This window comes from Stomoxys calcitrans, chromosome 1 (assembly GCF_963082655.1).
Source record: "Stomoxys calcitrans chromosome 1, idStoCalc2.1, whole genome shotgun sequence".
NCBI classification, from domain to species: domain Eukaryota; kingdom Metazoa; phylum Arthropoda; class Insecta; order Diptera; family Muscidae; genus Stomoxys; species Stomoxys calcitrans.
In genome coordinates this window covers 100,284,013-100,356,101 of record NC_081552.1, presented here as the reverse complement: position 1 = coordinate 100,356,101, position 72,089 = coordinate 100,284,013, and the positions used below count along the sequence as shown (strand labels likewise).

Genomic DNA, 72,089 nt, shown 5'->3' with positions numbered 1-72,089 from the left:
TTGGGAAGAGTATTCCAGAGGCGTATTGCACTGATAAAAACTGTTGCTCTGATATACGATATTGGTGTCGTATTTGAATCACTTGTTTGCCTCTACTAGAATTAGAGTAACGAAGTATAGCAGACAAATAAGACGGCCTATTTGTGTATATTATTTTGTGCAGTGCCAGAAGCGAACGTATTTTAAGGTATGCATTGAAAAGGACACCATATAACTGTTTGGCAAAGTCCGACATCCGATCTCTCCTACGCAAACCAAAAACATATCTAGAAACATCATTAAAGGCAACATGAAATTTATTTTTAAGAACTGTATCACAATTTGAAAAAATTTCACTAGAATATAAAAGTTTTGGCAGGATATATGTTTTTGAGCATTCTGATTTCTATGGGAGTATACGAGCAACTTATATATAAGGTCCTTAATACACCATACGTCTCGCCGACTGCCGAGTTAATATGATTCGCCCATGATAATTTATCATCAAAAACTACGCCAAGATTACTCGCTGAGGTCACCATTTCGATTGCAGCTCCATTAATTACAATATTCATATTTAGAGGCAATAATGTGCGATTTCTGGAAATGGCTATGCATTTTTACTTCGAGGGATTTAATAGAACGCCATTCGCACTCGCCCACGTATTAATAAGGTCGTTATTCAGACGATCTATGGTATCATTTATTTTCTCAGCTGACGTGCTTATACACAGTTGAACATCATCGGCATACATATGTATACTACAACTCTGCAACTGTTAGACAAGGTCATTGAGTATAAAGAAAAAAGGAGAGGGCCTAATATCGAACCTTGTCGGACACCTCGTGAAACTGGAAGGCATCTAGAATTAAGATTTCCAACTGATACAGATTTGCTAGATTAGATTAGAAAGATAGGAATGAATCAGATTTGATGAAGATTCGGAAAATAAAAAAAAATTTAAGTTTAAGACAGAGAATTTTGGGGTCAACAGAGTCAAACGCCTTAGAATGATCTAAAAGAACCAGAAAAGTAATTTTGTTGCGATCAATATTACTTTTTATATCTTCAACAACTTTCAAAAGTGCAACTGTGCTTCGGCCGGAATCCTGATTGTAGGTTAAGAGTCAGTTATCCGCAATATGTTGCGAAATTTGGTTGTTCAAATATCTTCGAAATATATGGAAGTATGGCTATAGGTCTAAATTCTTTATTATTCGGTACCGGGACTACTCTTGCCTGTTTCCAGGATTGTGGATAGCAGCTCCTTAATATAATATTGTTAAAGAAATAACAAATGTAAGACTGAATATGGGCAAATATTATTTTTAAAAATTTAGGATCAATTAGATCAGATCCTACAGCATTAGATTTAATTGATTTGACGGCATCGATGATGTTAATTGGTTCAAAGTGTCCGAATTCAAAAAGCTGATTCGGAGTAATATTATTGTCAATATTACTTAATACATTCCCATAAAAGTAAATACTGGGCCTTGGTAGAGATATATTTAATAAACTTTCATTAATTGCATCCAAATCCACATTATAATCAACTGCTATATTATCGCCCCCTATTCCAATTGACTTAATATGCCTCCAGGTATCTTTTGTGTTTAATGCCTCCTGAAATTTCCTGCTAAAATAAGCAATTGTTTGGCTTTAATGGTGGAAGTTACTAGATTCCTTGCGCATTTGTAAGCACTCTGAAATTCAAATAACCTAAAACGATTCCAACGGAAGTATAGATAATTTCTTCTTTCAATTAGTGCTTTAACACCGTCGTCGAACCATCGGCTTCCACTACTCTGAATAGTTTTTGTCCTTATTGGGACACATTTGTCAAATGAATTATTTATATTTTGCTGAAAAATGTTTGCCTGTTCGTCAACAGGGGACATCGTCAAGAGCTGATGCCACCCAACAGATCCAATCTCCCACATAACCAAGTTGCAGTCAATGTTCTTAAAATCACTGTTAGTAAACGTCTTCTTATCACCCTCCATTGGAATACCGAATGTTAAAAAACATAAGTCATGCTTCGAAAATAAGAGTGACGACAACTGATCATAGTGTTCCACATCAGATCTTGAACTTACAAAAACTAAGTCAATAGGAGTTTCTGTTGTTGTTGAATAGTGCGTATCGATTCCATGCACGTTAACAAGCCTGTTTCTTCGAGAACATTGCAGTTAAAATCACCAGTGAATACAATATCACTGTAACGACGTATAATTTCTCCAAGGTTTTCTAGGAAGGCATCGTATTTTACCGTTTTACTAGGTCGGTATACTACACCAACTAGTAGCTTCCTTCGCATTCATGTTAATTTCGTTAAAATATATTCTACTTTCTCCTCAGAACGCGAAGCTGAAGTGCGATGGCTTTGCTAAGCTCACAAGAAGACTGAGAAAGCGATCCGGTGCACGACGAAGGAGACAGAGGAGTATGTACCGGCAGCGTAATCGGGCGAAAGTGCAGGATGCTGGAAGGGATATAACTGACGTTCCAAGCACTTCTACGGAAGCTGGAAAATGAATCAGATCTCTCGAAGAGCATAACACTTCTAAAATACTGAAGAAGAAAAAGAGCTCCCCGCTTTCAAGTACTCTGGGAGCGCACGGCTCCTGAGTCTTCATGGAGGACTGTGACATGCAAAAGGAGGCCACAGCCATCACGGAAGGGGAAGATAGACGCTGAGAATGGTAAGGAGCCGCCCTCTTACGCCAGAGTGGCAAGGAAGCACAACAGAGATGAGCTGACTTATGCAGTCATCAATATCGGCTGCGCATCCGGTAGGATTCCACCAGATCATCGGTTCCATGTGGAGGATCTGGTTAACGATCGGATTTTTGAACATGTATGGAACTCTGTAGAGGGTCCACCCGTACAAATGATGTGCTGCGAGTTTAGAGGGGACACCTTTACGATGTGTTTTGCGTCGGCGGAATGTATTGATACCGTCAAAAAGCTCGTCAGAGTTATCCACGCTCCCTGGGAGGGCGCAAAGCTCGACCTGGTAAGAAAGATGGATATCCCCCAGCTCACAAAGGCTACGGTCTTCATCAAGGGATTGGGCAGTAAATTTGCGACGGAACACATGTTGCAATTCTTGGGCAAGCAAAACGAAGGGTTGGTCGCAGAGAAGTGGGAGGTCTTCCACAGAGAGGAGAAGGAACTCTCTTTTTGGTTGACATTGATCAAGTCTCCGTGACAAGTTTGGCTAAGACTAAAGGCATGGCGCACTACGGGAGCAAAGTTGTCTTTTTTTTTGGGAAAACTAGGATAGGCAGAAATTTTCGTTCTGTGATATCAGGCCGTGCAGTGGCAGGTAACTCAACACCGCCCAATAAACAGGGGACCGACACCAAGACAATCACGGCATCTCTCAATATTGGAAAGACTAGGAGAAGCAATGATCCTAATATTAAAATATCAGGCAGTGCAGTAGCGATAGACCCAACACAACCCACTATTCGGAATACTGGTATAGGTAAAGATCCTAATACTGAAACATTAGGCAGCGCAGCGACAAGAGTCTCAATGCAACCCAACGAACAGGGAGCCGATGATGGTACCATCACCTACTCCCAAGAAGCCCATTTACTTAAGATTTGGAAGGCTAAGATAAGCAAAGATCTTAGTATTGGAACATCAGGCACTACAGGGAATGGAAACCCAATAAAGCTTAACGAACAGAGACCCGACGATGGAACCATTACCGACTTTATAAAATGTCGGAAGACTAAACTAGGCAAAGAACCTAAAACGATGACATCAGGCAGTTCTGTTACAGGAAAGCCAATGCTTTCCTGTAACTGATGATGAGATCATCACCGACTCCCAAGATGCCCATTTACTGGAATTTTGCAAGGGCATTTTGCCTTAATTCAGGAGCCATGGACGACCCGGAACAAAGTTTCTGGACTGAGCCATATCAACTACCAATTTTTATACCCTCCACCATAGGATGGGGGGTATACTAACTTCGTCATTCTGTTTGTAACTACTCGAAATATTCGTCTGAGACCCCATAAAGTATATATATTCTTGATCGTCGCGACATTTTATGTTGATCTAGCCATGTCCGTACGTCTGTCTGTATGTCGAAAGCACGGGTAGGTCGGTATTGTAAATGGGCCATATCGGTCCATGTTTTGATATAGCTGCCATATAAACCGATCTTGGGTCTTGACTTCTTGAGCCTCTAGAGTGCGCAATTCTTATCCGATTGGAATGAAATTTGCACGAGTATTTTGTTATGATATCCAACAACTGTGTCAGGTATGGTTCATATCGATTCATAACCTCATATAGCTGTCATATAAACAGACCGGGGACTTAACTTTTTGAGCGCAATTTCTATCCGATTTGGCTGAAATTTTGCATGACGTATTCTTACTTTCAACAACTGTGTCGAATAAAGTTCAAATCGGTTCATAACCTTATATAGCTGCCATATAAATCGATCTGGGATCTTGACTTCTTGAGCCTCTAGAGGTTGCAATTATTATCTCATTTGCCTGAAATTTTGTACGACGGATCCTCTCATGACCATCAACATACGTGTTTATTATGGTCGGAATCGGTCTATAACCCGATTCAGCTCCCATATAAATCGGTCTCTCGATTTTACTTCTTGAGCCCCCAAAGGGCGCAATTCTTATTCGAATCGGCTGACATTTTACACAGGTCTTCAATATATAATTTAATTATGGTCCGAACCGGACCATATCTTGATATCGCACTAATAGCAGAGCATATCTGTTCTTATATCCGTTTTTGCCTAAGAAGAGATGCCGGGAAAAGAACTCGACAAATGCGATCCATGGTGGAGGGTATATAAGATTCGACCCGGCCGAACTTAGCACGAACTTACTTGTTCTATTTGAAAAAGTCATTCAAAGAATGAACTTAGCACGCTTTAACATGTCTTTTAAACTTTTTTTTGTTATATTTTCTATTTTAAGACCGGTAAACTTTTTGTGTGACCAACACAGGTTTTAGGTTAGGATCATATACATTATTAACTCTTTTTTTATACGACAGAAGGATGGGGGTATATTCATTTTGTCATTCCGTGTGCAACACATCGAAATATCCATTTCCGACCGTATAAAGTATATATATTCTTGATCATCGTAAAAATCTAAGACAATCTAGACATGTCCGTCCGTCTGTCTGTTGAAATCACGCTACAGTCTTTAAAAATAGAGATATTGAGCTGAAATTTTGCACAGGTTCTTTTTTTGTCCATAAGCTCGAAGATGGGCTATATCGGACTATATCTTGATATAGCCCCCATATAGACCGATCGGCCGATTTAGGGTCTTAGGCCCATAAAAGCCACATTTATTATCCGGTTTTGCTGAAATTTGGGACAGTGAGTTGTGTTAGGCCCTTCGACATCCTTCGTCAATTTGGCTCAGATCGGTTGAGATTTGGATATAGCTGCCATATAGACCGATCCTCCGATTTAGGGTCTTAGGCCCATAAAAGCCACATTTATTATCCGGTTTTTCTGAAATTTGGGACAGTGAGTTGTGTTAGGCCCTTCGACATCCTTCGTCAATTTGGCCCAGATCGGTTCAGATTTGTATATAGCTGCCATATAGACCGATCTCTCGGTTTTAGGTTTCGGGGCCATAAAAGGCGCATTTATTGTCCGATTTTGCTGAAATTTGAGACAGTGAGTTACGTTAGGCTCTTCGACGTCCTTCTTCAATTTTGGCCAGATCGGTGCAGATTTGAACATCGCTGCCATATAGACCGATCTCTCGATTTAAGGTTTTGGGCCCATAAAATTTATTTTCCGATTTCGCCGAGATTCGGGACAGTTCGTTGTGTTATGCTTTTGGAGATCCGTGTCGCATATGATTCAGATCGGTTTATTTTTAGTAATAGCTTCTAAAAATACCAATATTTTGTTATACACAATTGAACAATGACTTGTACCGATTAGTATTTGGTCCAACACCGAACATATTTCGATATAACTGCTACGGGACATAAGGTATGCAAATTACACCGGATTTTGATGAAAGGTGGTTTACATATATACCCGAGGTGGCGGGTATCCGAAGTTCGGCCCGGCCGAACTTAACGCCTTTTTACTTGTTTTTATTAACATAGTGGTTAATTATCTTTCCTTTTTTACTTTTTTCACAATGATCCTACATTGAACCGTTGTCTGTTCTCTGAGTGCATTAAAAAAACACCAGCAACTGCTCACACACCCTGTTATACAACAATAAGAAATTCACCACGTGGAGCCGTTTTTCTTACCTCGTCGTGTACTTTCTGGCAACCACAGATGGCTCTGCTGCACGTTTCACCCCTAGGGACAGTTCTAATATTAATGCGGGTTGCACACATATGTGTTGTTAATTCTCATTACAAAACTGACACCAAAATATATTTAATTAGCGATTATATAGTATTGGACAACGTTGAAGGGGTCTTTAGCTTTCACCTTCCTTCACTCAATCTCCCTTCTTTCTCTTATCTTCTTCTTCTTTCTTTTTTTATACCCACCACCATAGGATGGGGGGTATACTAATTTCGTCATTCTGTTTGTAATTACTCGAAATATTCGTCTGAGACCCCATAAAGTATATATATTCTTGATCGTCGTGACATTTTATGTCGATCTAGCCATGTCCGTCCGTCCGTTCGTCTGTCTGTCGAAAGCACGCTCACTTTCGAAGGAGTAAAGCTAGCCGCTTGAAATTTTGCACAAATACTTCTTATTAGTGTAGGTCGGTTGGTATTGTAAATGGGCCATATCGGTTCATGTTTTGATATAGCTGCCATATAAACCAATCTTGGGTTTTGACTTCTTGAGCCTCTAGAGTGCGCAATTCTTCTCCGATTGGAATGAAATTTTGCACGACGTGTTCTGTTATGATATCCAACAACTGTGCCAAGTATAGTTCAAATCGGTCTGTAACAACGAATACTCATGAAAAAGTTCAAACACGTTCGATACACAAATTTCAGGTTAGATACCCAAACGAAATGTTCGATGCTTATAGTAATCGTGTACATTCACAGTATCCGTGTACATTTACAGTACCTGTCACAGCTGAACTGAGACATGAATAAAAACAAGTAAAAGCGTGCTAAGTTCGGCCGGGCCGAATCTTATATACCCTCCACCATCGATCGCATTTGTCGAGTTCTTTTCCCGGCATCTCTTCTTAGGCAAAAAAGGATATAAGAAAAGAGTTGCTCTGCTATTAAAACGATATCAAGATATGGTCCGGTTCGGACCACAATTAAATTATATGTTGGAGACCTGTGTAAAATTTCAGCCAATTCGTATAAGAATTGCGCTCATTGGGGCTCACGAAGTTAAATAGAGAGAACGATTTATATGGGATCTGTATCGGGCTATAGATCGATTCAGACCATAATAAACACGTTTGTTGATGGTCATGAGAGGATCCATCGTACAAAATTTCAGGCATATCGGATAATAATTGCGACCTCTAGGGGTCAAGAAGTCAAGATCCCAGATCGGTTTATATGACAGCTATATCAGGTTATGAACCGATTTCAACCTTATTTGACACAGTTGTTGAAAGTAAAAATAAAATACGTCATGCAAAATTTCAGCCAAATCGGATAGGAATTGCGCCCTCTAGAAACTCAAGAAGTCAAATCCCCAGATCTGTTTATATGACAGCTATATCAGGTTATGAACCGATTTGAACCATACTTGGCACAGTTGTTGGATATCATAACGAAATACTTCGTGCGAAATTCCATTCCAATCGGATAAGAATTGCGCCCTCTAGAGGGTCAAGAAGTCAAGACCCAAGATCGGTTTATATGGTAGCTATATCAGGTTATGAACCGATTTGAACCATACTTGGCACTGTTGTTGGATATAATAAAAAAACACGTCGTGCAAAAATTCATTCAAATCGGATAAAAATTGTGCTCTTTAGAGGGTCAAGAAGTCAAGACCCAAGATCAGTTTATATGGTAGCTATATCAGGTTATGGACCGATTTAAACCATACTTGGCACAGTTGTTGGGTATCATAACAAAACACGTCGTGCGAAATTCCATTCCAATCGGATAAGAATTGCGCACGCTAGAGGGTCAAGAAGTCAAGACCCAAGATCGGTTTATATGGTAGCTATATCAGGTTATGGACCGATTTGAACCATACTTGGCACTGTTGTTGGATATAATAAAAAAACACGTCGTGCAAAAATTCATTCAAATCGGATAAAAATTGTGCCCTCTAGAGGGTCAAGAAGTCAAGACCCAAGATCAGTTTATATGGTAGCTATATCAGGTTATGGACCGATTTAAACCATACTTGGCACAGTTGTTGGGTATCAGAACAAAACACGTCGTGCAAAATTTCATCTCAATCGGATGAGAATTGCGCACTCTAGAGGCTCAAGAAGTCAAGACCCAAGATCGGTTTATATGGCAGCTATATCAAAACATGGACCGATATGGCCCATTTACAATACCAACTGACCTACACTAATAAGAAGTATTTGTGCAAAATTTCAAGCGGCTAGCTTTACTCCTTCGGAAGTTAGCGTGCTTTCGACAGACAGACGGACGGACGGACGGACGGACGGACGGACAGACGGACGGACATGGCTAGATCGACATAAAATGTCACGACGATCAAGAATATATATACTTTATGGGGTCTCAGACGAATATTTCGAGTAGTTACAAACAGAATGACGAAATTAGTATACCCCCCATCTTATGGTGGAGGGTATAAAAATATTTTATTTTAGTTAAATTGTTTTTCAAAATGTAAATGCGTCCACAACTTTTGATTTGATCTAGACATTCGTAGAAGAGTGCATAAGCTTTCAGAGACTAGTCGCAAATGTTTCATATCTTGAATATATGGTAAGATACATGTTGTAAAAGTTGACCTCCTATCGACTCTATATAAATGTTAATTACTGAACCGAATTATAGGGTTTTTTTTCGGAAAATAGTTCGTGGCAAGATATCAAATATATGTTTCTTTGTTTGATGTTTGATATATGTAAGTTTCATGCCATCTGTTAGAAAAATAAGTTAAAACCCTTAATTTATTAAAGACTTGTGGGTAGAACAAGTAAAAGTGTGCTAAGTTCGGCCGGGCCGAATCTTATATACCCTCCACCAAGGATCGCATTTGTCGAGTTCTTTTCCCGCCATCTCTTCTTAGGCAAAAAAAGGATATAAGAAAAGATTTGCTCTGCTATTAGAGCGATATCAAGATATGGTCCGGTTTGGGTCATAATTAAATTATATGTTGGAGACCTGTGTAAAATGTCAGCCAATTCGACCAAGAATTGCGCCCTTTGGGGGCTCAGGAAGTAGAATAGAGAGATCGATTTATATGGGAGCTGTATCGGGCTTTAGACCGATTCAGACCATAATAAACACGTATGTTGATGGTCATGAAAAAAATGTTGCAAAAATTCATTCCAATCGGATAAGAATTGCGCACTCTAGAGGCTCAAGAAGTCAAGACCCAAGATCGGTTTATATGGCAGCTATATCGAAACATGGACCGATATAGCCCATTTACAATACCAACCGACCTACACTAATAAGAAGTATTTGTGCAAAATTTCAAGCGGCTAGCTTTACTCCTTCGACAGTTAGCGTGCTTTCGGCTGACGGACGTACATGGCTAGATCGACATAAAATGTCGCGACGATCAAGAATATATATACTTTATGGGGTCTCAGACGAATATTTCGCGTAGTTACAAACAGAATGACGAAATTAGTATACCCCCCATCCTATGGTGGAGGGTATAAAAATACCTAAAAATAGAACTGTCTTAGATAAATTCTAGCTCGAGTTATGAAAGAGGTAGGTTATGAAATTTGGATTGATGTAAAGTGGACGATTGAAACTAGTTAAAAAAAAACTTCCAGTCGTATAAGATCATGTTTATATGACTTTGGGGAAAATTGGCGTGCCGAAATTCGGCAATTTTAAAAACATGAAATTTCATCTAAATCGGGCAAGAGAATCGAGGGTCAGAAGTATATGGGAACTATTCTTATGCAAATTTAGAGCAATTTCCGCCATATTCGATGTGGCCGTAGATCGGTGTAATAAAACTTCCGTTCCAAATTTCAGAAAAATACGGCTAAACAAGACGATGTAGGCATGTCTGTATTTCTGTCTGTTGAAATCGTGGTACATTATTTTAAAATGAAGATATCGATTTGAAACTTTAATAATTTGTATATTTTATTGGTTCTCTTCTCCCAAATACCTTTCATTGGAGCCTTATATTGCTATGGTCGGTATATATGTCCGGTATGGCAGTGGTTTTTGGGGTGAGGCGGATCCCACATATCCAATTCGTTATGATCTCAAATACCTTTCATTTGAGTCCCATATCGTCATTATTGAATTATATTCCATTTGGCTGGCGTTGGAGGTGGATCGGCCACTTGATATTCCACCCTAAATAGGAATACAAATTTCTGTATTTAAGTTGTTATAAACAAACTAAATTTCGCTTAAACCGCCCCACCCATCTCCGAGATCTGACGTTATTGAAAATGGGGTAAGGGGAGGGTCCGCCCATTAAAGTTTGGATGTTACTTCGTTCTCTTGGATTGGTGGTGGATTGTAGAAGCCAAACTCTTTGCCGCGAAAGTTGATATCAGATTCATTCTATATACATGTGTGGTTTAGGGGGAGTTAATGAGGTGAGGCGTCCCTTTTTTGCCATAATCCACAAATATGTCCAGTTTGAGGGGTATGAAGGATTGGGCGGCCACCCAGGTACTTAGCCCTGAAAAAATATCAGCATCGTGCTCTACTCTCAAATTTCTTCTATTTGAGCTCCAATTGCTATTGGTTTAGAGGGAGTTTATGGGGTGAGACGATCCTTAAACATTTGGCCCCAAAATTGTATATCAAATTCGTTTTATACTATCAAATACCTACTATTTATCGCCATTGTAGGTAATCATGACCAGTTTTAAGGGAGTTTAGAGGAGGACCCTGTAGTAAAATCAACATCGTGCTAGAGCACAAATTTGTTTTGAGCCCCATAATGTCAAGCATTTTGAAGGTGACTATCAAGATATTCAGGGCTACGGGTCTCGTTCAGATCCACAGTAATTAATTTTTCTTTTGTTTTCGTTATCTACATTCAAAATCATATTTCAAAGCGACCACTTGGGATACCACATTCTTAAAGATCCGCAGGTCCTCATGTGTCCATCCCAATTTGAGGATAAACATTTTACTCTAATACCAAAGACCTTTTATTTCTGTCCTATTCTATCCTGATCGGCCTTCATATTTTAGTTTTAATTCCTGGATTTTTAGGTATGATAGGATGAGAGGGATTGCCCTCTGACACGTCCTTTTATTTGAGTACAATGTATGACAGTTTGGCGTTGTATTTATTGGGAGGAGAGGGTCGGTCCCCCCGACTCTAAGAACCAAACGACAATTTATTTGAGTCTTTTATTGTCGCGATCTACTTGTCCTGGGGAAAGTTAGGACGTGACCTCGATATTTGAATCGTTATACAAACATTAGATTCGAAATATACTGTCATAGACCTTTCTTTAAATTTACATACTATCCCGATCGAACTACACGTCCTATTGAAGGGTATTTAGTGGGTCGGCCGGTCCATAAAGTATATACCAGATTCGTAGACAACTCCCAAAGACCTTTCATTTGATACCCTTTTTGTGACGTTGGACATTTATGACCGTTTTGGGGTTGGGGAGGCCCGTAGATACCTTGGACCAAATTCTTATAACAGATGTGAAGTCAACTTCCAAATATCTTTCGTTTGATACCCATATTGTCCCAATCGGTACATATATCCGTTCGAGTGGTTTTTGGGTTGGGGCGTCCCCCCAGGTTATTTGACCGAGAAAATGTATACCGATTTCGTGTTTTTGGGGTATCATAAGGTGGCATACAAAATTTTGCTTAAATCGGTGCAACCATCTCCGAAATCTTGCGTTTTTGAAAATTGTGGTAAGGGGGAGGGTGCGCCCCCCTTCGGTAGTAGTAGTACCCTATTTTCACCGGGGGCTCAAACTTTACCATCTGTGAAAATTTCATGAAAATCGGTTTAGCCGTTTTGGAGTCTATACGGAACAGACAAACAAACTAACAAATAAACAAACAAAGCGCAACAATTTCAGTTTTATATAATAGAGAAGATACATGATGCGCATGATGCTGATATATAACGGCACACAAGTAACTTAACAATGTCGCCCTTCCACATGGATATAGTAGCTGCGGCTTTTCCATTAGAAACTATGTCCTGAACCATAGCTTTTATTTCAAGTTTTTTTTCCAATGCCATTGATATTGATTTTCTGGTCAAAGTTCTTGCACTAGAAATTAAGTCGTCCACGTCCAAATTTTTACCATATTTTGCCCCAATTTCTATGGGCTTCGAATCATTTTCCTAAATCCCGATCCGTCAACTATGCTAAAAGGACGGCAGTCGTCCAAAGCAAAATTCAAAGGTGAATCAAAGCAAACGGATCTTTCCCTGGTATAAATTTGAGTAGGAGTTTCATCACGAGGCGATTGGTGAACGCATGTATGTTTAAAAAGATTAAGAGTAATCTGTTAGCCAAATTTTTAAATCTTTTGACAAATCTTGCAGTATACTTTCTCTGGCAAGACGGATCCGACTTCAATTTCAATATCAAACAGATACTTCCAAATTGCACTCCTTCCATTTTTCTCTTTTAGCGTACACACCCTTGAGAGTACATTTTGTTTAATATTGCCGAGGTTCTCCATTCTATTGTACAAATTAAAAGGCATAACATTTTTCAAAAAAACTGAAAATAAATATCAAAATTTTCTGTATACCTGTTTTATTTGTTAACGAAAAAAAAAACAAGTAAAAGCGTGCTAAGTTCGGCCGGACCGAATCTTATATACCCTCCACCATGGATCGCATTTGTCGATTTTTTTTCCCGGCATCTCTTCCTAGGCAAAAAAGGATATAAAAAAAGATTTGCTCTGCTCTATCAAGATATGGTCCGGTTTGGACCACTATTAAATTATATGCTAGAGACCTGTGTAAAATGTCAGCCAATTCGGATAATAATTGCGCCCTTTGGGGGCTCAAGAAGTAAACTAGAGAGATCGATTTATATGGGAGATGGATCGGGCTATAGACCGATTCAGACCATAATATACACGTATGTTGATGTTGAGAAGATCCGTCGTACAAAATTTCAGGCAGATCGGATAATAATTGCGACCTCTAGAGGCTCAAGAAGTCAAGATCCCAGATCGGTTTATATGGCAGCTACATCGGGTTATGAATCGATTTGAACCTTAGTTGGCATAGTTTTTGAAAGTTAGAATAAAATACAGCATGCAAAATTTCAGGCCAATCAGATAGGAATTGCGCCCCCTAGAAGCTCAAGAAGTCAAGTCCCCAGATCTGTTTTTATGACAGCTATATCAGGTTATGAACCGATTTGAACCATAGTTGGCACAGTTGTTGGATATCATAACAAAATACTTCGTGCCAAAATTCATTCAAATCGGAGAAGAATTGCGCCCTCTAGAGACTCAAGAAGTCAAGACCCAAGATCGGTTTATATGACAGCTATATCAGGTTATGGGCCGATTTGAACCATACTTGGCACAGCTGATGGATATCATAACAAAACACGTCGTATAAAATTTTATTCCAATCGGATAAGAATTGTGCACTCTAGAGGCTCAAGAAGTTAAGACCCAAGATCGGTTTATAGGCAGCTATATCAAAACATGGACCGATATGGCCCATTTACAATACCAACCGACCTACACTAATAAGAAGTATTTGTGCAAAATTTCAAGCGGCTAGTTTTACTCCTTCGGAAGTTAGCGTGCTTTCGACAGACATACGGACGGACGGACATGGCTAGATCGACATAAAATATCGCGACGATCAAGAATATATATACTTTATGGGGTCTCAGATGAATATTTCGAGTAGTTACAAACAGAATGACGAAATTAGTATACCCCCCATCCTATGGTGGAGGGTATAAAAAGTGCATATTATTTGTAGCAAATAGCAAAACCATCTAAGCTAAACACGCGCATACGTTCAGTTCTTAAGCATTTTTTCCGCCATATAAACAAATCCAATTGCTTTTTATACCCACCACCGAAGGATGGGGGTATATTCATTTTGTCATTCCGTTTGCAACACATCGAAATATCCATTGCCGACCCTATAAAGTATATATATTCTTGATCAGCGTAAAAATCTAAGACGATCTTGACATGTCCGTCCGTCTGTCTGTTGAAATCACGCTACAGTCTTTAAAAATAGAGATATTGAGCTGAAATTTTGCACAAGTTCTTTTTTTGTCCATAAGCAGGTTAAGTTCGAAGATGGGCTATATCGGACTATAACTTGATATAGCCCCCATATAGACCGATCCGCCGATTTAGGGTCTTTGGCCTATAAAAGCCACATTTATTATCCGATTTTGCTGTAATTTGGGGCAGTGAGTTGTGTTAGGCCCTTCCATAACCTTCATCAATTTGGCTCAGGTCGGTCCAGATTTGGATATAGCTGCCATATAGACCGATCCTCCGATTTAGGGTCTAAGGCCCATAAAAGCCACATTTATTATTCGATTTCACTGAAATTTGAGACAGTGAGTTGTGTTAGGCTTTTCGACTTCCTTCGTTAATTTGGCTTAGATCGGTTCAGATTTGGATATAGCTGCCATATAGACCGATCCTCCGATTTAGGGTCTTAGGCCCACAAAAGCCACATTTATTATCCGATTTTGCTGAAATTTGGGACAGTGAGTTGTGTTAGACCCCCCGACATACATTTTTAATTTGGACCACATCGGTTCAGATTTGGATATAGCTGCCATATGGACCGATTTCTTGATTTATGGTTTTAGGCCCATAAAATGCTCATTTATTGTCCGATGTCGCCGAAATTTGGGACAGTGAGTTAAGTTAAGCCCCTTGACATACTTCTGCAATATCTCACAGATCGGTCCAGATTTGGATATAGCTGACATATAGACCGATATCTAGGTTTCAGGTTTTGGGGCCATAAAAGACGCATTTATTGTCCGATGTCGCTGAAATTTGAGAAAGTGATTTTGGTTAGGCTCTTCGACGTCCTTCTTCAATTTTGCCCAGATCGGTCCAGATTTGAATATAGCTGTCATATAGACCGATCTCTCGATTTAAGGTTTTGGGCCCATAAAAGAGGCATTTATTGTCCGATTTCGCCGAAATTTGGGACAGTGCTTTGTGTTAGGCTCTTCGACATTTTTATGCAACTTGGCCCAAATCGGTCAAGATTTAGATATATCGCTGACATGTAGACCGATATCTCGATTTAAAATCTTCGCCCCATAAAAGGCGCATTTATAATCCGATTTCACTGAAATTTGACACAGTGACTTATGTTAGGGTTTTCGACATCCGTGTCGTATATAGTTCGGATCGGTTTATTTTTAGATATAGCTAGTGTACTTTTTAGTATTTGGTCCAATTCGGAACATATTTAGGTAGAACTGATATGGGACATAAGGTACGAAATTTTCACTGAATTTTTATGAAAGGTGGTATACATATATACCTGAGGTGGTGGGTATCCAAAGTTCGGCCCGGCCGAACTTAACGCCTTTTTACTTGTTCAAAAAATACATGGGTATCTGTTTTGAAAAACGAGTAAAACCAATCATGTGCCCAAGTCAAATCAGTCTGTTCAACTCTCTCTAAACGCAACGGAAATGTTGTGATTCAAAAACGAATTGATTGAGCACTAGGTTCCAATCGGACAACTCACATGCTTGTTTTGGGTAGAGACATGACATAATTACCAGGTGGTGTATCGTAAACAGCTGAGTACAATTAATTCTCGCGAAGTGCACTATCTGTCAACGAGTTTTGGTTGTGTGTGTGTATTGTAGCTAAGAAGCATACACACACAAACAACAAGAAATGTCACGAACTAGTTACATACACAAAATCAGAGTTGCACTAATCGCTGATTTTGACAGATTGTGCATTCAATACTTTGTTGTTGGGCAAATGCCACTACCTGCAAATGAATATATGTTGGTTAGAGGCCTGTGAATGATTCTGCTGAACGGGACGCTTATTTTTAAGGCTTGTGCTTGATATGATTTTTATGTTTATTGAATTTGATTTGTTCAAAGCTACATAAATTGCCCTTCACTTCAATAAATAAACACAGATTTAGAAAACAAAAAAACCTTTAATTTCATTTGGTTTTATGGCTTAAGTCTAACATAACCAAGTCCACTAACAATGTATATATTTACGCTGGTGGACCACACGAAATTGATTTCATGCCTAAGACTTAATCAATTATCTTATAGTCTTTTTATACCCTCCACCATAGGATGGGGGGTACCCTAATTTCGTCATTCTGTTTGTAACTACTCGAAATATTCGTCTGAGACCCCATAAAGTATATATATTCTTGATCGTCGCGACATTTTATGTCGATCTAGCCATGTCCGTCCGTCCGTCTGTCTGTCGAAAGCACGCTATCTTCCGAAGGAGTAAAGCTACGCGCTTGAAATTTGGCACAAATACTTCTTATTAGTGTAGGTCGGTTGGTATTGTCATATCGGTCCATGTTTTGATATAGCTGCCATATAAACCGATCTTGAGTCTTGACTTCTTGAGCCTCTAGAGTGCGCTATTCTTATCCGATTGGAATGAAATTTTGCACGATGTGTTTTGTTATAATACCCAACAACTGTGCCAAGTATGGTTCAAATCGGTTAATAACCTGATTTAGCTGCCATATAAACCGATCTGGGAATTTGATTTCTTGAGCCTCTAGAGGCCGCAATTATTATCTGATTTGCCTGAAATTTTGTACGACGGATTCTCTCATGACCATCAACATACGTGTTTATTATGGTCTGAATCGATCTATAGTCCGATATAGCTCCCATATAAATCTATCTCTCTATTTTACTTCTTGAGCCCCCAAAGGGCGCAATTCTTATTCGAATTGGCTGACATTTTACACAGGTCTCCAACATATAATTTAATTGTGGTCCAAACCGGACCATGTCTTGATATCGCTCTAATAGCAGATCAAATCTTTTCTTATATCCTTTTTTGCCTAAGAAGAGATGCCGGGAAAAGAACTCGACAAATGCGATCCATGGTGGAGGGTAGGCCGGGCCGAACTTAGCACGCTTTTACTTGTTGATAATGAAATGTCACGCCTAAAAAATGTCGATAACAATTGTCCGTCCACATGTCGATGGTGGATGATGCACTACCTGGACCGTCAGATTTAATAATGTCGACCAAAATGCTCCATACAAAACTCCGGCCTTTGTGTTGGTCAGACTTTGTGTAGTTTCCACTTTCAACATTTTCAGCCATTTCAAACAGAAAACTAACAAGTGTTTGTTGTGACTTTAAGTGCCCGTGCACCAAGTTCATTCAATTCAAGATAGCGTTCGATTATCCCTTGTTGCTGAATGCACCGAGCGAGTACGAACATTCATGTTTGATTACCGATGAAGTGATTCGAACTAAATGGTACGTACAAGTACGAAAGCAATCACTATCAGCTCATCCACCCAAACAAAAGCATCAACATAAATCGAGTCGCTGAACAAATGTGCTTGAAAATGTTGCTACTCGCTGTAGTTCTCTGATGCGTATGTACATGTGTACACACTTACTCATTCCAACAAAGCAAACAACCACCATTAACCGTCAAATATCCACCAGACTGGAACATTCAACTTACAGTGTGAATCTAACCTTTCTGGAACGTGTTTGAGTTGTTCATAATTATTTCAAACAAAAATGTATTCAGAATCTACCCATGCCGTTCGAGTTGTGAGTTTGGGAAGAATGTTCCCAAATGGAATTGGGTATGACACATTCACATACCCACAAAATTTTGTGAAATATCCGTGTACACTTTTGGAATGATCTGGACCGGATGGACTAGGTTCTTAGAGACAGGATAAACCATATGCTAAGGAACAGATGGATAAATTGTGAATCCCATGACATAATATAACGCACGATCCGCATCGATTGGCCCTAGCGGAGTAACTGAGAATGAGAAAGCAGACGACTTGGCAGTGAAAGCCAGAGAACTGCCGTCAATAAACTAACTAAGCCGAAGCTTTTCGGGTCGACGCAGTCTGAGTTAAGAGCGTGGGTTACGAACGCGCAGATAACACTGTGGAACAGCGAAACGGTCGGTAGGACGACGAAAATCCTATGGGGAGATCCGAATCGTGAGAAGACGAGGATACTAAGGGGCGTGGTATGGAAAACAATTAGGGATTTTGTAAGGAGCACGGAATTCCTGACTTTAATTATCTCTTCGAGGATACTTTTCAGTGTTTAGAGCGCACAAGCTGATTACTGGCCTAGGTGTGTGTCCATAGTGGCATGGGCGGATTTATATACTTTTCAACCTAACCTTTCCTTACCTGGAGTCGAGGTAATTTTCTCGACTCCGGGCAAAATTGCTCGACTCCGACTCTGCAGCCTTGTTTGAAACAAAAAAAAAAACAATGATGAAATAATAACTTTATTCAAATGTTACCATATGTAATGAGTCAATGTCCTGATAAATAATCACAGAAAGTTTTTTTTTGCTTGATTTTCGCTTAAAGAGAATAGAGTACCAGAGTTTACACGGATATACGCCTAGACCGCTTTCGGTAGTCCACTTCGCTGCTGCACTTAGATCTTCTTGAAGTATATTTCTAAAAGTGCTGGAAAACTTTCCCCTCACCGCAATAGCTACGACCACTTTTACACCATTTCCTTCCAGAGACGATAATATATTGTTAATGGCCATATTTCCATATTTTTAGATTGCCATATCCCAAGCCTGCCGTAATGCATATTTTATTAAGTAAGTTATTAATAAACTTTCTTACGGCAGTGTTGATGCCTAGAAACTCCAGCTCCATCATGATTGACGTCTGTTTTACACTATTATATAGATGAGGGACTACTCCTGCAGCAACCTCTCCAAGGCTTAAACTAATATTATGATGGTAAGCGAAGCTGTGGTCATCCAACATTTCACAGTCGCATATCCTTCCGCTTATATCCTCCGATACAAAAGGTAACATTTAGTACCTCCTGCCAATTCCTGGTAATAAATATCGGTTTATTCGATAAACAGTTCACCCCTTTCGTTGATATCCGAACTTCCCCATATCTGGTGATATGCATTAGCAGCACTTCCCTGCAAAGGCAACTTTAACCAACAACTTAAGCTGAAGGAGCACTCCTGCAGCAACCTCTCCAAGGCTGAAACTAATATAACGAAAATCCTATCGGGAGATCCGAATCGTGAAAAGACGAGGATATTACTGAAAGGAAGCAAGCGGGAGTTCAGTAAAGCTTTCGGATTTATCATCTTCCCCGCATGCCTTACACAGCTATCACTTGCCGCACAGATTTTGCATATGAGCGGTAAGTGATAGCATATAGGGCATGCGGGGAAGATGAAGAGATCGTGGATTATTTCCTACTTTTCAGTGTTTAGAGCGCACAAGTTGATTACTGGCTTAGGTGTGTGTCCATAGTGGCATGGGGCGGGTTTATATACTTTCCAACGTAACCTTACCTTATCTGGAGTCGAGGTAATTTTCTTGACTCCGGGCAAAATTGCTCGACTCCGACTCCGCAGCCTTGCTTGAAACACTAAAAACAAGTAAAAAGGCGTTAAGTTCGGCCGGGCCTAACTTTGGGTACCCACCACCTCGGGTATCTATGTAAAGCACTTTTCATGAAAATCCAGTGAAATTTGCATATCTTTTGTCCCATAGCAGTTATATCGAAATATGATCCGATTTGGACCAAATACTAATAAGTACAAGTCAATGCTCAATTATGTATAACAAAATATTGGTCTTTTTAGTAGCTATATCTAAAAATAAACAGATCTGAACCATATACAACATGGATGTCGAAAAGCCTAACATAAGTCAATGAGTCAAATTTCAGTTAAATCGGATTATAAATGCGTCTTTTTTGGGACCAAGACTTTAAATCGAGATATCGGTCTATAACACAACTCACTGTCCCAAATTGCGGCGACATCGGACAATAAATGCGCTTTTTCTGGCCCCAAAACCTAAAACCGAGAAATCGGTCTATGGCAGCTATATCCAAATCTTGATCGATCTGTGCCATAATGTTGAACTAAGTCAAGCGATTTAACCTAACTCAATGTCCCAAATTCCGGCGACATCGGACAATAAATGCGCCTTGTATGGGCCTAAGACCCTCAATCGGAGGATCGGTCTATATAACAGCTATATCCAAATCTGGACAGATCTGAGCCAAATTGACGCAGGATGTCGAAGGGCCAAATATAAGTCACTGTCCCAAATTTCAGCAAAATCGGATAATAAATACGCCTTTATGGGCAAAAACCCTTAAATCGAGAGATCGGTCTATATGGCAGCTATATCCAAGTTTGGACCGATCTGGGCCAAATTGACGAAGGATGTCGAGGAGACTAACATAACTCACCGTCCCAGATTTCAACAACATTGGATGATAAATGTGGTTTTTATGGGCCTAAGACACTAAATCGCAGGATCGGTCTATATGACAGCTATATCCAAATCTGGACCGATCTGGACCAAATTGACGAAGGATGTCGAGGGGCCTAACACAAGTCACTGTCCCAAATGTCAGCAAAATCGGATAATAAATGTGGCTTTTATAGGCCAAAGACCCTAAATCGGCGGATCGGTCTATATGGGGGCTATATCAAGATATAGTCCGATATAGCTCATCTTCGAACTTAACCTGCTTATGGACAAAAAATACTCTGTGCAAAATTTCAGCTCAATATCTCTATTTTTGAAGACTGTAGCGTGATTTCAACAGACAGACGGACGGACATGTCAAGATCGTCTTGGATTTTTACGCTAATCAAGAATATATACACTTTATAGGGTCGGAAATGGATATTAAGATATGTTGCAAACGGAATGACAAAATGAATATACCCCCATCTAACACTTTCCAGTCGCATATCCTCCGTTACAAAAGGTTACATTTAGTACCTACTGCCAATTCCTGGTAAAAAATATCGGTTTATTCGATAAACAGTTCAACCCTTTCGTTGATATCCGAACTTCCCCATATCTGGTGATGCGCATTAGCACCACTTCTTACAAAGATGCTAATTTTCCGTGCAAAAGCGACTTCAACGAGTAACTTAAGGCGACTTCAACCAACAACTTAAGCTGAATGAGCACTCCTGCAACAACCTCTCCAAGGCTAAAATAATATAACGATGATCAGAGAAGCTGTGGTTATCCAAAACTTCCCAGTCGCATATCCTTCCGCTTATATTCTTCGATGCAAAATGTAACATGTGTAATGTAAGCGAAGCTGTGGTCATCTAACACTTTCCAGTCGCATATCCTCCGTTACAAAAGGTAACATTTAGTACCTACTGCCAATTCCTGGTTATAAATGTCGATTTATTTGATAAACAGTTCACTCCTTTCGTTGATATCCGAACTTCCCCATATCTGGTGATGAGCATTAGCATTACTTCCTACAATGAGGCCACACCAAATCCTTTTGCCATCGGAAGGACCTTTAGTTCCGTCGAAGCGGCCTTACAATGGAGAAGATTCATCTGCAAAACCGGACCATAATCAGGATCACCACTGTTCCGATAGCCTCGTCTTCTGAATCCGCCAGGAGTTCATTCCCACAAGATACGTTCGATCTTGTCATGATGAGTTTTCATGCGCATCCAGAGGCAGTTGAGAAGGGATTGGAACCTGTCTTCCACCGGATCACCCACCTACACAGGGCTTGTTGGGTCCCGTCTTGACGTCTATCCCTTCTGTTTTTATCGTGACAGATGGTTTTTCAGTCTCCTGCAATCCGCCAGACTTAAGAGATGTGGTCGATAGTTCCTGAGACAAGTGTTCAGTAACAACAGCTGAGTCCTCTTCTTATTCCCCAACCACACCGCTTCTAACTTGTTGAATCCGTAGGATGCAACTCCTTCTGAGACAGCCGGAGTTTAGTACGAATTCTGCATGTCTCCGATCGCCAACCTACCGATCTTCTAATCGATGGTTGAAAGATTGTGATTACAGTACCTTAGTTTTCCAAGTATGGATTCAGAAATTGAGGGAATCCTTGGTGCACAAGCGAGTGCCATTGGTCGAGAATGAATTTCTTCCTTCGTGACTAAATCCAGTGCTGCGCCTGGCCAGATTTCGCAAAATTTTTGGGGCACAATGATACATTGCAATTGAGTGTTGATCCCCGAAAACAATTAATTTGTTAGGCCCCGATACCAGCCTGCATCGACACAACCTGGAGGAGGCCCGGGCAATTCGGCAAGGACATAGGAGTATACTGATGACAGCCCATTGGCTATCCCATTCCAATTGTTCCTAATTACCCACACCTGTTCTTCTCCCTTGTCGACAACTACCATCACCAAGCAATCCTTAGCGACAATAACTACCTATAACGAGTTACAGAATATTGTTGAGGACTGCAATAACTAAACGAACGCTCCACTCAACGGTTTAAACAAGAATCAAACTTTCTGAATAAACCTAGTATATTTGTTTTATTAATTTTAGTTTTAACAATTCTTAACTTAAGAAAATATTTACAAAAATTAAGAAAATTATGAGATATAAAGTGAAAGAAATAGTGATAAATAGAGAAAATGGGAGAAAAAATGCAAAAATACAATTTGAATATGATGCAAACAAGAAATTTTAAATAAGGCAGGAAAAAATGAATCTGAGATAATTAAAAGAATTAAAATGGTACTAATGTATGACACTTTCATTTATCACATAACAAATTTATGTATAATATTTATACATTAGATAGTAATAATTAACACTGGATAATTGGTTGTTTTTTTTTCTTTTTACAAAATTATGTACATTATAATATGCATAGATATATAGATATACGGCAAGATTTGAAACTAAAGAAACATATATTGAAATTATAATTTTTCCCAATTAAGTTGGAAGCCCGAACTAAAGTTAATAGATCCCACAAATAACCTGAAATGATGATAAACGAAATCTTTAATGGCAACATGAGTATAAATAATAATAACAAGTTGGATTTAATCCGTCAAATGCGTCTTTGCAATTGTACATTTGCATTTATCCTTAACTTGCTACAATGGGTGTTTCCAATGTCGAGATGAATGATAGGCTCTTTCAATATGTTGTTGGCATGAAGAAAAACAAAATTCGATACTATTCTTGAAGTGGATATATCCAACGATCGATCCATCATATAGACTTTACCTATAACTAAATGGGACAAATAAATGAGAATCTAAAAGGCACGTTTATATCATACGATTTATCGTACAGATTTTTGCAATCTGAAAAAATTGTATCGTGTGAAGGCACATTGTATTGTATTGTATGACAAATCGTATAGCAGGAACGCAGCCCTCGAAGGTGACTACTTAACTGCAATGAAAAAATAAAATAATTACTTATTAATTAAACAATGCTTTTATAGGTACGAGGAAGAGGTTCTTACTTTATGATTTAGTGGCAGTACGTTTAGTTAGAGTCTTTGCAGAGTCTCGACTATTGATGACTTCAGCATGGAAACCAGTTTCCCAATCAGCATAGTATTTAACCGTGCGTACATTGCCATCCGGTTCCACCAGAGAATATTCACCCCTGACCACATCGCCATCGCGTTCTTCACGTTGATGTTTTATATCGCCGGTTGTGGGATCATTTACACCATATTCAAAAGCGTAGCGGGGGTGATCATTCTGTAAATGATAAGATTTACATTTTATTCTAGATATCAGATTTTTAAAAAACATTAAGAGAACTTTTATTGGACCTCCATATTTTCTCGAGGTGTCAACAACTCAATTTTGGGGTTTTTTGATAAGTAACCTTTTAGAAACTTGGCCACATATGTTAATGCCAGTTTAATTATTTTCTCTATTTCTTTGAGTCCCACATCGTCCCGATCAAACTAAATGCCTGTTTTGTGGGATTCAAGCTCACCATTTGGGTATTCGTACGCTTCTTCTAAATAACTTTGATTAGACACTTATAGTGCCTGATCGGTATATGTTGTTTTTGGTGTCGATGTGGGTGGGCGATGTCATCATTAATATGTTGTTACATTTTGATAACAGATTCGTAACCTATTCTCATAGAGCGTTCCTTTGAATCCTATATTATTTGGATCAACTTAAGTGTCTGTAAATTTTTTCAGCGGTGGAGCTGCCCGCCTAATTGGGCCCAATTATGAGTACCAGATTCGTTCTCTACTTCTAAACATCTTGTATTTCATACCCATTTTTTGGGGTTTCAACCAATTCAGATAGCTTTCGGTTTGGGTGTGGGCGTTTCTTTAAATTTTTTTCGACTCCGACTCCGGAGTCGATTCCGAATAATATGTTTAGAGTATTAAATGATATACATATGTTTTTATACCCACCACCATAGGATAGTTATTTAATACTTCTGTTTGTAAGATATCGAAATATCCATTTCCGACAACGTATATATATATTTTTGACAGTAGTAAAATTTAAAAATTTATATTGTATATTGCGCTGAAATTTGGCACAGACTCGTATTTTTTCTGAAGGCAATTTGCTTTATTAATTTAATGCCTTTAACGGGAAAAAATCGGATCATATTTATATAAACATGCCATATAGACCGATCTACCGATTTATGGTCTTGAACACACAAAAGGCTTGACTATTGTTCAATTTCACAGAAATTTGGGAAGTTGGTTGTACTTAGTCCCTCGACATTCTTGCCAAACATGGAAATATTGTCCCCGATTGGACAATATTTTACTTAGCTACCAATTGACCAATCTCCTATATAGGGCCATGAGCCCATAAAATGCACAAGTATTATCTGATCCGCTGAAAATTAAAACGGTGAGTTGCCAATAGACTGCCAATTTAGGGCCTTAAGTCCAAAGCAGAACTTAAGACCCTAAATTTAAACAATAAGTTGCGTTAAACTCTCGACGTTTTTCTTTTAAATGATCTCTATTGGGCCGGATTTGGATGTAGCTGCCATAAAGACCGATCACCTTGTGTAGGGTATTAATCCCATAAGAGGGTTATTTATTTTCCGATTTCGCAGAAGTTTGGAATAGTGCACTAGGCCATCGTCGCGACAAAAATCGATAGTGTCAAATTGTATTGTCAAATCACACACATATAATTTTTATATTCCAACATTGTACAATATTTGTGATTTGTAATTGTACTTGCCAAAGCGAAGCAATATAAGTTGTCTTTTGTGTATGATCAGTTAGAGACTCTAAAAATAGCTTTTACGTAGTCACATCTTACAAGTGATATTGTCGAAAAGAGGTGTATAATTGAAAGTTTATTTTAACGATAATACAATTGTTTTTAACCAATTATATTATAATAATGTCAGTTTTAACTTTGGTTAAATTAGCTGTTTGGAAATGTATATTAACAAAGTTATTATACCCTCCACCATAGGATGGGGGGTACACTAATTTTGTCATTCTGTTTGTAACTACTCGAAATATTCGTCTGAGACCTCATAAAGTATATATATTCTTGATCGTCGCGACATTTTATGTCGATCTAGCCATGTCCGTCCGTCTGTCTGTCGAAAACACGCTAACTTCCGAAGGAGTAAAGCTAGCCGCTTGAAATTTTGCACAAATACTTTTTTTAGTGTAGGTCGATTGGTATTGTAAATGGGCCATATGTTTTGATATAGCTGCCATATAAACCGATCTGGGGTCTTGACTTCTTGAGCCTCTAGAGTGCGCAATTCTTATTCGAATTGGCTGACATTTTACACAGGTCTCCAACATATTATTTCAATTTGTGGTTCAAACCGGACCATATCTTGATATCGCTCTAATAGCAGAGCAAATTTTTCTTATATCCTTTTTTGCCTAAGAAGATATGCCGGGAAAAGAACTCGACGAATGCGATCCATGGTGGAGGGTATAAAAGATTCGGCCCGGCCGAACTTAGCACGCTTTTACTTGTTTTTTCTACATATTAATAAAAGATATTAACTTTGAACACCTTTTCACTTCACAGAACATTTTGAATTTCTAGATGTTAGTGAGATTTCGCAGGTTATGACGTATGTAGTTTTAGCTGTTAGGGGGGTGATACGACCCCCAAACATTGGCCCTCAAAATTGGATATCAAATTCGTTTTCTACTATCAAATACCTATTATTTATCACCATAGGCAATAATGACCGGTTTGTAGGGAGTTTAGAGGCGGAAGTAATAACAGCATCGTACTAGATCACGATTTTGTATGAGCCCCATAATTGCAAGTGATTTGAAGGTGGCTCTCAAGATATTCGGGGCTACTGGTCTCGTTCAGATTGATACTAATTATTTTTTTTTGTTTTGGTTATCTACATTCAAAATCACATTTCAAAGCGACCGCTTGGAATACCACATTCTTAAAGCTCAACAGGTCTTCCTGTTCCCATCTCAATTTCAGAGTAAACATTGTACCCTACTACCAAAGACCTTTTATTTCTGTCCTATTCTATCCTGATCGGCCTTAATATATTATTTTTAATTCTTTTTTTTTTGTAGGATAGGGGGAGGAAGATTGCCCTCTGACACGTCCTTTCATTTGAGTACAATCCTACATGACAGTTTGGCGTTGTATTTATTGGGAGGAGAGGGCCGACGCTAAGAACCAAACGACCATTTATTTGAGTATTTTATTGTCGCGATCTACTTGTCCTGCGAAACGGTAGGACGTGACCCAGATGCTTGAATCCTTATACCAACAATAGATTCATAATTACTGTCATAGACCTTTCTTTTAATTGACATATTATCCCGATCGAACTTCACTATTGAGGAGTATTTAGTAGGTGGGCCGGTCCCATACTCTGTCCTAAATGTGTATACCAGATTCGTAGTCAACTCCCAAAGACCATTTCATTCGTGGAGAGGGCCATCACACACCAAAAAATATATATTTGGTGTATATACCTTTCATTTAATACCCATATTGTCCAAAGCGGTAAAGGTGTCCTGTTGAGTGATGTTTTTGGGGGTGGGGGATCCCCGACCCTTAAGGTTACATTTTAATACCAAGTTCGTACTCTACACTAAAATACCTTTCATTTGATTCCCATATTGCCCAAAGCGGTGAATGTACCCTCTTGGGGCTTTTTTTGGGGCCCCCCGAAAATTAAGAGTGAAATTTGTATACCAAATTCGTACTCCACTCTTATATACCTTTAATTTGATACCCATATTGTCCCAATCGGTAAAAATGTCCGCTCGAGTGGGTTTTGGGATGGGGCGTCCCCCCAGGTTATTTGACCGAAAAATTGTATACCGATTTTGGGGTACCATAAGGTGGCATACCAAATTTCGCTTAAATCGGTGCACCCATCTCCGAGATCTGGTGTTTTTGAAAATTGGGGTAATGGAGAGGGTCCGCCCCCTTTCGGATATCAAAAAATGAAGTACCCTATTTTCACCGGGGGGTCAAGCTCTACCATCTGTGAAAATTTTATTTAAATCGGTTCAGCCGTTTTCGAGTCTATACGGAACAGACAAACATTCTTACAAACAAACAAACAATATTACTTGAAGCCAAAATGCTGAATTACAGCGTCATTTGTTGAAAAATACGGTCAAACCCTTCAAAATAGGTAAAATCGAATCAAAATCAAAACATGGACTTATCTTGACCTTTGTCAAAACAAGGACCTATCTTGATAATTTTTCGCATGCATATTTTTTGCACTCTAAGATTAAAATTACAGCTACATTATTGGAAAAAAGATCAATCCCTTAAAAATACGTGAAATGTCAATATATGGACATATCTTGATAACTTTTGGTTCGCATATTTTTTTCTCTCTGACAAGTCAAAATGCCAAATTACATCTATATTTGTTGAAAAATACGTTCAAACATTATCACTATATGGGGGCTATACCAAAACATGGACACCTGTTCACTATTTTTTCGATTGTGTTTTTTATCCACTAGAAGCCTATAACGCAAATTTCAGATCAATATCTTTAATAGAAATATTTTTGTCGCACCTTCCCACACAAACGAAACCACTGTGCAGTGAGTGAATATAACCAATATCGGACACTATTTAAATATAACTGCGATATAGACCGATCTCAGTTTTTATACCCACCACCATAGGATGGGGGTACACTAATTCCGTCATTTAGTTTGTAGCACATCGAAATATTGAGATGAGACCCATCAACGTATTTTTTCTTGATCGTCTTGACATTTCAAGTCGATTAAGCCATGTTGATATAGCTGCCATATAAATCGATCTCAGTTCTTGACTTCTTAAGTCTCTAAAAGGCGCAATTCTTATCCAATTTGATTGAAATTTTGCAGGAGGTATTTTGTTTTGATAACTGTGCCAAGAATGGTCAAAATCGGTTTACAACCTGATGTAGCTGCCATGTAAACCGATCTCGTATCTCGACTTATTGAGCCCCTAGTGGACGCAATTATTATTATTATTATTATTATTATTTATTTAATTACGGAGACCTAGCACAACAAGATATGAAATCTTATAAGTTACAGTACTAGGTAGCTTCAGGAGATAATACAGTACAGAGGTTTGAGAGAAGATTATTAAAAAAATTTTATATGCTACAATATGACAATATAACAATATAAATTAAAATATTTTTACATTGAGATAAATTACTTATTTAAAATCAGTTGTTTTTAAATATATGATCATTTAAAAAATAACATCAGCTCCTTTTTGAACAGAAATGCGTTGCTTATTAGCTGTATGCTGGTAGGTATATTGTTCCAAAGACGGATGGAGTATATAAAAAATTGTTGTTCTGATCTAGAATATTTATGGCGTATCGGAATAATATTTTTTCGCCGGGTTGATCTCGCAAATTGAAGAATTTCAAATAGATAGTTGGGTTCCCTTGTATATATGATTTTATGAAGAAAAAGTAGACATTTAAATTTAAGGAGGTTGTCAAAGCTCATGTTGAATATTTGATATGAGTAGGATGATATTCTTTCGTGGCGTCTCTTTTTAAATACATATCTTGCAATACTGTTATACGCTATATGTAGCCTTTGTTTGTCGTTGTAATTGCAGTTTGCAAATATTTCAACTCCGTAAAGTAGTACTGGAACCAAGTACGATTTCGCTAATGTCATTCGAATATGTAGCGGAGTTGTGCTTTGAACTGCCCATAAGTTGCGAAGCATCCCATATGTCTTGACGATATTACTTTGAATGTGGTTTGTCCACGTTAGCCTTTCGTTGAAAGTTACACCAAGGTTAGAAGATGTTGAAACAATTCTTATTGGAGTATAATTAATTGTTAATGGGTATTGTGCAAGCAAATCCGATCCATTTTTCGAGATTACCACACACTTTGACTTTGCTGGATTAATTTTTAACTCATTTTTAGTAGCCCAGTCGTTTACACGTTCTAAGTCCTGGTTTAGTCTGTCGACGCATTCAGTTAATTTTGTTAGATGTGTACTTGTATAAAGTTGAACATCATCTGCATAAAGATGAATATTAGTGTTTCGCAAAACACTAGGCAAATCATTTACATATATGCAAAATAACAAGGGGCCAAGTATAGAGCCTTGTGGGACACCACTTTTTGTATTAAGGATATTTGATACCATTCTGTTATGACAGACAGATTGCGATCTGTTGTTTAGATATGATGAAATAAGCCGGCATGCTGGTTTAGAAAAGTAAAACAGTTTCTCTAGTTTCCAAATAAGGATTGAGTGGTTGACTGTATCAAAAGCTTTGCTGTGGTCAAGCAGTACCAGAATTGATAACATGTTGTTGTCCATATTCAATCTCAGATTCTCAATAACATCGGTAAGTGCAGTTATGCAACTCCTTTGGGATCTAAAACCAGACTGTCGCTCCGTTAGTAATTTATTTGTGCATATGTAATTATTAATCTGCTTATGCATTACGCGTTCCAAAACTTTAGATAAATACGGTAAAATTGCAATTGGTCGAAAGTCATTGTTGGACTTTGGAACAGGAATAATTTTCGTGTATTTCCATGAATTAGGAAAGAGAGACTTAGTTAGGATTGTATTGAATAAATATGTGAAATAAGGGAGACATTTAGGAAGCAAAATTTTCAAAAATTTAGGAGATAGCTCGTCCATTCCTTCAGCGTTGGAACTTATTGAGAGAAAACATTCCAAGACTTCACTTTGATTAACACATTGAAAGCAGAAGGTAGAGTCTGAAAGGTTATTGACCGAAGATGGTGATATATTTACGAAATTATTGATTGAAGAGTTTGGTGTCAGATTTTGGTGGTTAGCAAACATTTGATTTAAATCCTCAACATTCATGTCCGGAGTGGAAATATTTTTCTTTCCGATGCCAATACTACGAATAACCTTCCATTTTGATCCACTATCTACTGCCGTGGTAAATTTCTGACGATAGTATTCCGTTTTCAATACTTTGATTTTCTCATTGACCTGGCGTCTTGCTTCTTTGAAATTGTTATATAGAATTGTGGTTTTATAATATTTCCAACGTTTATATAGGGTATCTCTTCTTTGAATCAAATTTTTGACTTCGGGGGTAAACCAAGGCTGTTGTTTATGTATACCTTTTATTATTCGCAGGGGTACACAATAGTCATATAGCAAAGAAATGTGATGTTGCATAAAACTAACTTGGTCCTCAACAGATTCATAACCATATATTGCATCCCATGCAATATTGTTAGATAAATCGTTCAACAAGTTGTAGTTAAGTTTTCGAAAATCGCGAATCTGGTATTCTGTTTGATTTTTCTTTAGATTTACATCGTACTTTATAAATAATAAGTCGTGTTTGGAAAATGAGGGTGCAGAAAGTTGATCATACAGAAGAATTTTTTCCCGACAATTAACGAAAATGGCATCAATCAGAGTATTTCCAGTGTGAGAGTAGTGTGTAGGAATTGTGGTATTTACGGAATATAGTCCAAAAGTGTTCATGGCATCAGCAAATTTACTTTCAGAAAGTAGATTGCTATTATAATCTCCAGAAATAATTACATCACTATAGAATACTGTGAGTTCTTCAATTGCATCGGTAAAATAGCCAAATGGAACGTTGCGATTTGGTCTGTATACTGTTCCAACAAGAATTTTTTTATTATCAGCACAAAACAACTCCAGGAATAAATATTCCATTTGATTATCATTATTAGATTTAAGTTTTAAATTACATTTAAGTTCATTTCGAAGATACATGCACACCCCACCGGCATTGGTTACTCTGTCGGAACGAAAAAGTTTGTAGCCTTGTAGCTCATAGATGGAGTCTGCAATGTCTGAGTGGAACCATGTCTCGGATACACATATAATATCGATATTTGATGAGATGAACGTCTGCCTGAATTCGTCCATTTTGTTGTTTAAACTCTGGGCGTTAATATGAACTATCGACAATCCAGTTTTTTGTTTTGAAAGTACTCTGACCATATTGTAAAGACCGTCATTGGAACAATGGTTAACGTTAAGTGTCAATTAAAAATTTTATTCTGCAACGCATATTAATTTGATAAACAAAGTTAGTAGTAATGGTAAATGAGACTAGACGGTTTATGCAAACTTGATATAGGATCATATGAAGTCTTATGTTTGATATTTTTCTTTGAATTAGGTTTATATACATTTTGTTATTATCTTTATATGATTTGTTGAGGATTAAACAGAGTAACTGCAGTTTAGGATTAGCGAAAGAAATTGTTGAGATGTTCCAGAGAATCAATTCGTACACCTCTATCTTGTTCAGTTTGCTTCACATAAACTAGCCCCCGCAAAGTGAAAGCAGCTGATAATAGTTTTTGTTTTTTATATTTTATTGCGGTTTTATATATTTTATAGTTTTCTTTTGTTAAGTCTTCGTTAACAAACAAGTGGTTATTGCTATCAAAACCACACATGGCAATCGAAAGTTGAGTTTTGTTTTCGCGTCTATACTTCGATATGGTTTTTAATATAAAATTTTTATCATTTGGCGAACACAATTTTACCAAAATAGTACCATCAATTATGTTGCTATTAGAGTTACGAATTCGATGTACGCTTATGACACTAGGAGTTACAATTTTTAGAGAATCACACAGGCATTTAAATATCTCAAAAGTATTTTCATTCTCATATGATGGAATGCCAGTTAATCGTAAGTTACATGATACATTCAAGTTTTCTTGGCGGCATATTTTAAATTTTAGCTCATTTATCTCAGTTTTAAGATCATTTAGACAACTTTGAGATTTTTCCATTTCGTTCACTCTTAGTGTTAGATTATTTAAGTTATTTGATAGCTAAAGAAGTTTATTTTCGAGCGCACCAATGGCATTTGCAACTGCTTCATCGATTTTGGCTGTTATTATTTCAGTCTGTCGAGCAAATTTTTGTTCTATTAATTGAATTAATTTTGGTGATTTATTCTTTGAGGAAGTTGGTGTATTTTCTATTGGATGTTTGTTAATTTTAGGGGTATTAAACACAGATTTTACTGATTTTGTGACTTTTGTACTCATTTTGATGATTAGTTTTATTCGATACTGTTAATGCGTTAAGATTCTGTTCCTACAGGGTTATAGATATGATTGTACTGTGTAAAAACGGCCCGCGGTGCATATGTTAGTTATCAGCTGATGTTTGTTGTGGTGAATATTTATTTATCTTTATTGTTAATCGGTTAACATAAAAGTATAAATGTCCAATGGAAATTTGGCAAATGTTAATAAATGTGATCACTTTTATTAAAAATATCAGCTTAAAATGGACGCTGCCGACGTATCTGCCACAATATTTGCATTCACTAGCAACTTTTGAAACTTTAAATGCTGTTTTTATAGTCGTAAAACTTGGTAAGCAAACACACAGGACAACTCAATCGGAGCTCAAACAAAACACGTTCGCACTTGTTAACAGTTGGTTCGCACTTGTTAACAGTTGGTTTCTTATTCGAATTGGCTGAAATTTTGCATTTAGTGTTTGGACTTTTATATGGTCAAAATCGGTTCGTAATCTGATATGTCTACCATATAAAGCTATCTTCAGATTTGACTTCTTGAGTGTCAACAAGGCTAAATTACCACACGATTTGATTGAAAATTTGCACGTAAAGACTTTCTACAACTTCCAGCAGCCGTGCTAAGTATGTACCAAATATTAAACGGTGTATATTTTATGAATTCGAATAGTCATTACAAGCACTGTAGCGCGCAAAGAAAGAAAGTGGCATAAACAAAAGAATATCAAATAACATCTACAAAGCCACAGGCACTAGCCAATGTTAAATGAAATTAATATCACGGCCACCACTTGCAATACATTTTAACACATTCCACTATTGCGGCCAAGTAACTCTTTCTGCCGACATTGTTACATTTCTTATATACTTTTTGGGAGAATGCAAAGGCATTGACCTTATAATGCATTTGCATTTTGTACAAAGAACTTAGAAGTAAGAAATACCTGTATGTATTATGTATAAGTGTATTGAAAATATTGATTTTGGGGAACTATTGAATAACGCCGGCAGAGCCGATCATTTTGTATAAATTTAATGGATTTTATCCAAGGAACACATTCAATAAAGAAATGTCACCAGGCATATAGTTGCTTGACATCAACCAACCTAGTTTGGTTTAAAAGTACGGCTATAATGTGGAGGCACGTTGTGCCGATCTTATAAACGTATTGTATCTCTTGAGCCGAATGTAATACCAACTCCAAAAAACTTCCTCTTTTTTAAGACGTGCTCTGTTGTAAAGTCTTCGGACCTCTTCCTCAATGCTGCGAATCTTCCCGGACGTCCAAGGGTTTTCTGGAACAACTATCATCGAAGCACCTCACTATTGCAGTCGTAATCTTGTTGACATTGTCGTCAATGTGTTCTACGTTTAAAAAATTTAAATTATATTGGCCAATTGTTCTTCTCTTGAATCTTCCGAATTTTGTGTAGTATGTTTTCAACTTATTACGAAAGCTTATCGGGTTCGGCGCTGGCCTTGCTATTCTAAGCCTGATGTAGCGATGGTCTGGTGGAGTGCTCCTTGGAAACTCACCAATATTGAACCTCATCGATCAGATTTCCGAGCATTTTGTCACATCTAACACCCCTCCCTAATTTATTTTGTTTCCTCAACAGCCGTTGCAGCTTCGAAGTAGGTGGCGGTGTCGGAGAGTCGAAAGGCAGATAAAGTGATGCCAGGTATGCTCCACCGTCTCCCTGTCTCATCACTGTTGACAACTCTGGGGAAAACATACGTATAGTAAACATTTTCGTGACAAAAAACGCAGGTCATCGTTCAAGTACCAGTGTTAGCAAAGAATAATTGGTAGTTCATATGGTTCAGTCCAGAAAGTTTTTTCCGGGTAGTCTATGGCTCCTGAATTAAGGCAATATGAATCTTGTCCTTGCTGATTTTCTCCATCAGAGCCTGAGTAGCTCCCTCGCTCCGGTGGAGGTTTATCCGAATGACCTCAATCACTGGTCCTCCAGTAAAAGGGCATCTTGGAAGGGGGAGATCGTCTCAATGTCTGCTCCCTGTTCTTTAGACTGTATTGAGTTTCCTGTCACTGCACTGCCTTATATTTCAATATTAGGGTATTCGCCTATCCTAGTCTTCCGACTCTTTATAAAGTGGGTAATGGTTTCATCGTCGGATGCATTGAGTTTCCCGTCACTGTACTGCCTGATGTTTTAATATTGGGATCGTTGCCAATCCTAGTCTTCCGAATCTTGAGAAAGTCAGTAATGGTACGATTGTCTGGTCCTTGTTCATTAGGCAGTATTGAGTCCATCGTCCCTGCACTGCCAGATGTTCCAATATTTGGATCTTTGCCTATCATGAGTAAATAAGCTTCTTGGGAGTAGGTTATTGTCTCATCGTCGGCTTCCTTTGTGTTAGGCGGCATTGAGTTCTCTGACGCTGCACTGCCTGGTGTTTTAGCATTAGGATCTTTATCCATTCTAGTCTCTCTAATCCCGAGAAAATCGTTGATGGTTTCGTAGTCGGGTCCCTCGGTATCGAGTATCCAGCCACTTTACTGCCTGATGGCTCTATATGGGGATATTTGCCTATCCTAGTCTTCCCAATCTTGAAAAAGACGGCCATAGCCCCGTAGTACTCCACGCCTTTAGTCATAGCAAAACTTCTCACGTAGACTTGATCAATGTCCACCACAAGGAGAGTTCCTTCCTCCTTCTCCTTTCTGTGGAAGACCTCTTGGCTTTCTTGTTTAAGACGAATTTGCCGCCCGCACCCTTGATGAAGATCATCGCCTTTGTGGGCTATGGGATGTCTATCTTTCTCGCAAGGTCGAGCTTTGCGCCCAGGGAGAGCGAATACTTCCAACGAGCTTTGTGATGTAAACAATTCACTCTGCTGACGCAAAGCGCAGCGATAAGATGCCCCCTCCATACTCATAGCTCGATATCCGTATGGGTGGACCCCCTTCAGATTTCAACACATGATCGAAAAGCCGTTCGTTTACCAGATGCTGCACTTGTGACCGATGATCTGGTGGAATCCTATCGGATACACAGCCGATATCGATGACTGCATAAATCATCTCATCTCTGTTGTGCTTCCTTGCCACTACGTCGTAAGAGGGCGGCTCCTTACCTTTCTCAACGACCATCTTCCTCTGGCTGGGCGTCCTTTTGGAAGTCACAGTCCTCCATGAAGACTCATCAGCCGTGCACGCTTCTTTCGTTGCTGTTCCGACTTTGTCTTCCTCCGCAGGACTGTCTGGAGTCTCCATTGTGGGAGGGCTGGCTTGGTCTTCCCAGAATATTTGAAAGCGGGAGCTCTTTCTCCTTTCCAACATTTTAGCAGTTTAATGTTCTTCGGGAGATCTGATTCTCTTTCCAGCTTCCGTAGAAGTACTGGAATGTCAGTTATATCCCTTCCAGCATCCTGCACTTCCGCCAGGTTGGGCCGGCGTTGCCGGTGCATACTCCTCTGTCCTCTTCGTCGTACCTTGGATTGTTTTCTCGGTCTTCTTGAGAGTTTAACAAAGCCCTCGCTCACATCTACCCGCTGTACTCATCTCTTGATTCGGCTGCGATGACTGTTTCATTGAAACTGTAGATGTCTAAATCTGAATCGGAAAGGTTGGGGACGATCTGCGCATTCTTCTGGCTTGTCCGTCTGACGACTGGTTGTGCGCTTGAAGCATTACTCTCGACTAAAAGTGCCAAGCCACCCATATATAAAGGCGGACAACATGCTACGGTCTGGTGCCACCACCGCAGGTTTTTAGGTTTTATGAGTCTATTTTAGGACAGTCTGTCCCTGCCCGTCTGCCGAAAGCACGCTAACTTTCAAAGTAGTAAAGCTAGCCGCCTGAAATTTTGCAAAATTTACTTCTTATTGATATAGGTTGGGTTAGGATTGCAATATGTCCACGTTTAGATATAGCTCCCATATAAACCGATCTCCCGAATATACTTTTTGAGCCTCTAGAGGGCGCAATTTTTATCCGATTTGGCAGCTCTTATCCGAGTTGGCTGATATTTTGCATGTTGACTTTTCTTATAACATCTAACAGATGTACATACCCTGATATAGTTTCCATATAAACGGATCTCCCGAATAAACTTTTTGAGGCTCTAGAGGACGCGATTCTTTTTCTAACATATAAAAATCCCATGGGGATTTCTTGTTATGACCTCTCATTATCCTTTTTTAGTTTCTGCTTATAAAGAGAATCCGTCCAAGCACCTTGACATATGCGATCCATGATGTAGCGGAGGGTATATGGGATCCGGGCCGGCCGAACTTCTTTAACTTTTATATAAACTGTTGGACAACATTTAACATTTAATCAGGGATTTGGATCGGAGCGGAGCAGGACTATTTTTGTCGGAGGAGCAGTGGAGCGGGAGCGAAATTTTTTGAACAAAGAGCGGACCGGGAGCAGAGCGGTTTCCAATCACAAAAACCACTCCGCTCATACAAAATAAAAATCTTTAAAATACACATTTTTTGGTTTGCGAACTTGCTATTTTATCGAATTAAAACATATATCTACAATTGTTAAATTAACATGAGATAACTTTCGTTATATCGTTGTCTAAAACATATGGATAATATTTTAAAAAGTTGCGTCTTAAAGTCAAAACAAGTAAGAAGTAGATGAGTGCGGTAGGACCGAATCTTGTATACCATCTACCATTGATGGCAAATGTCAAATTCTTTTTATAAGCAGGAACTAAAAAGGATCAATCAACAAACTCCATGGTTTTTATATACCCACCACCATAGGAAAGGAGGTATATTCATTTAGTGATTCCGTTTGCAACAAATCGAAATACATATATTCTGTATAGTCGTTACATTCTTAGAAGATTGATGTCTGTGTGTCTGTCCTTCTGTGTGTCCGCATGTTGTAATCACGCTACAGCTTTCAGAAATTGAGATATTGGGTTCAAGTTTAACACGGATTCGTATTTGGCTATACGCAGGTTAAGTTCTTGAACGAGCAACATCGTTGCCATGTAGACCAATCTCCCGGTTTAGGTTCATAAGCCCATAAAAGCCGCATTTATTATCCGATTTCGTTGAAATTTTAAACAGCTTAAGGCCACCGACATCCGAACCGAAAACCATATCGGGTCATAAGTAGATATTGCTGCCATATAGACCGACCTACCGATTTAGGGTTTTAAGCCCATAAATGGCCGTATTTTCTAATTTCGCTGAAATTAAGAACCAAATATGCTCCAGATCGGAGCACATTTTGATATAAATTTGGAAAATGGAGTTGCACTAGGCCACTTGATATCCGAATCGCGCATGGTTCATATCAGGTCATATTTCGATGTAACTGCCATATTTACCGATCTGCAGTTCTGGGATCTTAAGCCACAAAATCCTTAACTAGTAAACTGTGACTTATATAAACTTCTCGGTACCTGAACCGAATATTATCCAAATCGGCCCATACTTTGACATTAATATAGATATAATAGCTGACCCGGGCCCGCTCCGCTGCGCCTTCTTTTACTTTATATGGAACAAAATTTCCCTGGAATATTTATTTTCGACAATTAAAGATCTTTTAGTGAAATACCATGCTACGAAAATAGTATATCACTTGACTAACATTTAACAATATAAGTGCCTTTATCTGAACCCCATATGAGCTTTATTGGTCTAAGAATTTAAGTGGGGTTTTCGGAGGAGAGGTGGTCGCCCAGATATTTGGCCCTGAAAAAATATCAGAATCGTGGTCTCCTCTCAAATACCATTTATTTTAACCCCATATTGTTATTGGCTTAAGAGGAGTTTACAGGATGAGGCGTCCCCCAAACACATGGCCCCAAAAAAGGTTATCAAATTCGTTTTCTAATCTGAAAAAATGTTTTCCCTTTGGGGATATTTTCGGAAAGGGATGATGCCCTAAATACACGGTCCTACATTTGGATATAAAATTCGTATTCTACTCCCAAATACCTTTATTTGAGCCCCATATTGCGATGGTCACCAAATAATTGCTGTTTGTGGGGTATTTTGGGACACATTGTCATGGTCGGTAAATATGCCCGATTTAGGGGTATTTTGAGGAGTTTGGTGGTCCCCCAAATTCTAAGCGCTGAAAATATATCAGCAACGTGCTCTTTTCTCATCTATCTATGTATCATTTATTTGAGCCCCATATTGCCATTGCCCTCAAAATTGGGGATCATATTCGTTTTCTAATCACATTTAAACTCCTTATTGCAAAAGTCAGCAAATATTTCTGATTTGGGGTATTGACCCTAAAAGCTATAAATATTTAGTTCCACTCTCTTTAAGACCGAAATTGTCTTGGTAAGAAAATACGTCTTATTTGGGGGTTGCAATGGTGGTGGGACGCCCGCTAGACAGTTGGCTCCTAATGTTGATATCAGATACGTGGTCTACTCCCATATACCTTTAATTTGAGCTCCATATTTCCATAGTCGGCAAACATGACCGGCGTGGGGGTGTTTTGTGGGATGGGCGGCCACTCAGTGAGTTGGCCTTGAGTATATATATCGGATTCGTGCTCCACTTTAAAAATCATCTTATTTGAGCCTCATATTGCAATAGTCAGAAAATACTTTAATTTTGGGTGGTGTTGTGGAGGTGGGGTGGCCCCATAGACACTTTTCCCAAATATTGATATCAAATTCGTGTTTTACTCCCAAAAACCTTTTATTTGAGCCCCATATTGCTATGGTCTTAAATTTGTCCCCTCTGGGGGATGTTTTTGGTGAAAGGCGGCCCCCCAAACACTTGGTCCCATATTTGGATATCAGATTCGTATTCTACACTCAAATACCTTTTATTTAACCTCCATATTCCCATGGTCATGGGAAAACACCCCCCAGTTTGGGGGGTGTTTTGGGGAAGGGGTGGACCCCCAGAAACGTGGTCCCACATTTGGATATCAGATTCGTATTCTACTCGCAAATATCTTTCATTTGAATCCCATACTGCCATGGTCGGCAAATATGTCCGATTTAGGGCTGTTTTGGGGCTTGGGTGGTCCCCCTAGCACTTGGTCCGACAACTGGATATCAGATACTTTTCCTCATCATAAATACTTTTCATTTGAGTCCCATATTGTCGTGATTGGTTTAAATATATGTTTGGTAGGTTTTAGGGTGGGGCAGCCCCTAGGTACTTTATGCGAAATTTGGATACCAAATTTTTATTTTTAGGGTACTATATGAGAGCACACAAAATTTCGCTTAAATCGCACAACCCATCTCCGAGACCTGCGTTTCTGAAAATTAGGGTAAGGGGGAGGGTCCGCCCCCCCCCCCCCATCAGATATCAAAAAATGTAGTACCCTATTTTCACCACGGGAACATTGTGCACCATCTGTGAAAATTTCATGAAAATCGGTTCAGCCGTTTCTGAGTTTATAAGGAACACACAAACAAACAAATCTACAAACAAACACAAATTGATTTTTATACCCTCCACCATAAGATGGGGGGTATACTAATTTCGTCATTCTGATTGTAACTACTCGATATATTCGTCTGAGACCCCATAAAGTATATATATTCTTGATCGTCGTGACATTTTATGTCGATCTACCCATGTCCGCCCGTCTGTCCGTCCGTCCGTCTGTCTGTCGAAAGCATGCTAACTTCCGAAGGAGTAAAGCTAGCCGCTTGAAATTTTGCACAAATACTTCTTATTAGTGTAGGTCGGTTGGTATTGTAAATGGGCCATATCGGTCCATGTTTTGATATAGCCGCCATATAAACCGATCTTGGGTCTTGACTTCTTGAGCCTCTAGAGTGCGCAATTCTAATCCGATTGGGATGAAATTTGGCACGACGTGTTTTGTTATAATATCCAACAACTGTGCCAAGTATGGTTCAAATCGGTTTATAACCTGATATAGCTGCCATATAAACCGATCTTGGGTCTTGACTTCTTGAGCCTCTAGAGAGCGCAATTCTTATCCGATTGGAATGAAATTTTGCACGACGCGTTTCGTTATTATATCCAACAACTGTGCTAAGTATGGTTCGAATCGGTCCATAACCTGATATAGCTGCCACATAAACCGATCTGGGGTCTTGACTTCTTGAGCCTCTAGAGTGCGCAATTCTTATCCGATTGGAATGAAATTTTGCACAACGTGTTTTGTTACGATATCCAATAACTGTGCCAAGTATGGTTCAAATCGGTCCATAACCTTATATAGCTGTCCTATAAACCGATCTTGTGTCTTGACTTCTTGAGCCTCTAGAGGGCGCAATTCTTATCCAATTTGAATGAATTTTGGCACGTATTTTGTTATGATATCCAACAACTGTGCCAAATATGGTTCAAATCGGTTCATAACCTGATATAGCTGTCATATAAACAGATCAGGGGACTTGACTTCTTGAGCTTCTAGAGGGCGCAATTCCTATCCGATTTGGCTGAAATTTCGCAAGACGATTTTTTATTGTTACTTTCAACAACTGTGTCAAATAAAGTACAAGTCGGTTCATAACCTGATATAGCTGCCATATAAACCGATCTGGGATCTTGACTTCTTGAGCCTCTAGAGGTCGCAATTATTATCAGATTTGCCTGAAATTTTGTACGACGGATTCTTTCATGACCATCAACATACGTGTTTATTATGGTCTGAATCGGTCCATAACCCGATACAGCTCCCATATAAATCGATCTCCATATTTTACTTTTTGAGCTCACAAAGAGCGCAATTCTTATTCGAATTGGCAGACATTTTACACAGGTCTCCAGGTCTCGCTCTAATAGCAGAGCAAATCTTTTCTTATATCCTTTTTTTTGCATAAGAAGAGATGCCGGGAAAATAACTCGACAAATGCGATCCATGGTGGAGGGTATATAAGATTCGGCCCGGCCGAACTTAGCACGCTTTTACTTGTTATATATAAGATTAGGTTTATAATAAAATATGATAGTAAATATATCCATGGTGGTGGATGTTCAAATTTCGGCACGGCCGAACTTAATGCGTTATTACATGTTATTTAAAATGTGGTTTAGAATTGCTTCCGATATATGCTTAAGAAGTAAAGTTGGATGCTCTCTTTATATAGGACCGATAGACACCGATTCAGACCATACATGGCATGGATATTGGAGGTTATAGGAGAAAACATTATGCAAAATTTCTGTCAAATCAAATAAAACACGTTTAGGAAGTAAAATCGGAGGTCGGATCATGGGTAGTTGGAGGTCATAGGAAAAACAAGTAAAAGCGTGCTATGTTCGGCCGGGCAGAATCTTATATACCCTCAATGTGCTCAAGAAGTAAAATAGAGAGATCGATTTATATGGGAGTATCAGGCTATAGACCGATTCAGACCATAATAAACACGTATGTTGATGGTCATGAGAGAATCCGTCGTACAAAATTTTAAGCAAATCGGATAATAATTGCGTCCTCTAGAGACTCAAGAAGTCAAGATCCCAGATGGGTTTATATGGCAGCTATATCAGGTTATGAACCGATTGGAACCTTATTTGGCACAGTTGTTGAAAGTAAGAATAAAATAAGTCATGCAAGATTTCAGCCAAATCGGATAATAATTGCTCCTTCCAGAGGCTCAAGAACTCAAGACCCAAGATCGGTTTATATGGCAGCTATATCAGGTCATGGACCGATTTGAACCATACTTGGCACATTTGTTGAATATCATAACAAAACACGTCGTGCGATTTCATTCCAATCGGATAAGAATTGCGCACTCTAGAGGCTCAAGAAGTCAAGACCCAAGATCGGTTTATATGGCAGCTATATCAAAACATGAACCGATATGGCCCATTTACAATACCAACCGACCTACACTAATAAGAAGTATTTGTGCAAAATTTCAAGCGGCTAGCTTTACTCCTTCGGAACTTAGCGTGCTTTCGACAGACAGACGGACGGACGGACAGACGGACGGACATGGCTAGATCGACATAAAATGTCGCGACGATCAAGAATATATATACTTTTTGGGTCTCAGACGAATATTTCGAGTAGTTACAAACAGAATGACGAAATTAGTATACCCCCATCCTATGGTGGAGGGTATAATAATGCAAAATTTCACCCAAATCAGATAAGATAATAAAACAAACCAAACTTGTTTGGTTTTGTATCGACTCGCTTAATATCAATTAGACGGAATGTAGTAAAATTAGGAGGCCATCGTAGCGCAGAGTTTATCATGTCCGACGCTGAACGCATGGGTTTGAATCCTGGCGAGACCATCAGAAAAAATTTTCAACGGTGGTTTTCCCCTCCTAATGCTGGCAACATTTGTGCCATGTAAAACTTCTCTCCTAAGAGGTGTCGCACTGCGGCAAGCCGTTCGGATTCGACTATAAAAAGCCCATAAGGGGCTTGAGCCCATTGAGCTTAAACTTGAATCGGACTGCACTCATTGATATGAGAGAAGTTTGCCCCTTCTCCTCAGTGGAATGTTCATGGGAAAAATTTGTTGTGTTTGTAGTAAATTGTGTACACTAAGGTATGATTATCCAAAAGAAAAACATAGATTTTCATGTCCGCCTTTGACGCTAAACGCCTGGGTTCAAATTACGGTGAGAACATAAAAATATTTTCAGCAGTGCAGCTACATTTGTAAGATAATCAGCCGTGTAAAACTTCTCTACTAACACAAATGTTGTCCTTCTGCGGCAAGCCGTTTGGACTCGTCAATAATTGAGCTTATGTGAGAGAAGTATTCCGCTGTTCCCTAATGGAATTCTTATGCCAAAAATTCAAATAAGTCCCTATATGCAATACGGATGTCAAAATGTATCATTGGCCATATACTCGTTTTTCATACTTACAAAATATTCTAGATGTCGGTCAGTCATCAATTTAATCTTGGCTGGCTTGATTGCCGGTGCTGTTCGCAAGTATGCTGCGGGCGTGAGGGTATGCGAACTTAAAGCAGGTGCAATGGGGGCATATCTATAAAATCCAGCTCCATGTGGACCTATACCACCAATGCCATGATCATAACCACTGAGGGGTGTAAAGTCACCATGTATACCGCCAATGAAATTGGGACTACCGCCATGGGCGGATACTGGTCCAGCACGGCCCGCGAAACCATGTGCAGCTTGTCCCAAAACGGTTGAGTAACTTAAAGCAGGTGAAGAGCCAAAATGACCCAAACTAACAGCTCCATAGTATCCTATAAAGAAAGAAAAGAATTAAAATAATATACTCTCTCAGTTTATTATATTTATAACCAGTAACACGATGCAACACTAATCATTAATTGCAAGTTCTTTTTCCAAGGAGACAAAAGCTGAACTCTACACAGAAAAAAATAAAAATTGCTTTCAATCACGAAAATAATTGATCCAATTAAGTTTATATTCGAAACTGCTTCAGTCACGAAAATGATAATATTATTCACCATTTTTGAAGAGGAAAATGAAAACATTTTCAATTAAAAAAATTGCGTATTCAATTAAAAAAAAGATTGCAAATGTTGAATTTCTAGCTAATGGACGCAAATAAAAAAAATGAAATTTTTAGAAATTTTCAATAAATTTATTTTTTGAAATCTGGTTCGTAGAACCGGCTGCCATGGGATTGCATAAACTTTTAGAAATGTCGGACATATGGACCTTTGAAATCTCTGTCCAGTTATATCGTAGGATGCTTAAGTAAAATAAATTGAAGGCTATAATGCAGATAATATGTAACACCAACTTGCAATTTAAACATTTTTCGATCCAATACATGATTCAATTAATTTTAAATTGAAAATTAAAAAAAAAATTCAATTACGACTGTAATTTAAACATGTAAAAGCGTGCTATGTTCTGCCGGGCCGAATCTTGGGAACCCACCAACATGGATTCTGCTAAAAATTTATACAAAAACTAGTAAAAGCATGCTAAGTTCGGCCGGGCCGAATCTTATATACCCTCCACAAGGATCGCATTTGTCAAGTTCTTTGAATGACTTTTTCAAATGCAAAAACACAAGTCATAGAAAAACACCACCTCCTAAAATTTCAGGCAAATCGAGTAATACAATAATTGCGCCCTCCAGAGGTTCAAAAGTCAAACTGGGAAGTCGGTTTATATAGCAGCTATATCAGGTTATATACCGATTTAGACTATACATGGAACAGTTGTTGGAAGTCATACCCAAACGACATATGCAAAATTTCGACCGTTTTGGTTAAGAATTGCGCCCTCAAGAAACGCAAGGAGATCGGTTTATATGGCGGCTATATCAGAGAATGGACTCATTTAGACCATACTCGACACGCAAAATTTCGGCCACATCGGATAAGAATTGCGAAGATTAAGAAGTCAAGACCCACGATTGGTTTTTACGGCAGTTATATCAGGTCATCAACTGATTTCAACCATACTTAGCACAGTTGTTGGAAGTCATAACGAAACACGTCATGCTAAATTTCAGCCAAATCCGATAGAAACTACGCACGATAGAGGTGCAAGAAGTTTTATCGGGAAATATGTTTATATGGCGCCTATGTCAGGTTATAAACTAATTTAGACTATACTTGCCACCGTTGTTGGGAGTCATACTAGAACATTTCATGCAAAATTTCAGCCAAATCGAATATGAATTGCGCCCTCTAGAAGCTCTAGAAGTCAAGAAACCAGATCAGTTTATATGACAGCTACATCAGGTTTGAATCATAATTGGCACAGTTGTTGAAAATCATAACAAAACACCTCTTGCAAAATTTCAGCTAAATCGGATAAGAATTTCACCCTCTAGTGGCTCAAGAAGTCAAGATCCAAGATCGGTTAATGTGACAAATATATCTAAATATGGACCGATATGGCCCATTTACAATCCCATCCGACATACACTAGCTAGCTTTACCTATTCGAAAGTTAGCGTGCTTTCGACAGACGGACATGGCTAGATCGACTTAAAATATCGTGACGATCAAGAATATATATACTTTATGGGGTCTTAGATTCATATTTCGAAGTGTTACAAATGGAATGGCGAAATTAGTATACCTCCCATTCTATGGTGAAGGGTATAACAAGTAAAAGCGTGCTAAGTTATGCCGGGCCGAATCTTATATACCCTTCACCATAGATCGCATTTGTCGAGTTCTTTCCCGGTATGTCTTTTTAGACAAACAAAGGATAAAAGAAAAGAGTTGCTATGCTAATTGAATTGAATGTTGGAGACCACAGTAGAAGTCTATGTGTAAAATTTCAGCCAAATCGAATAAGCATTGCGCCTTTTAGGGGCTCAAGAAGCTAAATAGGGAGATTGGTTTATATGGGGAGCTGTATCAGGCTATAGACCGATTCAGACCATATTTGAAACGTATATTAGAGGTCATGGGAGAAGCCGTTGTACAAAATTTCAGCCAAATCGGATAATAATTGCGCCGTCTAGTGGTTCAAGAAGTCAAGAACCAAGATAGGTTTATATGGCAGCTACTAGCTGACCCGGGCCCGCTCCGCTGCACCTTCTTTTACTTTATATGGAACAAAAGTTTCCTTGGAATATTTATTTTCGAAAATTAAAGATCTTTTAGTGAAATACCATGCAAACTTGACTAACAGTTTAACAATATAAGTGACTTTATCTGAATCCCACATGGTCATTATTGGTCTACGAATTTAAGTTTGGATGTATTTAAGATGTATTCCATTCTTAAAATACTTTATTTCAGCACGATATTCTCATGATGTCTGATTTAGTGGTGTTTTCGGGGAAAAGGTGGTCCCCCAGATACTTGGCCCTGAAAAAATATCAGCATCGTGCTCTTCTCCCAAATACCATTTATTTTAACCCTATATTGCCATTGGCTTAAGAGGAGTTTACAGGATACCTTTCATTTGAGCCACATAATGGCATGATCGAAAATTTTTTTTCCTTAGGGGGTTGTTTTGGGAAAGGCGTGATGCCCTAAATACATGGTCTTACATATAGATATCAAATTCGTATTCTACTCCCAAATACCTTTATTTTAACCCGATGCGATGGTCACTAAAAAATTGCTGTTTGTGGGGTATTTTGGGAAAGGAGTAGACCCCCAGAAAATTAGTCCCGAAAATGGGTATATATTCTTGCTCTACACCCCAATACCTTTGATTTTAGCTCCACATTGACAGGTCGGTAAATATGCCCGATTTAGGGGTGTTTTGGGGATTGGGGTGGTCCCCCAAACACTAAGCCCGGAAAATATATCAGCAACGTGCTCTATCCTCATATATCTATATATCATTTATTTGAACCCCATATTGCCATTGCCCTCAAAATTGGATATCAAATTCGTTTTCTAATCTCCTTACTGCAAACTAAACTCCTTATTGCAAAAGTCAGCAAACATGTCCGGTTTGGGGTATTGGCCTTGAAAACTATAAATATTTAGTTCCACTCTCTTTAAGACCCAAATTGTCTTGGTGAGCAAATACGTCTTGGTTGAGGGTTTTTATGGTGGTGGGACGTCCCCCAGACAGTTGGTCCCTAATGTTGATATCAGATACGTGGTCTACTCCCATATACCTTTAATTTGAGCCCCATATTTCCATAGCCGACAAACATGACCGACTTGGGGGGTGTTTTGTGGGATGGGCGGCCACTCAGTGAGTTGCCCTTGAAAACATATATCGGATTCGTGTTCCACTTTAAAAACCCTATTATTTGAGCCTCATATTGCAATAGTCAGCAAATATTTACTATTTGGGTGGTGTTGTGTGGGTGGGGTGGCCCCATAGACACATTTCGCGAATATTGATATCAGATTCCTGCTTTACTCCCAAAGACCTTTCATTTGAGCCCCATATTGCTATGGTCCTAAATTTGTCCCCTTTGGGGAATGTTTTTGGTGAGAGACGGCCCCCCAAACACTTGGTCCCATATTTAGATATCAGATTGGATATCTTATTCTACATTCAAATACTTTTTATTTAAGCCCCATATTCCTATGGTCAGTAAATAAGTCCTGGTTAGGGGGGTGTTTTAGGAAAGGGGTGGACCCCCAGAAACGTGATCCCATAGTTGGATATCAGATTCGTATTCTACTCCCAAATATCTTTCATTTGAGTCCCATATTGCAATGGTCGGTAAATATGTCTGATTTAGGGGTGTTTTGGGGGTTGGGTGGTCCCTCTAGCACTTGGTCTGACAATTGGATATCAGATACGTTTTTTTATCCTAAATACCTTTCATTTGATTCCCATATTGTCGTGATTGGTCTAAATATATGTTTGGTAGGTTTTAGGGTGGGGCAGCCCCCTAGGTACCCTATCCGAAATTTGGTTACCAAATTTTTAATTTTTAGGGTACTATATGAGAGCACACAAAATTTCGCTTGAATCGCACCACCCATCTCCGAGATGTGGCGTTTCTGAAAATTAGGGTAAGGGGGAGGGTCCGCCCCCCCCTTCAGATATCAAAAAATGTAGTACCCTATTTTCACCACGGGGTCATTATGCACCATCTGTGAGAAAGAAAGAAGAAAAGATTGGTTCAGCCGTTTCTGAGTCTATAAGGAACACACAAACAAAGAAAGAAAGAAACAAACAAACCTACAAACAAATACAAATTGATTTTTATACCCTCCACTATAAGATGGGGGTAAGCTAATTTCGTCATTCTGTTTGTGACTACTCGAAATATTCGTCTGAGACCCCATAAAGTATATATATTCTTGATCGTCGTGACATTTTATGTCGATCTAGCAATGTCCGTCCGTCTGTCCGTCCGTCTGTCCGTCCGTCCGTCCGTCTGTCTGTCGAAAGCACGCTAACTTCCGAAGGAGTAAAGCTAGCCGCTTGAAATTTTGCACAAATACTTCTTGTTAGTGTAGGTCGGTTGGTATTGTAAATGGGCCATATCGGTCCATGTTTTGATATAGCTGCCATATAAACCGATCTTGGGTCTTGACTTCTTGAGCCTCTAGAGTGCGCAATTCTTATCCAATTGGGATGAAATTTTGCACGACGTGTTTTGTTACGATATTCAACAACTGTGCCAAGTATGGTTCAAATCGGTCCATAACCTTATATAGCTGTCATATAAACCGATCTTGGGTCTTGACTTCCTGAGCCTCTAGAGGGCGCAATTCTTATCCAATTTGAATGAATTTTGGCATGTAGTATTTTGTAATGATATCCAACAACTGTGCCAAATATGGTTCAAATCGGTTCATAACCTGATATAGCTGTCATATAAACAGTTCTGGGGACTTGACTTCTTGAGCTTCAAGAGGGCGCAATTCCTATCCGATTTGGCAGAAATTTCGCAAGACGTTTTTTATTGTTACTTTCAACAACTATGTCAAATAAAGTACAAGTCGGTTCAGAACCTGATATAGCTGCCATATAAACCGATCTGGGATCTTGACTTCTTAAGCCTCTAGAGGTCGCAATTATTATCCGATTTGCCTGAAATTTTGTACAACGGATTCTCTCATGACCATTAACATACGTGTTTATTATGGTCTGAATCGGTCTATAGCCCGATACAGCTCCCATATAAATCGATCTCTCTATTTTACTTCTTGAGCCCACAAAGGGCGCAATTCTTATTCGAATTGGCTGACATTTTACACAGGTTTCCAACATATAATTTAATTGTGGTCCAAACCGGACATATCTTGGTATCGCTCTAATAGCAGAGCAAATCTTTTCTTATATCGTGTTTTGCATAAGAAGAGATGCCGGGAAAAGAATTCGACAAATGCGATCCATGGTGGAGGGTATATAAGATTCGGCCCGGCCGAACTGAGCACGCTTTTACTTGTTTTTACTTATAAATTATTTGAATTACATCAGCAATGAAATGAACAATTTTAAGGACTCGGAAACACAATTTTAAAACCCCCAAAATGATCACCCGGTTTAATTTACTTTTTAAAATAATTATTTCAAATGAAACGTTTTTTTTTTTCTTGGAATTCCATAATGCACAATACAGCATTTAAGGCAATCGGTAGGGAAATCACAGTGATTAAGGGACGAAATCCATCAGCCAGAAGAAAGCAGCATTGATTGTAGTAGACATTTTTTAGTTCTGTTGGCTAACACCTTTATTAAAATTTTTGATAAATAATGGGAATGCCCTAACGAATGAAATCGGAAAGTCTTTTTGCTTCAAAATCTATCTATCTATAAAAAGAATTCGTGAAAAATATAAGTTTTCACTGGAAAACACGACATAATACCCACCTTAAAAAAAGAAATGTGTAAAAATAATATTAGTCAGCAAACTTTTATCTATGAGAGTAAGTTTTATATTACACTTACGTTTGCCGCTATGTAATTTGACATCAAATTGTTGGCAACGGTGATAACATCTTGGTGTTTCGGATTTTTAGTTCTACCACCTGAGGCTTGGGCCGCCTTAACATTATTTTTCTTAAGGACAAAATTGTAATGAAATTCTTTCTAAACAAATTTTAATGAAATTTTTCTAAAGACAAAATTTCAGCGTAACATTCTGCCATGACAAAACTTCAGCACGGGTTGCCTTTCATATTTCAGGATTGGATGAACCATGTGTTGCAGTCTGCCAACTGCCAGCTCTAACGTTAACTTGATATTTTTGAGGTTTTACGTTCTCAGAACGTTTTGACATACGAGCGCTATTTGTGTTGTTTACAGTAACTTAAAAGATTCATCTTGCCCAAAAAATGATATTAAATCATTAACATTTTCGTGCGATTATTTTTTACAACTTTCGACGTGCATTAACTCAACTACAGTGCATGGATGAACTTAATTCAATTTTTGGCGATGAGGCTCGATCAAGGCCTAGTGTTTATCGATGGTATTGTGAGTTCAATCGAGGTCGTAGTTCACTTCAAGACGAATTTCGTGTAGGTTTTTGTTCCAAAAACCATTGATGTTGTGTGCCAACTGATTGCAAGATCGTCATATAAGCTATCGTGAGATTGACACAACCTTGGGCATTAGTAGGACCGGTATACATTCAATATGTCATGAACATTTGACCGTCAAAAGAATTTGTTCGCGTTGAATGCCAATCGCTCAAAAAAAGATTCGTGCCGATTGGTCGAAAAAAATGCTCTAAAGATGCGAAACAGCTGAATTTTTGAGCACTCTAAACATCGATTTTATGAATAATTCGCCGTATAGTCCTGACTTGGCACCTAAAGACTTCTTTTTATTCCCCTACGTAAAAAATAAAATCAGAGGTGAACGTTTATCGACACGTGAAGAAGCGGTTAATGTGTTCAGGATGCATGTTTTGGAGATACCTCGATCAGAGTGTCAAAAGTATGGATCTTAATGGGAAATATTTTGAAAAACTATAAAGTGATTATCGATGGTTAATATTTGTTTCTGTGTTCTTTAACTCTGAAATATAAAAGGCAACCCTCATATATACGTTATTGATCATCGTAAAAATCTAAGACGATCTTGCCTTATCCGTCCGTCTGTCCGTCTATCATCAAAATTAATGATCCGGTACATACTGCTAGGATGTGCCTGCATCCCAAATTTCAGATTTGTAGCTCAATCTATAAAGAAAGTACTAAATAGCACTAATTACAGCACTTAAATACTTTTTATTCCACTCCTGGTACGATTTCAACATATCATATATTTGTCAAAATATCGATAATTTTTAGCAAATTTTGTAATTTTACCTTTCTTCGTTCATTGTAAATAAAAGTAAATAAGCTATTTCGTACTTTTTGGTACAAAAATGTATGATTTGTTATTAACTCAAACTTAGTCTCTCTAAGTCAATCCATAAGGAAAGTATGATATGGTACCAAATACGGTAATAAAGTCACGTTTCCATTATTATTTTTCATATTTTTTCTATCTATCCCCTTTATTTCGCAACAACACCTATTCGTACCTTTTTTGGTACTTTTTTGTTTCTAAATGTGCAAAAACTCTTTTGGCATGCTAATTAAGGTTGCCATTGTGTACCTTAATACCAAAATTCAAAGCTCTACCTCAATTACCAAGGTACCAAAAAGTACCAATTGCGGTACTAAACGTACCATTTTTCCCACTTCCGGTACTATTTTGAGAAATTGTTGTCACCAAATCTTATTTTTTCGAGACTCTCTTTAAATTGAGCCTAAAATGATAATTCTAGCCCTATCCTTTCGCGCTGGATAAAAAAAGCACCACTTCGTTATATGTAGTACCTAAACGTACGAATTCATTCTTTAGAAAAAATGTTAAAAAATTTTTTCATAAAAATTTTGTCTTTAGGAGAGTCAAAAAAATTTTTTAAATGTTAATGTTGTCTTAAAAATAAAATTCGAAGGGGGTCCGTACTGAAGTTTTGTCATAAGATAATATTATGCTGAAATTTTGTCTCTAGATAAATATCATTAAAATTTTTTTAGAAAAAATTTCATTTAAGATTTGTTTTTACTAAGAATTTCATTACAATTTTGTCCTTAAGAAAAATAATTTTTGGTTTTTTACAACATTATAAATATGAAATTTTGTGATTAAAAAAATGTTAATGAAATTTTTGTTTAGAATTGTGTGTTTACAAACAAACAAACAAACATAAATTCATTTTTATATATGGTATATAGATTTCGAGGTAAGCTGGGCACATTTTTTTCACTGAAAAATAGTCTTTAGAAAAAATCATTAAAATTTAGTCTTAAGGTGGTCCTGGTCCAATCTAAATTTTGTCTCTGTAGAATATTAAAAAAATATTAAATTTTGTGATTTTAAAAAGTTTTAATAAAATTTTGTGTTTAGAAAAAATTTAATTTAATTTTTTTTCTATACACCAAATCGTTTCGAGGGGTGGAGGGCCTCGGGCGCGTGCCCAAATAGTTAGTTCTACAACAAATAAAACCATATTTCGATATAGCTGCAATGGGGGCATACGCTATGAATTTGTACTGGATTATGACGAACAGTGGTTTGCACACATATATCTAGGGTTGTGGGTATTCAAAGTTCGGCCCGGCCCAAATTAACGCTTTTTTACATGTTTAAAGACAACATTTCTTTAAAATTTTTTTAATTTCAACAAATAAAAGCGTGTCAAGTTCGACCGGGGCGAATCTTGGGAAGCCACCACCATGGATTCTGCTAAAATATGGGAGACCCTCTGGTTATAGACCGAATTGGACTGTACTTGGCGCAGTTATTGAAAGTCATTACAGAACACTATATGCAAAATTCAGCCAAATCTAATTAAAATCGTGGTTTGTAAAGGCTCAAGAAGTCAGATCGGGAGACCGGTTTGTATGGGAGCTATATCAGATTCTTGACCGATTTAGACCGTACGTGGCACAGTTGTTGAAAGTCATAACCGAACACTATGCACAAAACTTCTGCCAAATCTGATAAAAATTGAGGCTTCCAGGGGCTCAAGAAGTCAAATCTGGAGATCGGTTTCTTGACCGACTTGGACCGTACTTAACACAATTGTTGGAAGACGTAACAGAACACTACATGCAAAATTTCAGCAAAAGCAGACAAAAATTACGGCTTGCAGGGCCTCAAGAAATCAAATCGGGAGATCGGTTTATATGGGAGCTATATGCAAATCTGAACCGATATAACCCATATATGGTTTGCCCCTGTTCCTTATTGGAATGTTCATGGGAAAAAATTGCATTTTACATGGTTTCTTCGGAGAAACTTATTAGAATTGTATGTAGTTTACGTTTTTGCTATACGATTTTTATACGCAACACCATAGGGTGGGGGTTACTAATCTAGTCAATCTGTTTGTAACACATCGAAATCAATATTTCGATGTAGGATAGGACTGTACGATAGGACCCTATAAAGTATATATATTCTTGATCGTCTCGAAATTCTGATTCGAACTAGCCATGCCCGTCGTCCGTCTGTCGTAATCACGATAGCGATCGAACGCGTAGAGATACCGCTTGCAATTTTGCACAGATACTTTGTTTTAAATAGGTCGTTGGGGATTGCAAATGGGCCATATCGTTTAAGATTTGGATATAGCTCCCATATAAATCGATTTTCCGATTTAACTTCTTGAGCCCTTACAAGCCGAAAATTTTGCCCGATTTGGCTAAAGTTGAGCATGTAGCGTTTTGTTATGATATTCAACAACTGTGCCAAGTACGGTGGAAATAGGTCAAGAACCTCATATAGCTCCCATATAAACCGATCCCCCGATTTGACTTCTGGAGTCCCTGAAAGCCGCAATTTTTATCCGATTTGGCTAAATTTTGCATATAGGGTGCTAATTGGACTTCCAACAACTGTGTCAAGAACGGTTTAAATCTGTGTATAACCTGATATAGATCCCATGTAAATCGATCTCCCGATTTGATTTCTTGAGCCCCTGGAAGCCGCAATTTTAATCCGATTCTGCTGAAATTTTGCATATAGTGTTCTGTTATGACCCTCAACAACTGCGTCAAGTACGGTCCAATCCGTTCTTAAACTAGATATAGTTCGCATATTGTAGCAGAATCCATGGGGGTGGGTTCCCAAGATTCGGTCCGACCGAACTTAGCGCGCTTTTATTTGTTTCCTATTACTTTGATATTCTTGTAATCAAATTACAGGTCGCATTTGTTGTCCGATTATAGAAAAATTTTGCACAAGTCACTTTTTTGGTCCAAGAACGAACGCTACTGATTTTGAATAAAATCGGTTCAGATTTAGATATAGCTCCGATATATATCTTTCATTCGATTTGGCCTTTTAAGGCTCGGTTCAGATTTAGAAATAGCCATGCAGAGGTTAGCATGTCCGCTTATGATGCTGAATGCCTGGGTTCGAATCCTGCAGCACGCCGTTCGGACTCGGCTATAAAAAGGAGGTCCCATTGAATTTAAAATTTAATCGGGCAGCACTTATTGATTTGCGAGGAGTTTGCCCCAGTTCCTTAATGGAATGGTCATGGGCAAATTTGCATTTGCATAAGTTCAGCCGGGCCGAATCTTGGGAATCCACCACCATGGGTTCTGCTAAAAATTTATACAAAATAAATATAGTTGAAGGGCATAAGTGTATTCAACATACTAAACTTCTGTTAAACTAGCAAAAATTAAAGCTTCTAGGAACCGAACAAGGATGATTGAGAGACCGGTTTACATGGGATTTATATCAGGTTATAGACCGTATTTGGCACAGCTGTGGGAAGTCAAAACAGAACACCGCCTGCAAAATTTCAGCCAAATCAGACAAAAATTGCGGCTTGTAAGGACTTAAGAAGTCAAATCAAAAGATGGGTATAAACGGGAGATACATCAGGTTATAGACTTATTTGGACCGTACTTAGCACAATTAATGGAAGTCATAACGGAACACCACATAGCAAATTTCAGCCAAATGAGGCGAAAATTGCGGGCTCCAGGAGCTCAAGGAGTCAAATCGGAAGATCGGTTTATAGGGAAGCTATATCAGGTTAGATACAGATTTGGGCCGTACTTAGCACAGTTGTTGGAATTCATAACAGAACACTTGATGCGAAATTTCATATTTCATTATATCTAAAACTGAACCGATTTGGTTTAAAAACAATAGCGTTCGTCCTTGGACCACAAAAAGTAACTTACATATTTTGAAGTCATGGTTTGTTCGAAGAAACTTCTTAGAATTGTATGTAATTTACATTTTATCTATACGATTTTATAAAAAAAACAAGTAAAAGCATGCTAAGTTCGGCCGGGCCGAATCTCATATACCCTCCACCATTGATCGCATTAGTCGAGTTATTTCCCGGTATCTCTTTTTAGACAAACAAAAAATAAAAGAAACGAATTGCTATGCTATTAGAATTGAGTGTTGGTCTATAAAGTCTATGTGTAAAATTTCAGCGAAATCGCATAAGAATTGGGCCTTTTAGGGGCTCAAAAAGTAAAATACAGAGATCGGTTTATAAGGGAGCTGTATCAGGCTGAAGACCGATTCATACCATATTTGACACGTATATTGAAGGTCATGGGAGAAGCCAAATCGGATAATAATTACGCCCTCTTGCGGCTTAAGAAATCAAGATCCCAGATCGGTTTATATGACAGCTGTATCAGGTTATGAACCGATTTGAACCATATTTGGCACAGTTATTAGAAGTAATAACAAAACACCTCATGCCGAATTTCAGCCAAATCGGATACGAATTACGCCCTCTAATGGGTCAAGATCCAAGATCGGTTTATATGGCAGCTATATCAGGTTATAGAGCGATTTATACCGTACTTAGCACAGTTGTTAGACGTCATAACGAAACACCGCATGCAAAATGTCAGCCAAATCGGATAGGAATTGCGCCCTCTAGAGGCTCAGGAAGTCAAGACCCCAGATCGATTTATATGACAGCTATGTCAGATTATGGACCGATTTGAACCACAATTGGCACAGTTGTTAGAAACTATAACAAAACATCTCTAGTGGCTCAAGAAATCAAGATCCCAGACCGGATTATATGACAGCTATATCAAAATATGGACCGATATGGCCCATTTACAATCCCAACCGACCTATACTTAAAAGAAGTATTTGTGCAAAATTTCAAGCGGATAGCTGTACTCCTTCGTAATTTAGCGTACTTTCGACAGACAGACGGACGGACATGGCTAGATCGATTTAAAATATCATGACGATTAAGAATATATATACATTATGGGGTCTTAGACGAATATTTCGAGGAGTTATAAACAGAATGACGAAATTATTATACCCCCATCATATGGTCGAGGGTATACAAATCGACCCGGCTTAACATAGCTCTGGTGTTTCTTTGAATGCTGGATGTTTGTAAACTCCTATCGCTTCAATACAAAAGATTATTCAACTTTTTTCATAAATATGTAAACAAAGAGCTTTTGCTTAATTTTTCAAAACGACTGAACGTTTTCATACTTACCTTGGCCAGAATGGGGTCCAGCTAAATCTCCTCCTATTGGGTATGCCGATCCATGAAGAGCTGCGAGACCATAAGCCGAAGGATGTAGAGGTTTCGTTATATAATCTGCGCCATGCCCTGCTGCCAATGTTATACCAGGACCCGACAATGGTTTGGTTACAAATGATGCAATAGCCCCATGTGTGCCTTTTACCAATGCTGGTTGTGAAACAAATTGGTGAGAAACAGCACCATGTCCAGGTGAAAGGGTCACTTTTGGCCCAGGTGCCGTTGGTAAGTGGTCGGAGCCCTTTACCACAATGGGGCTAGTAAATGTTGCGGATTTTGATAAATGTAAGCTGTCATGTAAAGGAGGAGTGGTTAGTTTGCTATAACCTGAATGAGAAGAAGTCACAAGCGGTGCAGTTGTATCCAAATGTAAGGCAGCACCACTGATTGGAGATGCTAGTTTTGCTCCGAATGCAGGTTTTGAGACATACTGGTGAGATACGGCCCCATAGGATTCGTATTGACTGCCACCTATGCCGTTTACTCTTGGAGTAAGAACTTTTTCAAAGGCAGGACCCGATGATAGATGTGCCACAGATGGTCCTGAATATGTTACGGTTTTTGCAATTGCGGGGATTTCTAACGCTGCCGCTGGCTTCGATACATATTGATGGGATATGGCTCCGGATGAAAAGCTTTTGTAAGAACTAGTTCCGTGATCGGCGCTAATGAGCAGTGGGTTGTATGCTGGTGTTGCTGCAGGAATACCATATTTTGCCAGTTTTGCCGGAACGGGGCCAGTATAGGCTGGCTTAGATACATATTGATGGGAGACTGCTCCAGATGAATGGGAACTAGATGATATCGTTGCAACCTTATCATATGCAGGTCCAGTGGCGTAGTGGGCTTGGGCTGGAGCAGAATACGAGACAATTTTAGTGGCTGCTGGAACTTTATATAAGGCAACTGGTCGCGGTTGTGAGATATATTGATGGGAAACTGAACCCCCTGTTGCATATTGGCCACCATAAGAAACTCCGGCATACAATGATTTGGTTGGCGCACTGACTACAGTTGGTTGTGCTGGAAATTGATTGGACGATCCTGCTCCGGTGGAAAGACCGTGTAGTCCCGAATATGACGCAGATATAACTGGTGCTGCTGATGCATAAGTCGAAACTTTTGGTGGCGCATATATCTGTGCTGGCTGTGAGACATACTGATGGGAAATCGCTCCACTGCTTTGATATTTTACCGCCGAGATCGAGGGCTGTTCATAAGTAGCCACTTTTGCAATAACCGGCTGTGCTGAGTAGTGTGTCGTAGCAGGTGCAGCATAAGTAGCAATCTTAGCCACCGCAGGGACTTGATATAGCGTTGCTGGTTTTGAAACATGCTGATGGGAAATTGCTCTTCCTTCGCCTCCTTGATAACTGACCACTTTAGTTAACGCTGGTTGAGAGCTGTATTGGGTTACTATGGGCGCCGCATAAGTTGCAACCTTAGCTATGGCTGGGGCCGCATATCCCGTCACTTGTACAGCAGGCTTTGAAACATATTGATGGGCTGGGACTCCGCCGGTAGAGGAAAAGCGATGCGAACTTTCACCAGAAAAGCTAGAAACCTTAGTTACCGTTGGAGCGGAAACGTACTGCGTTACGGCTGGCGACGTTATTGTTGCAATTTTTGCCACAGCAGGTGCTGCGTAAGCGGTTACATAAGCAGCGGGCTTGGAAACATATTGATGGGATACAGCACCACTGCCCGAAGATGAGTAGCGAGTTGAGCCTCGTTCGGAGGAAAAGTGCGAAGAACTGATTACAGCTGGTGCTGTATAGGCCACCTTAGCAACAGCGGGAGCCTCAATGATAGCAGGGGCAGGATCGTCTGTTATTGCTGGTTTAGACACGTATTGATGGGAAACCGCACCTCTTCCAGCAGAGAAATGAGCAGAACTTCCACCAGAGGGGTAAGAACCAATTGCGGGCGTTGTTAAAGTAGCTACCTTGCTTATTGCAGGGACATGGGTTATTGTGGCTTGAGCTGATTTCGAGACATATTGACGTGAAACAGCACCACCACTGGTATATGAATGTACTTTTGCTATGGCTGGGGCTTCATATGTAGCCTTTTCTATAACTGGAGCAGCTGGTTTGGAGATGTATTGATGGGAAAGAGTTCCGTCCCCTGAGGAGAAATGTGAAGAGCCACCATCCGAATAGGAAGTAATTTTTACAGCAGCTGGAGCGGCATAGGAAACCTTTGCTATGGCGGGGGCCGCAACTACTGCGGGCTTTGATACGAATTGGTGGGAAACAGCTCCTCCACTAGATGAAAAGTGCAATGAGCCACCATCGGAGTAAGATGCCACATTAACAGCTGCTGGGACGGTATATGGAATCTTTGCTATAGCGGGTGCCGCCACGACTGCTGGGGTAACTGAAACGGCAGGTTTCGATACGTATTGATGAGAAACTGCTCCGCTCCCGGAGGAGAAATGTCCTGAACTTCCTCCTGACGAATATGAGTCAACTTTAACGAGAGCAGGTGCTCCATATGTTTGGACCTTAGCTATTGTGGGTGTGGCAACCAGGGCAGCAGTTGGCGCAACTGCAGGTTTAGAAACGAATTGGTGTGATATTGCACCGCCGCTTGAGGAGAAATGCGCAGAACTTCCTCCAGATGCATAAGAGGCAACCTTTACAGCTGCGGGTACGGCATATGAAGCTACTTTAGACACGACAGGTGCTGGTTGTGATACCAACTGATGGGATAAAGCACCACTTCCGGAAGCAAAGTGGGCAGAACTACCATCAGATGAGTGAGAGCCAAGCTTAACTGGAACAGGCGCAGGAGCTGGAGCTGGAATGGCATAAGACGCTATTTTGGCAACGGCGGGCGCTTGGACAAAGGTAGCTTGAGCTGGCTTAGAAACATACTGATGAGACACAGCACCACCAGAGGACGAGAAATGTAACGAACTGTCGCCTGATGTGTAATGAGATGAACCTCCATCGGAGTATGAAGCGACTTTCAAAACTGCTGGTGCAGCATATGTGAGCACTTTTGCAGGAGCATGCAGAACTTGCGCTGGCTTAGAAACATATTGATGAGAAACAGTTCCCCCACTGGATGAGAAATGTGATGAATCACCATCCGAATAAGAAGCAATTTTAACTGCCGCTGGGGCTGCATAGGCAACTTTAGCTACCAACCCGGGTTTTGAAATAATTTGGTGGGAAGTGGCTCCACCACTAGATGAAAAATGCGAGGAACCTCTATCCGAATAAGAAGCCACTTTAACTACAGGAGGAGCTTGATAGGCAACCTTTGCTACAACGGGGGCAGCCACAACCGCGGGCTTGGACACAAACTGATGAGAAACTGCACCAGATCCCGAGGTAAAATGAGATGAACTTACATCAGAGGAGTACGATCCAACTTTTACAAAAGCAGGTGCTGGTGCTGTTGCGGGCGATTCGTATGTAGCTATTTTAGCAATTGCTTTAGCTGGTACTATTGCAGCTCCAGCTGGTTTGGAGACATACTGATGGGAAACCGCACCTCCTGATGCAACAGAGTGACCTCCAATTATAGTGGCAGGTGACGCATAGGCTGCTACCTTAGATATCGACGGTGCTGAGACATATTTAGTTACCGCTGGACCAGTGTAAGTGCTGATCTTAGATTGTGATGGAGCTGAATATCCTGTGATGTGAGCAGCGGGCTTTGAAACATATTGATGTGAGATGGCACCTGATTGTGAGGCAGAGCCTCCATGAGTGTAACTGCCTCCCGAAGAGCTAAAATGAACTGAAGCAGGAGGCGAATAGGAAACCTCTTTGGCAATAGCTGGAGCTGTATATGTTGCAACTTTAGCCACTGCAGGAGCTGCAGTATATCCTATGATATGGGTCGATGGTTTTGATGTGTACTGGTGTGAAACCGCTCCTCCAGATGCATATTTGTACGATTCTCCCGAGGAAACTGTCACAGCTGGAGCAGAAAATGTTGAGGATTTGGCGACAGCTGGAGCTATATAGGCAGGCTCGTATGGTTTGGTAACAAACTGGTGTGACAAATCATATGTGGCAACTTTCGCAACGGCTGGGGATGCTGCATATGCTGTTACCTGAGCTGGCTTCGAGACATATTGATGTAAAATGGCTCCACCGGCTCTACTTGAGGCATAATGCTGCGATGAGCTACCTCCAGCAGCGTAGTGAATGGAGCTTCCTCCACTTCCTCCTCCGACATATTTGGTAATAGTGGCTGGTGCTGATATGGTAGCTACTTTGGCCACCACAGGTGCTACATATGAAGTTATATGGGCAGTAGGTTTGGAAATGTGTTGATGTGAGACACCACCACCGGATGAATGGTAAGCACCACCCGAAGAGAAACTGGCCACTTTAAGAGGTGCTGAAATGTAGTGCGACGGTGCTGGTGCAGCATATGTGGGAGCTTTGATAGGTGTTGATACATAGTGGGTTGGTGTGGACACGTGTTGGTGCGATATCGCTCCATAGCTGGACTTTGAATAGGAGGCTGTCTCTAGACTGGGCAAATAAGATTTTGATAGGGCGGGCGCATATGAATAGACCGCAGGAGATGCTGGTAAAGCCTTAGCAAATATGGGTTGGGCAGAATATGAATGCGAATGACCCGCAGTACCAATTGAGGATATTTTTGTTTCTGTTGGTGCGCCGTAGGAAATTTTTGGTGCATAACTGATGTGACCTGCAAATGGATTATATACAGCACTAGAGAATATCGATTCTAAGCTACCAGATTTGGAATTGCCGGGTGATGAATAAGTTTCGATTTTGGAAAATACGGGTGTTGTTTTTGAGTACATGTTACCGGGCGAGGTGAATGATTGGATTTTGGTATTAGCTGGTGCACTAAATGCAGTCTTCGATATCTCTCCGGATAGTTTCTCTCCATCCTCAGGCTGTGAGGAAACGTAGGTGGCACTCTTTGAGATTGCTGGCGTTGAGTGACTGTACGTATATCCTGGTGATTGATAGGTTTCAACCTTTGATGTGACCGCAGGTAGGTATGTATTTGATGGTGTTTTCTTCGTATTTATAATGGGCGTTACGAGATTTTTAAATTCTATACCCGATGGAACAACTGCAGCATACTTGGAAGCTGGTGATTTATCCGCATATGTTATACTACCTCCCTTGGCGTAAGTGACAGCAGGTTGAATTACAGAACTCTTGATAGGAGCTACATATTTTGTAATTTGTGCCGGTCCCGAATCTCGAGAGTAGCCAGAAAAACCAGCTAACGATCCATATGACGATGATGAAGATCCTACCGAGGCATACTGTAGTTTACCATTCTCCGAGTAGGACGAAAGGGATGGCGTGACCTTGAGAGTTGTTTCACCTGGTGCTATAGAGAACTTCACCTGCGGCTGGGGATACGAATAACCGGCATCGATGACAGCTTGTATGCAGTCCGCCAAGGATTTTGGTGTTGAATCCGCCAATACTGTGACACATAGGCACAGAATAGCAAGAACGAACTGTGAAAGGGAAATGAGACGATGGGGAAGATAAAGTTCAAGGTCATTTGAAGTATTAACTATGATGGTCATTTGGGAACTACTAATATATATAAAAATCATTTTTTAAATTCCAATCGGAAAAGGAAAATTTTAAAATTACTAAAAAAAGCTGTTGAAGGCTTTAAAAATCTACGCTTCTGACTCAGATCCGTTTTATTACCTCAAAACTGACAATTGAGCTTGTTTCTTTCCTATTGATTGGGTTTACTTCAAATTGTAATTTCTTACACTTACCCTCGATGGGTCTGCTGTATTTATATTACAACTTCTGGTGCTAATGAAATATCATTTTAGGTCAGACAAAATAACTGCAAGGTTAACTGGTCATACGATTTAATCCGAATTCATATGGCAATACAATTTGTTACGCATTGATCATTTCGAAAATATCTAACATTAATGGCCACCAAACTGCAATATTTCCATGTGGGAGAGTTTATTGCGACCAGTAAAAAGTTGTGACAACCAAGTTGAAACGTATTCATAAATCCGGTTGCATGGAAGGTGAGTAGCACATACTAAAAATGTGTATATGAATGTTTGTATAAAAAGTGGCTTAGGGTACTGAGAAGCTACATCCCTTTTTTAGTCGAGATATTGTTTATACCCTCTAAATTAATCTGTATAGTTATATTTGTAACTAATCTAAATATGGATCGAATGTCAATACATATGTATGTAAACGCTTTATTGGTTGCATAGAAATTTAAGGTTTATTAAGCCATCTTCGAATGTCTGTGTGTCGAAAATGTTTATTTATCTAGGTTGGTTGGGATTGTAAATAGTTTTCATTTTTTATCGTCTTACCATTTCGAATATGGCAAATAGGCCATATCGGCCATCAAAAACAATGCCTCCTTTTTACTTCTTTAGACGCATAACCTCAAATATTGTGCTATTCGGCAGAAATTGGGTAAAAGAAGGGCTCTTGCACTTTCGAACACCTCAAATTTTGTTTAGCAAATATAAAACATACTTACGCCTTCCAACATCTTTCTAAATATTTATCGCTGGAAGCCTTAATAATTGTCCGTTTATTAAGAAATATGACATTCAAAGTACATACCCAGAGAAATTTGTTTGCAAAAACATAAAAAATATTTAAGATTAAAAGTAAAAGCTCGTTAAGATTTACCGGGCCCCTTCCAGAGGCTCACGAAGTCAAAACTGAAGATCGATTAATATGGCAGCTATATCAGGATATAAAGCGATTTAGACCATAGGGACAGTTGTTTGAATTCAAAACATAACACATCGTGCAAAATATCAACCACATCGAACAAGAATTGCGCGCTCTAGAGGCTCAAGAAGTCAAATCGGGAAAGCCGTGTATGTGGCAGCTATATTAGGTTCTGAACCGATTTAAACCATACTTTACACAGTTTTTAGAAGTCGAAATGAAAAACTTTAGGCAAATCTTCAGCTAAATCGCATAAGAATTGCTCTCTCTAGTAGCTCAAGAAGCTAAAATACGAGATCGGTTTGTATAACAGATATATGAAAACATGGACCAATATGGCCCGTTTCTGCAAAATGTTAAGCGCCTAGCTTTAGCGCGCTTTCTGCAGACAAAAAGACGGATGGACATGGCTAAATCGTCTTGGAATGTCAGAACGATTGAGTTTCAGATCAATATTTCGATTTGTTGCAAAAAGAATGACGAAATTTTAATTGTTTACTAGGGAGGTTTTAAATTTTTTTTTTCTGGCGGAACCCCCTAAAATGTTTTATGTTTCTATGCCCACCACCGAAAGATAAGGGTTTTTTTTTTATTTTGTCATTCCGTTTACAACACATCAAAATATCTATTTCCGACCCTATAAAGTATATATTTTCTTGATCGTCGTAAAAATCTAAGACGCTCTAGCCATGTCTGTCCGTCTGCTACAGTCTTTAAAAATAGAGATATTGAGCTGAAACTTTTCTCAGATTCTTTTTATACCCTCCACCATAGGATGGGTGTATACTAATTTCGTCATTCTCTTTGTAACACCTCGAAATATGCGTCTGAGACCCCATTAAGTATATATATTCTTGATCGTCATGTCATTTAATGTCAATCTAGCCATGTCCGTCCGTGAGCAATTCTTACTAGATTTGGCTGACATTTTACACAATGGCTTCTACTATGGTCTCCAATATTCAATTTAATTATGGTCCGAAATGAACCATAACATAATATTGTTAGAATAACATAGAAGTTCTTTTCTTTTATCCTTTGTTTGCCTAAAAAGAGATACCGTGGAAAGAGCTTGATAAATGCGATCCATGGTGGAGGGTATAAGAGATTCGGCACGGCCGAACTTAGCACGCTTTTACATGTTTGTACATAGGGAGGTTAAGCTATATCGAAGATGAGCTATATCGGACTATATCTGGATATAGCCCCTATATGGAACGATCTCTCGATTTAAGGTCTTGTGTCCATAAAAGGCGCATTTATTGTCCGATTGTGTCAAAATGGACAGTGAATTGTGTTAGGCCTTTCGACACTCTTCTTCAATTTGGTCCAGTTCGGTCCAAATTTGGATATAGCTGCCATATAGAGGGATCTCTCGATATAAGGTATTGGGCTCATAATAGGCGCATTTATTATCTAATTTCGCCAAAATTCGGTACAGTGAGATGTGTTAGGTCCTTCAACATGTATCTTCAGTTTGGATCAGATCGATCCGGATTTGGATATAGCTGCCATATAAACCGATCTCTCGATTTAAGGTTTTGGGCCCGTAAAAGGCGCATTTATTGTCCGATGGCGCCGAAATTTGGGACCTTTTTCAATTTTGTTCAAATCGGTCCAGTTTTGAATATAGCTGGCATATAGACCGATCTCTCGATTTAAGATGTTAAGCCCATAAAAGCCGCATTTATTGTCCGATGGCGCCGAAATTTGGGACCGGGCGTTGCGTTAGGGCTTTCGACTTCCTTCTTCTATTTTTCTCAGATCGGTCCAGTTTTGAATATAGCTACCATATAGACCGATCTCTCGATTTGAGGTTTCGGCCCATAAAAGACTCATTTATTGTCCGATTTCGCTGAAATTTGGGACAGTGAGTTGTGTTAGGCTTTTCCACATCCGTGTCGTATATGGTTCAGATCAGTCTTTATTTGGATATAGCTACCAAAAAGACTAATATTTTGTTCTGACTTGTACGTATGTTCGTGCCAAATTTGGCCCAAATCGGACCACATTTCGATATAGCTGCTATGGGGGCATGCATTATGTATTTTCACTGGATTATGACGAAAAGCGGTGTGCACATATACCTAAAGTGGTGAGTATCCTAAGTTCGACCCAGCCGAAATTAACGCCATTTTACTGTTAGATTTTAAAATTCCCAAAATTTGAGCGCAATTGGGAGATGTTAACACGTTTTGCTGGGGTCTCAAAGTTTTGAAATTCTGAATTTTTTGGTTATTTGGCGACTTTGGAGACTTCGGCGAACCATATCTCTGAAACGGCAAAAGCTATTACAAAAAACGATAGACTGACTATCAGCACAAGTGTAACCTTAACTTTTTTAAGGACATTGGCTTCACTATCTCGAATTCTGGACTACTTACGTTTTTCTTTATTGAACATAGAATGTTAAAAAGAGAATGGCCTTTAATTTGATGCATAATACGGCCAAATAGCTTTGGCCGTTTCAGAGATATGGGTCGCCGAAGTCGCCAAATATCCAAAAAAAGAAACGAGATTTTCAAAACTTTCAGGCCCCAGCAGTGCGTGTTAACATCTTCCAATTGTGCTTACATTTTGGGAATCTTAAAATCTAACAAAATGGTCATGCCGTCAAAAAAAAATCTACATCGATTTTTTCCCTATGAGATAAAATCACCCTATTGTATAAAGTACACAATTTGCAAAAACTTGATCATTTGTGCATGATTAAATAATAAGAGCAGAACAAAGAACTACAATATGTACTGAAATGTTATTCATGTTTTTAAGTAAATTTTTAACCTTTCTTATTTCCATATAAATGTTGCCCGCAACTGTTATTCAAATGGTTCATTCGTATGGTCCATTTCGGCTGGTATTCCACGAATAACACGTGTTATATTATATTCGGAATGCATCGGTATCTCTTGTACGTTCTTCAGCCCAGATGCGACAGTTTGGTTTGGGTTTCTCCCTCATAAAATGGCAGACTATGCTGAACTTAACATCAAGCAATGCTGCCACCCCGAATAATTTAACTCATAAAAAATCACCTTTTGCTCTCCGAAAACAGATGACTGTTTTTAAAAAAATGTTTTGCTGTTTTAGCATAATATTACTACTGTTCCATTTTAAGCACATTTTCTTTTTTTACAGTAAACTTTTTTGCTTTATTTACTAACAACTCTGAATATAAGACGCAATACATTTATTTAGTATTTAATACTGTTCGTGACCTTACCGTCCTGGTTGTTAATTCCCTGATGGCCAGTTTATTTTCCATTCCTTCCAGGTATCCAATCATGTTCACACTCGACGTCGTCGCTATAACACCACACTACATTACGCATTCCGTGATCGCGCAGATATCCGCCAGCAGGGTCATATTATGGTCAGACAGTCGAAAACAGATCTCAGTGCCTGGCCTCTGTACTCTTGCTTTGATCCATCTGCATAGCATGAACTTTCAGATGGCAATCCAACTCGACTTCAAGTGTCATCTCAGGTATCCGATCGGAAACCTCTTCCATTCCTTGTAGATATCCTATCGTCACCTAGATTATACCGCCATGGCATGACCTGCTCCTATCCTCTATCCATTCTCACATCGCCTTAAGTCATATAGCTGCAGTGGCTGCCTCACACTTAAACTGTATGTCTATGGGTCGGATATCTAGAATAGTCTCCAGTGCCCTAGTGGGCGCTTCGCTTATGCCAAGACAACATGTTCTCTGAACCTATTGTATTATCCTTACGTTGCACTTTTTCACCATTGCTGTCCACCAAACTACTGGAGCGAAAGAAAGTATAAGTCTAATCACGCTTCTGTAGAGCCAGTGGAGTATCCTGGGATTCAGGCCTAATTTTGGCACTTTCATTCAGGAAACTGAATTGGAAGTGTCATATTTAGGGAAGGACCGAGAAGGCTTACAGGTTTTGGGCTCTATGTAGACGGGCCGTCGGCTCAAAATGGGACCTGATTCCAGAAAAATAATAAATATTTATCAAAATATTTTATTTCATTCTAGCTGGCCCGGTGTGCATCGCTTCACGCTAAAATCACCGTTTGAAGATTAAGATTTTATATAGGTATACTATTAGTCACTCCGTTTGTAAAACATATAAATATTGATCTGCAACCATGCAAATTCTAATGTTCCCATGAGCATTTCATTATGGACCAAGCTTCTCACATAATAATGAGTGGTATCGGATTCTAGAGTAAGCTCAATGATAAGGGACCTCCTTTTTATAGCCGACTTCGAACGGCGTACCGCAATGTGACACTTCTCTGGAGAAAAGTGTTTGCATGGCCACCGCTTAAAATGTTTCTGATGTTCTCGCCAGGATTCGAACCCAGGCATTCAGCATCATGGGCGGACAGTCTAACGTCTGCTCTACGATGTCATCCATCGGATCTGCGACCCCATAAGGTATTCACATATGTATGTTCCACCATGTCTGTCCATCCGTTCCTCCGTCTATCAAAATCACGATAGGGTCGAATGAATAAAGATATGCGTTTAATTTTGGGCAGATTCTTTTTAATGATATAGGCCGGTGGGGATTCCAAATGGACCATACGAACCGATCTCCGGTTTTGACTTCTTGAGCTCCTAGAGGCCTCAATTCTCATCCTATTTAGCTGAAATTTGGCACAAAAATTGCCGTTATGTCTCTGAACATCCAACTGATTAGGCCCCATATAACTGATTAGGCCCCATATAAGCTATAACTTTTGTCCGATTTGGCTATATTTCGTACGCAAAGTATTGGGTTGCCCAAAAAGTAATTGATTTTCATATAGTCGGCGTTGACAAATTTTTCACAGCTTGTGACTCTGTAATTGCATTCTTTCTTCTGTCAGTTATCAGCTGTTACTTTTAGCTATCTTTAGAAAAAAAGTGTAAAAACGTATATTTGATTAAAGTTCATTCTAAGTTTTATTAAAAATGCATTTACTTTCTTTTAAAAAATCCTCAATTACTTTTTGGGCAACCCAATACTTTTATTGCCTCCAACACCCACACCAATTTGCCTAGATTTTTGGGTGGGTGAACCCACCAGAATAATGGTAGGTTCCCAAGATTCGGCCTGGCCGAACTTAGCACGTTCTTACTTGTTTTAAAATATATTTAAACTGATGCCTAGGAGATAAATGCTTTCAGGGTCTTCCTTGGATCCGTGGTTATTTCACAGGTCCTCGCCATAACGGTTTTAATTAAGACTCACGATCCTTCTTACAAAGTCGAATTCGTTCTTTGCTCCCACGTTCCCATGTTGTCCTGATTGGTTCGTCTATTCAGTCCGGGGCTTCTGCAAATAAAAACGCGGGTTCCTTCAGATACTTTTAGGAGTGGGACATACACGCAGGTACCTGACACCAATTTGTTTGCCAAATTCGAATTATAACTCAAAATCTGGTCATTTTCCACCTATATTGACATGATCGGCCTTTATGTAAGGATTTTATGAGGTTCCAAATACTTTTTATTTTACACGTTTATTGTCCTGATCGTGGTACAGGCCAATTTAAGAATGAAGCATTTCTTATGTATTTTTTTGGGTTCCGGGTTTTTGGTTTGCCTTACTAATATACAATAACTTCTTTTAAATTCTGAGTATTGGAAAAGATGGAGGAACGATTGTTTAAAAAAATAGGAATTTTTTCACTCGATTTTATTTCGTTATCAGTTTGAGAATGGCCAGCTGTGTGTACTATTTTTGTTTTGATTTCTTGAGCCCAATTATTACCCGATTTTTGCATGATGTGTTTGATTTTGACTTTCATCAATTGCGCCAAGCATGGTCTCGCTTCATAACCTGATATACCTGCTATTTAAACAGATCTTCAGATTTGACTTGACAAAACTTCTTTCAACCCTCTTATTTCTATGCGACAAATTTACCCACGAACATTCCATTAACAAACAGGAGATCAACTTTCAACATATCCATGAGTACTGTTCAAATTTGACATCTTCGAACCCCCGGGTTTATACTACGGCGGCCGACAAGTAGAAATTGAAAAATGTATTACTATTCGTACGATTTTCCAAAGGATCAGTCTTATCTTGCAACTTTTCACCAAGAGGGATATTCCGAAAATTTTCAAGATTTTGGCTTCAGTCGTTTTTCTGGATCGTTATCCGTCTGTAACCCAACTCTTTTATTCATGTAGATTTATTATACTTATCATATAAAATGACCAAGCACTATTACACAAAACTAATTAAATTTTTTTGCAATATTAAAGCGTCAGGCTAGAAAATCTTTGATACCTCAAAGTGTACTCTGTGTCTTTATATCCAATATGTTGGGTTTGGTAGATGCAATAATCGGTATCGAACCAAAGTGCTGCAATTGAGGATAGCTTTCGTTTTGACAAATAATGGGAAAACGTCTGCTACGTTTTCATTCTTTTATTCACTAAACTTCTATAACTATAACTATAGGGTGATATATTGCTTTAGCACAAAATTGTCTGACTGATGCATTTGATCGGGTTTTGGATACATCACTTAGTTCATCAGTTTTGTTTAGAGTTCTTTTGTTCTTGTATTAATCCTTAATGTCCCTGATGCAATTGCAGAACTCACCTTCATTTTCGTTCAAAATATTTTTGTATTACTTTCACTCAATTTTTTAACTAGTTCTTATTTGATTGGTTTTCGTTTTTACAACACATACGCGATTAAAATATCCTTCTTTTTTGTTTGTTTTCTATGAGATTGTTTTTTGTGGTAACACTTAAATTGTTAAATAGTCCTTTTATATGTGTTCAGTGTGCAGCAAGTCCATAAAGTTGCCACAGTTGTTGAATCCCAGAATTTGGGTTCTTAAAACCGAACGGGCGGTGTTCTCGGGGAAGAGATAAACTTAAACCGTTCACTTAGAGGTGCTTGAAATTTTAGCAGCTCCGGTGAAGTGGAGCACCGCGAGATACTGATGGCCAGCCAGGCCCTATAAACGTTTATATACGGTCAAACTGAGTCGAAAATAAAACAAACACAACTGTCTTGCCGTCATGTAATGACTGCTTAACAAACCGATCTAAGTTTTCGCTTTTGTGCGAACACGCACAAAAATTTAACCTACTACTCTTACTAAGAGACAATCAGCCAGGCTGCAGCCAGCAGAACTTGGAAAGCAGAGCAGATTTTAGTATGGTGCCTGATGCATCCGTTGGCGCAATGCTGATGCTGGCAACTACATTGACTGCAGCGTATGCGCATGCACCCAGATCTGCCAAAGAGCATGACTAACAAAGTTTGGTGATACCTGCAAAAATAACTCTTTTTTTTCTAAACGTTTAGCAAAACGCTCCAACAAAATATTGACGAAATATGTTTAGATTAGCTTTTTGCCTATGCTTGCAGATTTTTGGTTTTGATAATTCTCTCTCTCAAACAAAATCGGAGCATGTTTGGTTTGATATGCGAGTTCATTGAGACTGAGTATTTGCTGCATTTTTTCGTTATTAAGACAATAACAACAACAACAAGTAAAAAGGCGTTAAGTTCGGCCGGACCGAACTTTGGATACCCACCACCTTTCATCAAAATCCGGTGTAAATTGCTTACCTTATGTCCCATAGCAGTTATATCGAAATATGTTCCGATTTGGACCAACTACTAATCGGTACAAGTCATTGTTTATTTGTGTATAACAAAATATTGGTCTTTTTAGAAGCTATAACTAAAAATAAACCGATCTGAACCATATGCGACACGTATGTCGAAAAGCCTGACATAACGAACTGTCCCAAATCTCGGCGAAATCGGACAATAAATGCGCCTTTTATGGGCCCAAAACCTTAAATCGAGAGATCGGTCCATATGGCAGCTATATTCAAATCTACACCGATCTGGGCCAAATTGAAGAAGGACGTCGAAGGGCCTAACGCAACTAACTGTCTCAAATTTCGGCGCCATCGGACAATAAATACGCCTATTATGGCCCCAAAACCTAAAACCGAGAGATCGGTCTATATGGCAGCTATATCCAAATCTGGACCGATCTGGGCCAAATTGACGGAGGACCTCGAATAGCCTAATGCAACTCACTGTCTCAAATTTCGGCAAAATCGGAGAGTAATACGCCTATTATGGCCCCAAAACCTATAACCGAGAGATCGGTCTATATGGCGCTATATCCAAATCTGGACCGATCTGGGCCAAATTAACGAGGGATATTGAAGGGCCTAACACAACCCACTGTCCCAAATTTCTGCAAAATCGGATAATAAATGTAGCTTTAATGGGCCTAAGACCCTAAATCGGCGGATCGGTCTATATGGGGGCTATATCAAGATATAGTCCGATATAGCCCATCTTCGAACTTAACCTGCTTATGCACAAAAAAAGAATCTGCGCAAAGTTTCAGTTCAATATCTCTATTTTTTAAGACTGTAGCGTGATTTCAACGGAGAGACGGACGGACATGTCTAGATCGTCTTAGATTTTTAAGGTGATCAAGAATATATATACTTTATAGGGTCGGAAATTGATATTTAGAAGTGTTTCAAACGGAATGACAAATTGAATATACCCCCATCCTTCGGTGGTGGGTATAAAAACAAGCATAGAATTACGAACATAATGCCATTCATGGCACAAATTTATTAGGCCTAAAAGAAGGTGGCTCATATTGAAAGCCGCCACAAGCCGGAATCCAGTACACAGGCATATGCGTTTAAAATGGAGTTGCCACCCATGTGATGGTCTAATATATTGCGGGATATTATAAAGCACTTCAAATGCAATTTGCCAACATACACAAATGGGGCGATGAAAATTACTGTTTTGATTGAGCTATTTGCCTGTTAAAGATGTTCAGACAGGGATTTAATTTACTCAATATTTTCCAATGCTTGACTATTTGCTTAGTTGCTACTATGAAATAAGAACAAGTAAAAGAAACAGCAAAAGCTAAAAAGAATATACAGAATTACTTAGTTTAACTTGGTAAAGCCGCTATTACAC

General features: G+C 39.0%; 1 protein-coding gene across 1 annotated transcript; it reads right to left on the bottom strand.

Annotated features, from left to right (window-relative positions):
• Positions 1-23,283: 23,283 nt before the first annotated feature.
• LOC106094579 (uncharacterized) lies at positions 23,284-69,739 on the bottom strand. Its single transcript, XM_059366281.1, has 6 exons — positions 69,705-69,739; positions 56,378-61,901; positions 43,387-43,736; positions 23,561-23,804; positions 23,372-23,487; positions 23,284-23,322 (listed from the first exon to the last, which is right to left on the bottom strand). Exons 1-4 carry the CDS (start codon positions 69,708-69,710, stop codon positions 23,562-23,564), a joined length of 6,123 nt encoding a protein of 2,040 aa, XP_059222264.1. The 5' UTR covers positions 69,711-69,739; the 3' UTR covers positions 23,284-23,322; positions 23,372-23,487; position 23,561.
• Between the last annotated feature and the right edge of the window lie 2,350 nt (positions 69,740-72,089).

Coding starts and splice junctions, on each gene's coding strand:
- LOC106094579 (XM_059366281.1), bottom strand. Junction 43,737..56,377: donor TGGACCCCATTCTGGCCAAG/GTAAGTATGAAA, acceptor CTTTCTTTATAG/GATACTATGGAGCTGTTAGT. Junction 23,805..43,386: donor ACCGACATCTAGAATATTTT/GTAAGTATGAAA, acceptor TATCATTTACAG/AATGATCACCCCCGCTACGC.